General features: G+C 47.9%; 7 protein-coding genes across 12 annotated transcripts; 2 read left to right on the forward strand and 5 right to left on the reverse strand.

Annotated features, from left to right (window-relative positions):
• Positions 1-992: 992 nt before the first annotated feature.
• keap1a (kelch-like ECH-associated protein 1a) lies at positions 993-13,351 on the reverse strand. Of its 2 annotated transcripts, none has more exons than XM_068338905.1 (12): positions 13,334-13,351; positions 6,085-6,794; positions 5,642-5,841; positions 5,399-5,555; positions 4,630-4,722; positions 3,935-4,081; positions 3,716-3,822; positions 3,294-3,423; positions 3,024-3,220; positions 2,643-2,848; positions 2,392-2,568; positions 993-2,080 (listed from the first exon to the last, which is right to left on the reverse strand). In XM_068338905.1, the coding sequence occupies exons 2-12, from the start codon at positions 6,367-6,369 to the stop codon at positions 1,914-1,916; spliced, it is 1,866 nt and encodes a 621-aa protein (XP_068195006.1). In that variant the 5' UTR covers positions 6,370-6,794; positions 13,334-13,351; the 3' UTR covers positions 993-1,913. The 2 variants fall into 2 exon arrangements, with proteins under 2 accessions (XP_068195006.1, XP_068195005.1); XM_068338904.1 differs by lacking the exon at positions 13,334-13,351 and adding an exon at positions 10,649-11,037.
• Positions 13,352-17,955: 4,604 nt separating this feature from the next.
• crlf1a (cytokine receptor-like factor 1a) lies at positions 17,956-31,548 on the forward strand. 2 transcript variants are annotated; one of them, XM_068339517.1, is made up of 9 exons: positions 17,956-18,395; positions 21,134-21,412; positions 22,303-22,432; positions 24,118-24,287; positions 28,272-28,429; positions 29,397-29,471; positions 29,559-29,652; positions 30,492-30,680; positions 30,776-31,548. In XM_068339517.1, exons 1-9 carry the CDS (start codon positions 18,323-18,325, stop codon positions 30,790-30,792), a joined length of 1,185 nt encoding a protein of 394 aa, XP_068195618.1. In that variant the 5' UTR covers positions 17,956-18,322; the 3' UTR covers positions 30,793-31,548. The 2 variants fall into 2 exon arrangements, with proteins under 2 accessions (XP_068195618.1, XP_068195617.1); XM_068339516.1 differs by having other exon boundaries at positions 17,957-18,395; positions 30,492-30,676.
• A 1,251-nt stretch (positions 31,549-32,799) lies between these two features.
• On the forward strand, positions 32,800-35,954 carry odf3l2a (outer dense fiber of sperm tails 3-like 2a). The gene is made up of 5 exons (XM_068339004.1): positions 32,800-32,976; positions 33,286-33,396; positions 33,487-33,609; positions 33,896-34,037; positions 35,497-35,954. Exons 1-5 carry the CDS (start codon positions 32,928-32,930, stop codon positions 35,840-35,842), a joined length of 771 nt encoding a protein of 256 aa, XP_068195105.1. The 5' UTR covers positions 32,800-32,927; the 3' UTR covers positions 35,843-35,954.
• On the reverse strand, positions 35,897-38,554 carry ebi3 (Epstein-Barr virus induced 3). Of its 2 annotated transcripts, XM_068339002.1 has the most exons (6): positions 38,301-38,554; positions 37,669-37,783; positions 37,448-37,589; positions 37,146-37,263; positions 36,850-37,013; positions 35,902-36,147 (listed from the first exon to the last, which is right to left on the reverse strand). In XM_068339002.1, the coding sequence occupies exons 1-6, from the start codon at positions 38,386-38,388 to the stop codon at positions 35,992-35,994; spliced, it is 783 nt and encodes a 260-aa protein (XP_068195103.1). In that variant the 5' UTR covers positions 38,389-38,554; the 3' UTR covers positions 35,902-35,991. The 2 variants fall into 2 exon arrangements, with proteins under 2 accessions (XP_068195102.1, XP_068195103.1); XM_068339001.1 differs by having other exon boundaries at positions 35,897-36,147; positions 36,850-37,263.
• A 211-nt stretch (positions 38,555-38,765) lies between these two features.
• On the reverse strand, positions 38,766-42,287 carry LOC137611170 (rab GTPase-activating protein 1-like). 2 transcript variants are annotated; one of them, XM_068339225.1, is made up of 9 exons: positions 41,742-42,287; positions 41,343-41,471; positions 40,958-41,038; positions 40,751-40,861; positions 40,546-40,650; positions 40,384-40,467; positions 40,209-40,280; positions 39,932-40,135; positions 38,766-39,086 (listed from the first exon to the last, which is right to left on the reverse strand). In XM_068339225.1, exons 1-9 carry the CDS (start codon positions 41,748-41,750, stop codon positions 38,853-38,855), a joined length of 1,029 nt encoding a protein of 342 aa, XP_068195326.1. In that variant the 5' UTR covers positions 41,751-42,287; the 3' UTR covers positions 38,766-38,852. The 2 variants fall into 2 exon arrangements, with proteins under 2 accessions (XP_068195326.1, XP_068195325.1); XM_068339224.1 differs by having other exon boundaries at positions 40,384-40,650.
• A 1,541-nt stretch (positions 42,288-43,828) lies between these two features.
• Positions 43,829-50,316, reverse strand: LOC137611353 (protein FAM163A-like). 2 transcript variants are annotated; one of them, XM_068339503.1, is made up of 5 exons: positions 50,245-50,316; positions 49,508-49,557; positions 45,567-45,648; positions 44,918-45,033; positions 43,829-44,194 (listed from the first exon to the last, which is right to left on the reverse strand). In XM_068339503.1, exons 4-5 carry the CDS (start codon positions 45,008-45,010, stop codon positions 43,829-43,831), a joined length of 459 nt encoding a protein of 152 aa, XP_068195604.1. In that variant the 5' UTR covers positions 45,011-45,033; positions 45,567-45,648; positions 49,508-49,557; positions 50,245-50,316. The 2 variants fall into 2 exon arrangements, with proteins under 2 accessions (XP_068195604.1, XP_068195605.1); XM_068339504.1 differs by lacking the exons at positions 45,567-45,648; positions 49,508-49,557; positions 50,245-50,316 and having other exon boundaries at positions 44,918-45,316.
• A 3,274-nt stretch (positions 50,317-53,590) lies between these two features.
• LOC137610906 (nardilysin-like) lies at positions 53,591-63,768 on the reverse strand. The gene is made up of 31 exons (XM_068338812.1): positions 63,206-63,768; positions 62,555-62,810; positions 62,398-62,479; positions 62,002-62,155; positions 61,848-61,921; positions 61,656-61,751; positions 61,407-61,529; positions 60,354-60,411; positions 59,856-59,929; positions 59,642-59,711; positions 58,881-58,958; positions 58,211-58,331; positions 58,069-58,127; positions 57,930-57,984; positions 57,749-57,853; positions 57,347-57,470; positions 57,007-57,093; positions 56,796-56,915; positions 56,646-56,697; positions 56,411-56,561; positions 56,207-56,334; positions 55,939-56,101; positions 55,823-55,854; positions 55,597-55,735; positions 55,466-55,513; positions 55,328-55,380; positions 55,121-55,204; positions 54,853-54,943; positions 54,603-54,719; positions 54,308-54,397; positions 53,591-54,225 (listed from the first exon to the last, which is right to left on the reverse strand). The coding sequence occupies exons 1-31, from the start codon at positions 63,340-63,342 to the stop codon at positions 54,004-54,006; spliced, it is 3,243 nt and encodes a 1,080-aa protein (XP_068194913.1). The 5' UTR covers positions 63,343-63,768; the 3' UTR covers positions 53,591-54,003.
• Positions 63,769-67,977: the final 4,209 nt, after the last annotated feature.

The following is a 67,977-nucleotide window of genomic DNA, read 5'->3' on the forward strand; positions in this document are numbered from 1 at the left end:
CTATCTCTTCCCCCGTGTTTCTGTTTGCGAACGATAAACGGGCCGCGAACCCACTTCCCAACAACCACGTGCCAGAATATATCGCTTTCTGCGCTCGTAAAGTAGAAACCGCCTTCAGGGCCCAGATTCAGCCGCTGCCTGTCTGGTGGTGAACCAGAGCCACGGCTCGGTGACGTGATAATGGCTCCTCTCTCCGCGGGAGCGGAACCGGCTTCCGGCCCCGGAGCCAAGGAGCGCTCACGCTTCAGGCTGGGTTTGGTTAGCGACACGCTACGAGCTACAGGCTGGACCTGCTAGATGACTTCCCACAATGCACCAAGCACCTCCCTCTGCTCACATTTGTGCACCTTTGGTGCAGTAACCCCAGACATCCTCTAGTTGAAAAAGTGAAAACTTTATTTGACGCAACGAAATTAAAAAGTCGACTTTTCTTCGTGTCGGAAACACGAAGCATCGATTGGACGCCGTTTCCGGTTCCTGGTTCCGGTTTCTTCCGGGTTGCGAATTGCGACGGCTTGGAGACGCTGCAACGAACACGCAAAAGGCGCCGCAGCGACGTCTGTGCATGTGCTAATTTTCACGGGTGCAAAAATCTCCCAGCATCCCTTGTGACACCATGAAAGCATTGAGGCGCATCCGTTTCCAGAGACAGACATCTTTGTCTTGCACACACACACACACACACACGTGTGTGTGTATGTGTGTGTGTGTGTTTTGTGTGAAGGACAATGTGTCTGTTCGGTAGAATGTTTGTGTAACTGTGTGTGTGTGTGTGTGTGTGTGTGTGTGAGACGCCTGCGTCATGTGTTCGACATGTGAGTCACAGCCAATGAGTAAGAGCTCTGCTCCCTCGTCTTCATCGCTCTGAGGCCCCGACTGGAGCCACGCCGCTTCCTCTCGCACAACAAGTCTCTCAGTCAACACACACACACACTCGTCACTGGACCGGCGTTCTCCTGCGGCATGCTGGGATAGCTGCAGGTGAGCCACGGAGGCGACGCAGAACACGATCAGTAAACACACAGGTGACGTCTGTGGGTGATGACTAACTGCTGGTGACTCTGTTTCCCTTCAGGCCTGCTGGAGTAAAGGTCGCCGAGAGGCTTCGTCTAATTCAGCCGGAAAAACACGCAAAAATATTCTTAATCCAAACAGAACAGAGCAGAAAGGAGTCAATTTAGATTTTGTGTTGTTATTTTTGAGCTGTCAGTCCAAGTGTGGGGGAATGGGGGGGCTGTAGAAGCAAAATCCAGCTGTTTGAAGGCATCTTCCGCCCCCTAGTGGCAAGGTACGCGCATTACAGGAGGATGAATTTAATCTTTCACTCGTTATTAGTTTTATTATCAGAGACAAATTAAAGTTTACTCACAAAAAAGAACAACACCATGGCAGACTTGTTAAAAATTCTTTCATTTTTACCGCTTTTCTTTTGTTGGATCAGAAACCGGAGCCGATCCCAGCAGTAATGGATCGACAGAGAGATTGGGGGGGGCATCCCGCACAGGTCGCCAGGTCATCACGGGTCCGAAACACAAAGAACCAAACCACCATTCATGCTCACACACACACATTTTAGAGTCACCGCTTCACCGCAGACACAATCAGAGGTAGACGAACGACACCAGGTGAGGAATTAGGAATTAAACTGAAGGTCATTTAAATTCACGCGTAAAAATTAACACTGAAGGATTGAAAACAGCCGTAGAATAACGTCCTTTAATTAAATAGTTCCATCCCTGGAGGTGAAATCCAGAGCACCGTGTTGATGTAGATGCCGCCTCACGCTACCCGTCTGCAGACGTAGCAATACCTGCCCTCCTCTTTGTCGTTTCCATGTGAACGGGAAGCGCTGCTGATGCGGCAGCGTTGCAGACAGCCGTGTTCGTGACCACGAGTCGACCCGCGTCCCCGTCTTACGTGTCCTCGTCCTGTTCTGGCAGGCTGCCGGGACACGGCTCCATGGTGACGGCCACGCCCATCCCGCTGCGGCCAACCGGCATGTTGGTGACGAACGCCCACCCATCGATGTCTGGGCAGTAGCTCTCGATGCTGGACAGGAAGCCCTGCTGGTTAAAACCGCCTGCAAGGGAACAAGGTACAGGTGGAGGTGAAGACACAGGTGGAGGTGGAGGTACAGGTGAAGGTACAGGTACAGGTGAAGGTACACATAAACGTAAAGGTACAGGTGAAGGTACAGGTCAAGGTACACAGAGGTAAAGGTGCAGTTGAAGGTACAGATGAAGGCACAGGTACAGGTGAAGGTACATTTAGAGGTACAGGTAAAGGTACAGGTAAAATAGTTCCCGTATTTCCAGTTTCAGATACGGAGAGAAAACAAATATAAAGAAACAAACAAATCAAAACCGAAGCACTGCTGACGACGTCACTGACCCAGGACGAAGATGCGTCCCTGGTAGACGGTGACCCCGTGGGCGCTGCGACAGGTCTGCATCGGGGCCCTGGGCTCCCATTGGTTCTTGGCTATGTTGTAACGCTCCACGGAACACAGCTGGCTCCGCCCATCGTACCCGCCGATGGCGTACAGGTACGAGTTCAGGCACACCAGACCTGGAAAGACGATGATGTCATCAATCTACACCATCACAACACACACACACACACACACACACACACACACTCACCCAGACCGCTGCGGATGGTGCTCATGGGCGCTAGCTGGTGCCAGGAGTTGGTGTCGGGTTGGTATTTCTCTGCTGTGTTCCAGCGGGTCTGCCCGTCGTACCCCCCCACCACGTACAGGGCCCCCCCACACGCCGCCACCCCAGCGCCGAGGCGAGCCACCGCCATCGGGCAAACGAAGGACCAGCGGTCCGACTCCGGGTCCCACCTGCAGGGAGAAGTAAACCGAGTCAGCGCGGCGATGATCTGCCGTCTGATCCTAATGGAGTTACCGACCAATCAGATTAGAGCACCGACGCCGCCGCCTGCCTGAGCCGGCCCACTTTAAGTGGATTAAGTTAAGATGGCGACCTCGTTGGGCGGCGGCTGAGGCGTCCTCTCACCTTTCCACCGTGTTATGATGCAAGGGCCCCTGGGAGCCACCCACGGCGTAGATGCACCCGTCCACCACCCCCACCCCCACCCGGTTCCTGGGGACGTTGAGGGACGCCTGCTGGCTCCACTGGTTGGTCATGGGGTTGTAGCAGCACAGGGCGCTGGACTCCATGTTGGTTTGGAGCGACAGGTTCCTCCCGCCCACCTGGAACCAGGGAAGAACTGGGATCAGAACGGAGCCGGAACGACTGGTTGCCACGACGACTGGTTCAACCTACGGTGTAGAGGAGTCCGAACAGAGCGCAGGCCCCCAGACCGCTGTAGGGGGACGCCATGTCGGACAGCTTCAGCCAGACGTTCCGTTGGGGATCGTACGCCTCCATGGAGGACAGCGAATGCTGCTGGTACCTGAGCGGACAGGAAACGGCAAGCAGGGTTAGAAACTGTGGAAACAGAAATGGTACGCTCCCCTGTTTGAGGCGTGACCCCCTCCAAAGATATCTTTTACTCAAACATGAGCCCAACATGTGTGCGTTTATTTGCAAGCAATTTTTGTTGGTGATGACATCATCGCCATCTGTCTCGCTGGAGGAGGATTGACGGAGACAGGAAGCAGTACCTCCTCAGATCCTCTAGGGGGCAGACTCAGCCTTTCTGCTGTAGATCAGCCACTCTGAATGAATGTGTGATGTTTTATTACCCCCCAGCGACGTAGATGAGCTGCGTGCCGCGGTTGGGTCCGGGAGGAAGTTTCCTCAGAGTCATGTCCTGGAAGATTTTAGACAGGAAGTCCTTACAGGAGTTGGCCTGGAGTTAAGACGATGGGACAGTCGGATAAAAAGATTGGAAAAAAAATTATCTTTCTTTTAACTTGTCAATGATAGAGCTCATGTCTCAGCTCTAGAATGCTTTTGCCTACCTTGCTGAGGATGGGGCAGGACAGCAGCTGGTTCTGCAGGAACTTTGGAGGCAGGGCGTAGATGTGGACCGCATTCAGGAGGGCGTGAAGATACTGGGATCGACCCTCCGTATCCCAGCGGACCCAGTCTGTGCAGGCCTTGTACACCTGATGGTGTCACGCATATGAAAGTATAAATACAGTAGAACCTCGAGATACAAGCTGCTCAACATACAAGTTTTTTGAGATACGAGTCGTCGCTCTGTCCATATTTTAGTTTGACATAGTGAAAATCCGAGATAAGAGCAGTGCTTCAAGACATCACCGCTGGTTGGCGGATGGATACAACATCAGTGAGACCGGATCTCGTTCTCGGTGGAGTAAAGACATAGCTCCTATGTTCTCACGACTTCTTTTCATTCTTCATCATTGTTTACGTAACTACATAAGACTAAAATAATTTGTTATTGTAAATAGGGAATATTTGACTTATGAGGTCAGTCATGTAAACTTGCACCTCGAGGTTCAACTATATATAAAATACTAGCTATGAAGTCTAGACGTAGAGATCAGACCTTTAAAGGGTGGACTCTTCTTTCTCTAACCAAAGGCAGCATAGGACTATTTTCACTTCCCGCCGCTACAGGAAACAGACATCCGGAGGAGGTAGAACATGCAGGAACTAGAATACGATGCAGTTCTTCTACATCACCCACCTCAGACTCACACAGCACCTTCAGACTGTCCTGGCTGATGAGCTCCAGCAGCTGGCAGTGAGTCAGGCTGAAGAACTCGTCTTCTTTGGTCACCTGCAGGAGGAAGGATACGAGGTGAAGAGGCCCATCAAACGCAGAGTCACTTTACGATGGAGAACGCAGTCACTCCCCAATGGAGCAGCCAATGGGAGCACTTCGATGTGCCGATGCCTTGGATTGAACCGCCGACAAACTGACAATGCTTTGCCTCCTGAGTCGGCGTCAAAGCTTCGACCTCGTCACTCCCCATTAGTGGGTTTCGGTAACCGTTTTGGGGAGTGATGAGGTGGATGCGGGGGCGGTAGCACAGATGGAAACTGTTTTCATTGGGTAAATCAATGGCGATGGCGCGTTTGAAGATGATAAGAGAAGAATAGGCGGGTCATGTGTAAATATTAGCTTAGCTCAAACTGACAGCGTGGATTAGCTCGCAGGCTCCGTTTGTGACATTTACGAGCAGAGCTACTCGTTCACTGCTTCTCTTTTTTTCTTTTTTCTTGTTTATTCAGTGGAGAAATCCAAAAAATTGTGATAAATTGACATTTGATGAATGGGTATTTCATTCATCAGGGTTTATGAAGTTCCTGTTAATCCTCTTTTAAACAGTCGTGAGCCGTGTGGGCAAAACGTGACAGGAATGCTCAACGAAAAGAAGAAATGTTAGAATAATAAACCAGCTGCTGTTAAAAGCTAGACGTGTGCACTTGCTCTCCATGCGTTTGATCGTCACCTCGTTGAAATGCGTGTTGATGTATTCCCGACTCCGCTGGTGCAGCTCGGTGCAGCCGATCTCCTCGGCGAAGCGGGAAATCCCGATGACGTTCGCCGGCTCCAGGTGCTTCATGAGGAAATCGCAGCACGCCTTGGCCACGTCTTCGATTTGATACCTGGCAGGAAACGACGATGGAGGAGGAAAAAAAAACTCAAAACCCATCGCAGAGTGACGTTTAACACCTTTAGAGGGTTTGTTTACCTCATGGCGGCCAAAAGGAGGTGCAACACGAACTTCTCTCCCACCGTGATGTGGGAGGTGTAGGCGAAGTCGATGAGTTTTCCCACCATCTGGGGGCAGACGTCGCGGAGGGTCACCTCTGGGGCGCAGTGCTCCTTGAAGCTGCTAGTGAACATGGCTCTGAAGTAGGGGCTGCAGGAGGCCAGTACCACCTTGTGCACCTGGACAAAGACGCATTTTATTACACATAAAGTTAATCATCCAATGAGATCAATGAGCTGCTGCAGCATCGATGCGTAAACCAGGGTCGGCTCTAGCGCCATATATCAGCTATGGCGTGTATATTACCATTCGTGTAAAAAAAAAATGGTCAAAAGCGTGCTTTGACCAAAATCTACATTTCCGACAATGCAGTAATTAATAAAATGAGTTTGACACCCTTGATTTGCGATCCTGATCCTCACCTTGAAGTCCACGGTCCGGTCCTTGTACGTGACGTGAAGCACCAAGTCGCACAACATCTCCTGCCGTCGGAACTCCTGCATGACGGTCAGCGCTCTGGAGGCGTGGGTCTCCACCGTGTAGTCGAGGTACCCTGACCCGTTCATGGACGGAACGGCGATAGCCGAGAAGTCCGAGTCCCAGGTGAGGCGTTTCTTCCTCTGGGGGCAATGCATCCTCCCGATGTTTGTCGAGTTGTCGCCTTTTTTACTTTTAGAGTCTCGTGGGGCTGGAAGTTTTTCAGGCATTCACTAAAGGAAGTTCTTGTCCATCAAGGAGACAGCTGATGTCCTCTGACATTTTTGACCCAAGCATAGCACAAAAGTCTTAGACATATCCCAGGAAGTTTAAGCGTAAGGATGCTACCCATTAGCAGGTAGCGGTGCCAGGAATACTTGATGAAGTATGCTGAAGTCAAACGGGTATCTTTGCTCGTCATCCAATCGGCGCTCCGACACGACCGACACCCCGTCAGTCATTTTCAGACCGGCATCGCTAGACGGACGTGTGTCCACTTCCGGTTTTTACGGCCATCAGCCGCCACATTTCACACCGACTCAGCAAGTTTGTGTTCCTCAGGAAAAGGAGGATGTGTTTGGCGGGTGTGTGCGACCGACCAATCAGAAGCGAGGAAGTGGGAATAGCTCTATGGTCCTGTGATGAGGTGTTGGTCCTGTAAAAATACACAAACAAACAAACAAACAGGAAGCAGATTCAGATAAATGACTTTTAGATGGTAGAAAGAAAGCCCTGTGTGTGTGTGTGTCTGTGTGTGTGTGTGTGTGTGTGTGTGTGTGTGTGTGTGTGTGTGTGTCAGTTTCACTTCCCTACAGAAACAGAAGCGCCGCCGGTGACACGGCTTCAGGCTTCTGCCCCAGGAAACGATCTTTACCCAAGAAAAGATCCGACTCAACGCTTTGGTTTTTCAAACATGAATTATTCCTCCAGTAAATCTGCTGTTGACTTTCCAAAGACGCGCCGCAATTAATTCCCTCCAGGAGACTTTAAATTAAACATGGATAAATGTACTCTTATTGGTGTAAAGTTTATAAAAAACTACATCACTTTGGACGATTTTAAGCAGAATATTAAGAACTTTTCACCAAAGCAATGATGGTCCAATGAAAACGGGCGCAAAGATGAAACGATAACCAATGATCGTTCATTACAAAGACAAGACAGGAAGTGGAAAACTGTTTTAGAGACCACAGGATTCTCTAAATTCACTCCGATTTATTGTCTCGGCTGGTCGTTAGCCACGCCCAGGAGGCGGAGCCATCATCCAGCTCATCGCTGGTGCCGCTGGAACCAGTTTGACTCTCGAGTCATCTGGTAGAACAGATGATTCACGGGTCAAAAAAAAAAAAAAAGTGATAAATAGAGGACAAAAAGAACAAAAAAACCCCCACAGCAAGTTGTTTCCTTAAAATCTCAGGTGGAGGTGTTGAAGCCCCGCCCACAGGTGAAAAAATCAAACTAGGTTTAAGAAAACTTAGTCAAGTTGAGTTTAACAGGTAACATTTACGACATAATCTGACGCCTTTAAATATGTAGCATGCTAACAGGCTAATGTGACACGCCCAGTGCGATCCGAAACACATGTAATACGTCAGCAGTTTAATGCAAACAAAAAATAAACTTTAAACATAATTTGTGCTTTTCTGTTCCTCCATGTTTACGCTGTTTAACCACTTCCTGGATGAAGCTCCGCCTTCGAAAGAGGCCGTTTAAAAAGCGCTAACGAATAACCCGAGCTGTTCCTTTTAACTAAGGCGGGAGATTTTCGACTGTGAACTTTATTGGAAAACCGTGAGCGACATGTGTTAGCCACGTTACCGCTAACATCAGGCTAATGGAGTGCCTGCGTCTTTAAGCCCGCCGCCTCACATGACCCGAGGCATCTGGAAATAAGCAGCACGCCGCTGCGGCTTGAAGAAGAACAAACCAATCGGAACTGACTTGTGCTATGCCGTCTGTCAGCTCCAGTAAATCTGTCTGGGGTAAAAAACCCGTAATAAAAAGCAAACGGATCCAGTTTATACCCAGACCCCGCTGGTGCCAAACCAGCTTCATCCCCTTTATTTATAGCACTTTGAAACCACATCGAACGGTCGGGTCGCATCCGGTAGGTTCCGAACGCGACTTTTACTGGAGTTTCTTGGTTCTGGATAAAGAGCCATTGTGCTCGGATCCGTCGGCCCGCCCTCCTACCCCCACGATCCGGCTTTAAGGGGGTTAACTGTGAATTACTGTGTAAACATGTGGCGCTCGGATCAAGTGTTGCTCAACCCCTGCAGGAACACGGCGAGAACAGCATGAGAACAGTCCGACACGCTGCGTCCAAATTCATCGATGACAAACCCGACCCGGGTTTGAGCAACGTTGGAAAAAAGTTTTATAATTCAAAATGTTTTTAATTTGGTTGAAGCAGAAATAAAAATGGAGGAAAACTTAAATATAAATAGTGGTTGCGTTTTCTTCTCTTCATAATCAGGTTAGCTTAGCGCCGGATTCCTGAGAGGCAACAACAACGCTGCGGGGTTAACCATTTACAGCCTGTTCCCAAACCTGTGCAGTCAAGCTCAGGGGTCAGTCGGCACATCCCGGCTTGTCGTTTTTAAAAACAAACACTCAAACTTCCGAGTTGTCATTTTTATTTCATAACAACGCCGATGGAAGCTCTCCCCGCCATGTCGCCTCGCGGAGGTCAAAGGTCGTCGTTCTCCAAAACGGCGCCCGGGGACGAAACTCCCCCAGGTTTCCAAAAACAACGCCAGATGAGTTCAAACGCCTCATCTGACATCTCCATCAAACTAGTTTGTCGGCGCTGCCTCCTTGGCAACAACCTCGCCCAATCAGAAACACGCAACAGTCGTCTGCGAACAAAGAACATTCCTGTTATCTGTGACAAGAGTCTCCCACATAAACTTCACAGAACACGAATCCGGCGGCGTGCCAGAGTTTTAGACGCACGTTAAAAGATTTATGGAAGAAGAACGTTCTGAAGGTCGAGCTGAACGGACAGTTTTTTAAGCCCTGAGCGCGTCCTTGAAGGCTTGCATCTTAGCGAGATTTTTTAGTCATGAAATAATTATTTTTTTAAATCAGTGTTTGACCTAAGATGGTAAAAATAGTGAAGCTATTTTGACAAACAATAATTATTGACTCATTTGATGAATAATTTAATGAACCGACCCCTTCTTTCCTCCTGTGTTTGTTCGTGCATGACGAAGACCTTTTTCCTGTACAGAAAACTTAAAAAGTTCCAACAAAAAGCTGCCATGCAGACTAAAAATTTTTTTTTTTAAATCCCAGAATGCATTTTGATTCCAGATCAATGTTACTTAAGGTAAAACACACAACCAGGTGGGAATGTTGATTCAGCTTGAAACAAGAACGTCAGCTTTACATCAGACGAGCGTTACGATCACGTTGAACTCGTTTAACGCTCGCTTTGCTCGGGGCTAAATGCTAACGCCGACAACATTAGCAACTCTACATATAGATATTGTATACATTAATCTAACACTGATTCAAGTTAAAAGGTTGTTCAAATCAACAAATGATTGGTTGCTTTAAAATGTTCTTCAAACTGAATTTTTAAAATTCTCATTATGATTATTACTGAATGCACGATAAAACTTACATGTGTCTTAATCTTGTTCTTCTTATTACTTATTATTTTTACATTTGAACAAACATGTTCAGATAAATATTTTAAACAGCAGAACCTCGAGATACGAGCTGTTATTCTGTCCATATTTTTGCTCGACATACGAGCAAAAATCTGAAATAGGAGTCCAATTCAGGCATCAGCTGAGACCGGATCTAGTTTTTTTACCAAGTGTTGGTGGATGGATACAACATCAGTGAGACCGGACCTCGTTGGTGGAGTAAAGTCGTAACTTTAGTTGTGACTTTCTTTTCATTCTTTATCATTGTTTATGTAACTTATATATAATTAATTATACACAGGTAAAGTCTGCATGTCTATGGTTGAGTTAAAAAAAAAAGATGTTTCGGGTCATAATTTAGGATGTTTGGGGCTTTTAAAGCCTGTAACGGATTAAAATTATTTTAGTTATTTTAAATGCATAAAATTAGTTTGAGTTTCGAGCTCAGTCACGGAACAGATTAAACTTAACTCGAGGTTGGAGTATTGGTGAAGCTCTGGTTTAGTTACGCCCCTGCTCCGGAACAACGTCAATAGAGTGTTTGACCCCGTGCGCGCTCTGGAGCGGGGTAAACTGAAGTTTTATTGCCCTTTTAGGAGTCCGGAGAGGAAGAGCAGAAGTAAACAGAGTGGTCAACAACAACAACACAATAAAAAACATTAAGCAAACAAAAAAAACACGTCATCTGTTGGGTGTTGGGGGAAGAGGGGAGATAGTCGGAGATAGTCCAGCAGCTGTTTGGACCCAACGCGACGATACAACCGAATATCGGCGATTCCTCAAAAAGGGCGCGTCCGCCCCGCGCCTCGAACTGTCGTGGAAGTGACTTTCAAACAGCTGGAGATTCACTCACCTCCATTAACACGCAGCACCGACAGCTGCTGGGCTTCATAACCGCTCCGGACTGCAGAGAATCCCACCGACTTTTATGCGCGACTCGCGTCCGACCGCAGATGCTCTTCCCCCGGCTGGCAGGCGGAGCCTCGTCCGTCGTTGAGGAAGCGTCTCCGGGCTGCGAGGCGTCGCTCCCGCGGACAGGCGTCCGAAAGCTGCGCTTACTTGGGAGGAATTTGTGCGCCAACATGACTCTGCAACTTTTTTCTTGCGCTCTGACAGCCCGCCGGCAGTACGCATGCACAGACACCTACATGTCAACAAGTCAGGCGCGGCGTTCCACGAACTGAAACTGAACCTCGGCCCGGAGCCAGAACCCCCAACGCGTCACAGATTTGCGTAAAAGGCAAATTATTGTTAGGAAGAAAAAAAAAAAGCAGGAATACAGATTCAAGTGGACTTCCGCTGTTAAATCCGTCCTGAGATCTTTCAGTTTCACCTGAGAGCTCGAGCTGGACTCTGATTGGTTGGGTTTGTTTGGACACAGGTGTAGAAAAGTTTATCACTGGTCAAAATGAAATAAATGTGAATGAAAGCTCGTGTTTTTATTCACTTTAAGTGATTATTTATATCCTTAAAAATGTATTTTTATTAAATAACATCTAATAAATAAACCCAAACCTGGTAAACAACAGGTGAGACTGAGCGGAAGAGGATACGAAAGAAAGGTGAACATTCCTCACCTTCACAACGTGAAGGGACAGACAGGATGTGGGATGATGTTTCAAAATAAAACCGGAAATGACTACTTCAACCCAGGACCAGCTCTGAAATCCAGTTCCTTAAACTGCAAGGAAGCAAAATCCCAAACATTTACGTCTCCGGACTGAGGAAGAGGAGCAGATGACGTCACACTGCTTCCTCTTCAGACCCATTTGAAGAGTTCTAACAATAGAACTGGACAAACACAGCCGTGAGAGTTTAACTTCAGTTAATCCCAGCTGAATTTTTATTTACAGGGTTGCCAGTGGTCACATGACCTTTATGATTTACACAAATCCTCCAGTGAGCGTTATGTAATGATGGCGGCCTGCCAGAGGCAGGCGGGTGTGTTTCTGCAGCGCAGCATTTCTTCTGATAACATTGTGAACCCAAACTTCTCACGACACGCCCGTCGACGCTGAAGAAAGACGAACGACCGCAGATGTGATGCGAGGAGCCAAGTTGGGTGACGATGAAGCCTGGGTAGTTTAGATTTATACCTGCTGACTGAGTGACTCAGCTATTCTTTATTTATCTTTTTTTTTTTTGTTTTCTGTGTATGTGTGTTAAACAAATAACCTGGAGCCACAAAAAGAAAAGATAATTTCCAGCTTTTATTTTATCCTCAGTTGCGATGACGTATCAAAGCTTCATTTTTTTTTTTCCTTGCGTTCCCACGGGAACAAAAAGGTCAAAAAGCCGCAACGAAATATAGTAGTTCCTTGTTAATCACAGGAATTACATTCTAACAAATAACTGGTGAAGTATTCAGCTTTATTTTTAACAATTATTACAAAAAAAAATCTGCAAAATTGCAAGGCCGCGTTACAGCGAGGGACCGTTGTAACGTTTTTGGATTAAACCTTCTTGGTGCGAATGTTCCCTTCATTTTAAAATAGTCTACTCGTTCTCGGATGGAGGTGTCTGAGTGAGGATACAGAACCAGAGCTCTGATTCCTGCTTGTGTTATTTAGGAACACTGTTTACCCGTCAAAATAAAACGCAGAGCATCTGGACGTTTCTGCACCAGCGAATGGTTACAGGTCACTTCTGATCCTTGATGCATCAGTTGCGTGAACCCATAATCAAGGCTAACAAAGGAACAGCTGTTAGCTGTAGCGTTGTTGTTAGCGTTCCAACATTCGTAACCAAAAACTGCTTCGGCAGAGGAGGAAACATCAGGACCAGGGTCCAGAAAGAAATCCGAGCGCGGATCCAGACGGTGCCCCGCAGGACGACCTGCTCAGTAATCACGGCTGTACCAGAACCTGACCTGAAGCACGAGGACCATGGGGGCCAGGGCCGACCACAGTAGATCAGCTGCTGGGGAAACAACTGGACAGACAGCAGGAGAAGGTGGCGGTGATGGATGAGGCGGTAAAACCTGACAGCGACATCAGGAAGAAGAAAAACGCAAAGAGTCGAGGGTCGAAGGAGCAGCTGGAACAGATGTGGAGGGTCAAAACCCACGCGGTCCCCGTGGTAGCAGGTGTGTGTGTGTGTGTGTGTGTGTGTGTATACTGTATATATATACAATGAATAAAATGCCATTACTAGTCAGACACTTCCATTTCCAGTAAACCTATGACTCACTTTCTATTAGAATTAAAGAATTTAAGGCGTGGTAATTACCTGCTGCCCCATTCTTGTGTGTGTGTGTGTGTGTGTGTGTGTGTGTGTGTGTGTGTGTGTGTGTGTGTGTGTGTGTGTGTGTGTGTGTGTGTGTGTTTCACTGTCTCCTATACTCTGTAATTAAAGTAATAAACAACCACTAAAAGCTTTCATTATGTGCCGGCTGCAATGTTTAACATTTAATGAGTTGAAATATTTAAACAGACACCGATCGGAATCAGAGCAGCAAAATATTGTCTATCCAAGAGGGTTTTTTTTTTCTTAAGTTGTTAAAATTTTATATCTTAAAAAATAAAAAAAAGTTTCTTACCCGATCAGGAGTTGCGGGATGGCCGCGTACCCCTCCGCTTCCTCCTGTCATTGACCGTCTGCGTGATTTTCTCACTGAAAATACCAGTAAATTGACGCTAACCACACCCCTCTCTTAAAGTGGGCGTGGTTTATTTAGTGCTTTGACCCGGTGGGCGTGGTCAATGTAAACACTGCTCTCCTGTCGTGTCTCCTTACTGGAAAAGGTGTGAAACCTATTGTGACATCAGAATTGGACTCAAATGCGGACGACACTTCACCGGAAACATTTTAGGACGGATGAGGAACGTTTTTCCTCGTGTCTGGAACGTTTGCGGATCAGGACATGTGATCGTGACACCATGTGACACCTGTAGGTCAAAGGAAAAGTAACCCTGTCCCTCTAAAACCAATATATGTTCTAGATTCTTAGCCTAAGGTCTCCGGTCTAGGACATTCATGGATCTCTGGTTGCATTCAGGACGAGCAAACGGTGAAGCAGGAGATCCAGATCCAGGGTCCTCCACCAGAAACCAGTAGATGAGTCCTTCTGAATTGGGGGGGGGGTTAGCTGTGGCGCCAATCAAAAGAGTTTAAACACCTCAGAGGGAGGAGTTAGGAAGCCTGGACCCTCCCCGATTACCGTCGTGTCAGCATGACCCCAACCTGGATGAATGGAAGAACATTAATGGGTGGATAATTTTATAGGATCTACTCAAGTTACCTGTAAAGTACTGAGTAAATGTACTCGAGTACATCTACTCAGTTACATCCCATCATCTGAAACAGACTGCATTAATTTCTCTTCTGAAACCTGGAATATAGTGTTTGGGATTAGAAGAAGATCAATACTGTAATATCTGGCTGGAAGAAGTAATAGATTACTTTCATACTTTTACTCAGCTGGATTTCCTTCCTGTCGTGTTTTTAACCGCCGTGAACTCCGTTCACTGTGAGGAGGAAGTGATCAATGAACCACAACATCACGGTGACACAGCAAAACGCCGTCAGGTCACTTCAGTCAAACGTCCTGAGTGTGTGTGTGTGTGTGTGTGTGTGTGTGTGTGTGTTTGAGTGTGTTTGAGAGAGAGAGAGAAGTTGGGATGTAAGTGTGTCGCCCTCTGCTGGCTGGAGATGAACACGCACACGCAGGTGTTAAAGGGGGATTACAACTATTGAGGTACAGCCGCTCGGTCATGTTTGCCTGTCGCCATGGTAACAGTAGCGACAGCACACGTAAACATATATGTTGAGATGTGCAAGACCTGTTTCCAAAAGTGTTGGGACGCTTCCCAAAAGGTGACAGGCACTCTGGTCGAGCCGCTGGGATACGCGCAGAACGCCGTTTTTGGCAAAACAGGCGTCGTCTCCTTGGCAACAAAACCTGACCGCGTGACTCAGCGTTAGCGGAGCGTTAGCTAATGCTAACGGACGCACTCACAGGAACGCCGCTCGGTTATCGGCGTGAACTGGCTGAACCACCTGTCGCAGGTGAATGATTCCAACTGAATAAACCAATTATGGGATGCACACCTTCGTTGACGTCACGCTGTTTTCACTCGCATTCGTGCGTCACATTCTTAAACATTTAAAAACAAACAAACCAACCCGGATTAAACTTTTGCAGAACGCGACAAAACGGTTCTGTGATCTCCGTGGAAACGACCATCTTCGTGGTCCCCCCCCCCCTCGTGATTGAAAATGATGGCGGCGGATTCCTCAGACGAGTCGCAATCCTCTCCTCGCTTCGTGCCTTTGACGCACGATGCCCATCATCAATAACACATTGAGTCCAGATGGGGGGAGGCATGAGGACGAGGGGTGGGGGGTGGGGGGGGGGGGGGGCGGATGGAAAGATAGAGCTCAGTTGATGTACATCTGTCATGCATTATTGCAGCGAATGCCAGCGCTGCTATCCTGGCTTTAGAAACTATGTGAGGTGGGGGGGTGGTGGTGGTGGTGGTGGTGGGTGGATGGGTCCACCTCCTCCTCCTCCTCCTCTTCACCGACTCGAGTAGCGTCTCCTTCTGGAACGGGGACGCTCCCTATCTCTCCGTCTGGTGTCTCCTGCCCCCACAGAGAATTCCTCGGGGGTGGGGGGGCTAGAGGGAGTGGTGGTGGTGGTGGTGGTGGTGGGGGGGTCGGTGCTCCTCATTCCTCTGGACACGACTTTTCCTTAACAAGGTACTGATGGTCGTGACCTCCTCTTCAAACAAACCCTTCCTCCCAATCAGGGAGGATTGTGGAGCCGAGGCCTGTGGGTAATAGGGAGGAAATGTTCTCCTTGATTACTCCCTCTCGCGTTCCCCCCACTCTTTCTGCCCCCCCCCACCCCCTTGCCGCCACCACCCCCATCCAAATATCTGCGTCTCGGTGACTCCTGGCTCTCCTCCCGTCTCCAAACCGATCCTTCGTCATCTTCGTTTTCTCCTGACGAGGAGAAGTTTAACGAACGAAACCCAACGGATCACAACCTCCAGGAGGACGTTTGTTTGTTTGTTTGTTTGTTTGTCATCCAAAACAACAAACAACAGACGACAACAGACGACTTTTACTTTGTTGAAGTCATGACTTGTAAAACATTTAGAACAACAACGTTTCTGTTTTTGTTTCGTTCCACCGTCAGCGATCAGGAGGTCGTGCGAGCAAACGTTTGTTTGTTTGTTTGTTTGTTTGTTTGTTTTCCCATAATATTAATTTAGGAGTGGATCCCAAATTCCTCTTTTCTCTCAGTATTGCATGAAAGAATAAGAAAAAACTAATAATGATCTTTTCAAATTAAAAGCATCAGAGCACATCACGGAACCAGGCCTGGATCTACGGGACACCCGAGTTGGACCACCAGGGGCGCCAAACGAGTATAGAAGATACTGTGTGTGTGTGTGTGTGCGTGTGTGTGTGTGTGTGTGTGTGTGTGTGTGTGTGTGTGTGTGTGTGGGCACAAAGGACGTACAAAAACAGCAGTAGATGAACCGGAAACGCTGACGCAACGTTTCCCCAACAGGATGAAGACGATGATGAAGACTCTCTCTTCACGCTGAGGACTCGTCAATGACCGTCTGTGAACTCTGAACTCTCGTCACGCTTCCTGGACGACGGCCCCCGAAGCCTCGAGCGGGAAGGGCCCCCTCAACAAGAGGCCCCTCTGAGGCAAGAGAAAGGGGGACATTGTAGGCCGGGACCCAGAGGTCACCATGGCGACTTCTGGTTCTCTGCTGAGTCACCGCTGGAGCGTCCGGCACTAGTTTCTAGACTCCGTTAGTCAAACATGACTCGTGACGAGGATGAAGGTTTCTTTTCATCCACCAATCAGTGGGAGCTCAGAGCTGATTGGCCGATGCTTTACCTGAACTTCCTCATTCAGATTTCCTTTCATCCATTAAAGGCCCCGCCCCCTCCTGCAGGTTTCATGACAGATCAGGAGGTCGTAGCGAATCGTCGTGGGAGTTCTGGGGTCAGGGGCTTTGACTCATGCCGAGTCACCATCTGTTCAGCGACTCAGCAGGTTCCAGAAGAATAGGACTGAAAAGCTTGTATTCAAACGACCACGTGAAGACGGAGACATCCGCCGCCTCTTTTCTGGTCGAGGTCTGGAAAGATGGTCCAGACTTCCCTCCTCCGGACTGATCCCACAGCTTCCCGAAAAATCACAGAAATAATAAAAAACAAAAAACCTTTTATTTCATGCTTTGTTAATGGAAAGGTGGGAAATATTTCCTGCTGGACCAGAAGGTGAGGAGAAGATTCTAACTTTGACGTCTGAAATGGTCCTGATTGGAGGATTGTCTTAGAGCAGGAAGACCCTGTCAGAGTACGAGTCCATTTGGGATGAGATGAGATGAGACTTTACTGTCCGGCAAGATTTATGCTCCTCAAATAAATTTTAAAAAAATTAAATTAAATAAATTTAAAAAATTTAAAAATCCTGAAAAATAGTGTTTCTTTAATTTTGGGGAAACAGGCTTGTTTCATTAAATAAACAAACAAACAAACAATTGTTAAATAAATACATACATAAATAAATAGACATCTACTGATAAATAAATTCGGGACTCTTTTCATTAAAATTTTGAAATTGTCTGCGTTTTGAGCAAGAAACAGTAAAAACTTTTCTATCTTGAGCCCTGAGGTCCGTTCAGACTCTTTTCGTGCACCCCCCCCACCCCCCACCCCCCACGGGAACGTGGATCAGGGTCTGATCTTTTAAACGGACTGTGGATGAGATGCCACCTCCACTGGGGCCCGTTTCAAAACGGGATGTCCATCCTTGGAGGACAAACGGGACCAGATCTTGTGGAACCCCATCCACCGGATTTGATCCACGGAGTTTGGCGCGCGTGGAAAGGAGGACGCGTCACACCGACAGGGGGAAAGAAAACGCCACTCCAGTCCCTTTAAAAAAAGCTGCTCAGCTCCTCTCAAGCCTTTTTGCGCACAGACGCTGGAAAGACCTGAGGCATGGAAACTAACAGACAAGAGTGATTCAGGGAAAGTGAATGGCCGTGACTCCCCTACCCATCACTGAGGGGGGAGAGGGAGAACAAGAGAGAGGACGGACGGAAAGAGGGGGGGGGGGGGGACGACTGGGCGACGGAGAGAGAGAGAGAGAGAGAGAGAGAGAGAGAGAGGAGGGGCTTAGAAGTATGAACTTGTGTATGATTGAGCTGCAGGAAGCATTAAGAAGGGAAAATCCTGCGCCCAGGACGCGTTCTGCTCAGCCTTCATTCCGCCCGCTGAGGAGGAGCTGCCTTATGGCTCCTCGGAGCCACACTTTTCCCCACCAAGTCTCACTTTTTCTAACGCGCTCCTTCCACTCCTAAACAAAAAGTTGTCTTTGCTGATCAAATCCCGGAGCTGGAAGCCGGAGCTGCCTTTTTTTTTTCCCCTCCTCCTTCCCACCTACCCGTGCGTAATTTCCCCGAGAAAAAAAAAAAAAAAAAAGGCGACATCACAACAACACGAGGACGAGGGATCGGGACAGAACAACCAAATCCGAGTTGGGGGAGAAAAAATGAAAGCTGTGACGGATATCTGCTGGGTCTTCCTCCTGCTGCACACCCCCGGCGTGATGTCCCTGTCCACACGTAAGTCCGCACGCAAGATCCACCGATGCGTAAAAGTCGCGGTGTGTTCGCTGGGATGGGGGGTTCGGTTTCAGGCAAGAGGTTTGATTCGAATGCCCCCCCCACACACCTCCCTAAAGAGGGTCGGTGGGACCCCGTTGAACATGAAACAGCTGCAGGAATGGGTTTTAAAACGCGTAAATCGAGTTTGAACGATTGGGTAGAAACTTTAAATCTGAATATTAAAGCAACACGTGAATAAAAACACAACCAGGAGGAAACTGATGGGGGTATTTTATAGAGTTAAATGCCTCTAGCATCTGTTACAGAGGGGGATTAATCCATGCAAACCATGCAGAAGCATGACAAGCAGTCATATTGTGTAAAATATTGTTTTAGGTGCACAAAAACTGCAAGAAATTATAGAAATAAATGGATATAAAAAGAAACAAAACACAGATTCCTTTCAAATAAAACAGGTTTTTTAGAGGAGGAACCCCACCTCTCTCTTTAAGGGGCCAGGATGTATTTTAAATGTTCTTAAAACTAAATATCTCCACAGATTAGGATCAGCTGATTGGATCTCCTCCAGATGCCTTCAGGGCTCCTTAAAAAACGCAGGACAAACGGCCACTCTGTCCACCTGACGCCTCCTGTTATGGAACGTCCTCCTGCTGAGGGGATGGAGCCGAGAGCTCGTCTTCTCCCCCCCACCCCCCCAGGAGAGGCCCAATTTCAACAAGTCGGCCTATAATTCGTTTAACACATGGAGGGACAAGGCGAGAAAGGGGTGGTAGGGGGGGGGGCGGGGCTTCAGGAGCCGCAACAAAACAGTGACATCATTTGCTGGGGTTTTGGAGAATGTTAACCGGCAGCGTAATGCACACTAACATAAATAAATCAGAGTTATGTCTGCTTCCCCGTTAAGTGGCCGGATTAGTTTTTACGGCGAGCGGCGGATTCCCAGAGAGGATCTCCTGGTGTTCATCCAGTTTGAAAGGTGCTAATAAAAGAACGTTTTACTCCCAGGAGCCCGTGGAGGACGCCGGGGGCCCCCTGATCGTCAGCCGCCCCTGCTGTTTATGACGGGGGCCTAATAGGTCATTACAGTTTTACTCGCTGTAATGATGGCGGGCGCTTTCCCCTCCCTTTTTTTTTTTTTTGCTCGCCGCGTGGCGTTTCGTCACGGATGCCCCTCGATTGAAAGTATTCCGACGTGGAATTTCCTCGCTGACGTATAATAATAACTCGTAATCCCGTCGGGTTCGCCTCGGCGTCGCAAGCAGACGTCGGATGCGAGCGTTTAAAACACTGATGATGTCACACAGAATGCCTCCTGATTGGATGGAGCGAAATGTATGCGAGGACCAAATCCGCCGCCGTCGCCTCCGCCGTCGCCGCCGCCTCTGATTGGCCTTCACGGATGGTTGTCCCTAAATGTTGCGTGACTCCTCGGGCCCCCAATGCGTTCCACATGTCCCTGGGGTGTCTGAAGCATTCTGGATGGGGCATTTAGGAGCTCCGGGGGCAAAACTTCCAGAATGTCTAAACACTGATTGTTATTCGTCCGGATCGGCCTGCCGTCGGCCAATCAGGGCCCTCCGTATCCAGTGACAGACGACCTCCGTGTGTGTGTGTTTGCGTTCACGCGTGTGCGCCCCTGTGCCTGCGATGGCGTGACCATCGGCGTCTGTCAGCATCAAGGGGGGAGGGGCCGGGGTGGGGGCGGCAGCTGGAGAGACGTGGCCCCCGGGCGAAGATTTGTAAAGGCGGACAAAGCGCCGACGCTCCCACTCGCCCCGTCCCGCTGACGTGTTTTTGTGCTGCTCTTTTTCTTCTTCTGGGGTTAAAAGCTCAACGTCTCCTTTTTTTTTAGTCGCTGCTCGTTGTTTTTAATTATTCCCGAGGATTCCGGCGACGGCGTTCCGAGAACAAGTTAAAAACCGCAACCCGACGGTTGAGCCACACGACAACAACTCCCGACTCTTGACATCTGCAAGAGCTTGAAGTGATTGATCGTCATGTAAGACCTCCACCAATGAGAGCCGGAGGAGGTTACATCATCGACTTGTTTGTTTGTTTGTCAACAAGATATGTCGTGTTGCTGTCCATCAATTCAGTGACCTTGTGGATTATGAACAAAGTTAAAGTCAAATAATTCTAAAAGCTGATTCTGGATTACTTAAAGTTGTTTCATTTGTCGATTGTAATCAAAATAACAACATGTTACAAAAACAAACAAACAAACAAATAGTAAATAGGAACGTTTACGTAAAGTTTGGTTCAAAATACCCAACAGTTTTTTGATTGATGCCCCCAGAAGCCCCATCTCAAACCAATCAAACTCACACAAGGAGCCTGAACGCAACTTGTAACCATAGCAACTGAAATAATAAAGATTCTCCGCTTTTTGTAGAAAGTTCTGGTAAAATTATTTCTCTTTTTTGGAGTTGTATCGAAAAATTAAACCGATAATTCATCTGGATTATAATTTTGATTATATTCTGGATTATAATGCAGATTATGTGGTTTTTCAGAAAATGTTTATTTAATGCATCCAATCAGGAGATAAGACGAAGGGTGATCCTACAAAATAAGAGCATGCCAGTGGTTCAGTATCTCTAGGTGAGATTGAGAGGAAGAACTTAAATCTGATTTAAATCAGCTGTACCAGGAAGAACCAATCAGAATCCTAGAAGACCTTCACATGTCAGTCATTAGACTCCGCCCTCTCACCTCCACCTGTCCTCCTCCTCCAGATATAGCCGTCATCTACCCCCAAGACCCCGTCCTTCGCATGGGGTCCAACCTGACCGCCAGCTGCTGGGTCCACTCGGACCTGGGGGTCCACGCCAGCTCCCTGTTCTGGTCTCTGAACGGGCAGCAGCTGCCCGGCGCCCTCTACCGGGTCCTGAGCCCCACCAACCTCAGCGTGACGCTGGCCGGACTCAACGCCTCCAGGCAGACGTCCGGCGACAACCTGGTCTGCCACAACCACAAGGGCCACATCCTGGCCGGCTCCTGCCTCTACGTGGGCAGTAAGTTCCACTTCCTGTCGGGGTTTCAGGTTTAGTTTCACGCCAAAGCAAGGGGTTAAAGGTCAAATCTACCTGCGCAGACCTGCCATATTTCATTTTTAGTAGTCTTGAGGCCCCCCGGGGGCCGCCGTGACCCGACGACCTCCCGAAGACACGGGTCGTTTCACACGGACACATGTTTGGACTTCCAGACGAGAAGCTCCGCCCAGCTGTTTAGCGTAAGCATCAAAGCAGAACGTGTTAGCGTCGCTAGCCGAGACAGACGTGGGAGTTCAGGTTTCGGCGTCGTCGTCATGGATGCGTCATGGAAACGCATCGCTGTTGTCAGCCCAGAAGCTGTTTCCTATAGTTTGAGCTTCAGTAACGACGGCGTTGGCGGACGATAGCGCCATGGCAACGACATCACAACAAACTCAAATAGTCACGTGATGGGAGTAAACAGGGCAGGTCCTTAAACGGTCTTTACCTGGATGCACGCACACGCACACGCACACGCACACACACACACACTCAAAGATGCCATCAGGATTTTAATCTCTGCTGTTTGAGCACCGTGTTCTGACAGACGAGGAATGTTGGCAGGGTTCCGTGCACTCTGTTTCTGACGCACACACACACACACACACACACACACACACACACACACACACACACACACACACACACACACACACACACACACACACATTAAGAAAAAGCACACCAATTTCTGAGGACCATTCCTAGCGTGTGAAGTACACTCTGGATGTAATGGCTGGAACAAACTTTGTGCCCTCCGTGACCCTTCGTCTCCCCTCTGCCTCCTCTTCCTCTCTCCCTCCTCTTCACACCAATGTCTCTCTCGCCCCCTCCTCCCCCCCATCTCGCTCTCTCCCCCCTTTCTGTCCCAGTGCCGCCGGAGAAGCCGGTCAATCTGACCTGCTGGTCCAGGAACACCAAAGACCTGACATGCAGCTGGGCTCCAGGAGGGAGAGGAGAAACCAGCATCAGCACACAGTACACGCTAAAGTACAAGCTCAGGTACATCAGTACACGCTAAAGTACAAGCTCAGGTACATCAGTACACGCTAAAGTACAAGCTCAGGTACATCAGTACACGCTAAAGTACAAGCTCAGGTACATCAGTACACACTCAAGTGCACGCTCAAGTACAAACTCAGGTATGTTAGTAGACGCTAAAGTACGCGCCAAAGTACATGCCAAAATACACGCTAAAGTACAAGCTCAAGTACGTTAGTACACGCTAAAGTACTTGCTATAGTACACTCTAAGGTACAAGCTCAGGTACTTCAGAACATGCTAAAGTAGACGCTAAAGAACAACCTCAGATACGTCAGAACACGCTAAAGTACACACTAAAGTACAAGCTCAGGTACTTCAGTACAGTAATCCATCGCTTATTCGTGCTTCAAAATGCAAGACTTCACTAGGATTTTTCGTAGGTAGTCATGTGATACCGTACTCACATGCTATTGGCTGACAGCATCCAGAAGTGTGCTGCGCTCAGAGACTCCCGTAACGCTTTAATACACTTCTGTGTATTAAAGAAACACTTAAAAGTGTTTTAAACAGTCTATCAGAGTGTGGGAAAAGGTAAAGAAACATTTAAATTACCGTAAATAATAAAATAAATAGTTTGTCGCTATATCGAGGAATTCTGTTTACGTGGGTGGTCCTGGAACGCATTAACCGGGATTAACAAGATATTACTGTACACGCTAAAGTACAAGGTTCTTTCCTCTTCCATCAATTTTCCTGAATTTTTATCCCAAACAATTGTTTGTTTTTTTTAACAGCAGCTTAAAAAATGTCAATTTGTGAAAAGTCTAAAAAAAATTTTTTAAAAATCTCATGTTCTCATCAATCAACCCAAGATTTGTAACTTGGGGTTTGGGATTTTTACTTTTCACATGTGAAATAAAAACACATGTGAATCAGGATATTTCACAAGAATGTCTCCGCGTGGATTTAGCATTAGCATGATTTGTTCTTTTTAATAGTGTTGTGATGATATCGTTTTGTAACGAGAATATCTTCCGTTTCTTTTGTGCACAAATTCTTAAAAATTCTCAAGACTTTTTATGGGTTTTCTGAACGCTAACGTCAAACATCTCATGTAAATGTGAAAAATAATGCATTTAATGATCTCCAATGTGGTTTGAGAAGCACACCAGGCGATACCACACGCCTGTAAATAAGGGTGAGTGAAGACCAAGTAATCTCTGCCTTGGGAAAGGGATTAAATAACCGACATGGAGAGAAAGTGTTCGCAGTCAAAAACATATTTCATGGAATTTTTATGAGCCTGAAATGCCTCTACAAAGCCCCGCAACCAAGTAAAGCTGCGCTGGAGAGAAGACAAAATAAAAAAAACCCTCCTCTCGTTGGCAGGGACATAAAATCGGAGGTTGCCGGCGGGTGAAGCCCTTCAGAAAAATGTAATTTGATGAGAACGAGGAGAAACACGTTTTCATCCGGTAACGAGCTTCGGATGAGTCGTTGGCTCATTTTACATGTTTATGACTTTTTAAATAGAGGACCCAACACGCAGATCCCACACGCATGTTCTTTACATTAAGACCTCCTACAGAAGAGTGTAAATTAGGACTTCATAAAACGGCGGGTGTCGCGTAAACCACCGCCAACACCTGACTTAAAGCGCCGGGGTTATAATATGGATGTTTTTTTTTGTGCGTTCCTCCCAGATGGTACGGCAAGGAGAAGGAATGCGAGGATTACGCTCACGCCCAGCCGTTCTCCTGCAGCATCACCCGCGACCTGCACCTCTTCACGCCCTACGAGATCTGGGTGGAGGCCTCCAACCAGCTGGGCCACGCCACCTCTGATGTCATCACGCTGGACATCCTAGACGTGGGTGAGTAACACGAGGCTTGACCTTTGACCCGCCGCCCCCGGTGTTTGCGTTGGAACGACAGAGTTCCAGAAAGTCCCAACCGTCTTGTTAATTTATTTTACGAGAAAATGTAGTGTGGGATCTTCTTTATCATTCTATCCTTTTCTCATGTCTGATCTGATGTCATTTTGTCTCATTTCATCTCTCATGTGATCTTATCTCATCTCACTGTTTTTCATCTGACCTTATCTTTATCCTTTCTCATCAGTTCTCATCTTTCATCTTATCTTGGTGTATTTTGTCTCATCACAGCTCATCTTCTCATCCCATTTTATCCCATTGTCTCATCTCATGTCTGTTTTAATCATGCAATCTCATCTCATGGCTTTTTTATCAAGCCATCTCATCTTACGTCATTTTTAATTGTATCATATCTCATACTGCCATATCGTGTTTTATCACATCTTTTCATTTCTCATCTCGGAAGTCTTTTTTTTTTATCATGCTATCTCATTTCATGTCTTTTTCAATCATGATATCTCATCCTGTGTCATGTCGTCTTTTATCATCTTATCTCATCTCATGTAAGGTTTTATCACATCGTATCTTATATCATATCACATAATAACAGCATAATTTCTCATCTTTTATAACACCTTATCATGTCTAATTTCTCATCTTAACGTATCCTATCTTATTTTTGGTGCAAAATTGCATTTTGTTTAGGTTTCAGAGCGTCACATGTGTTCGACAGCGAGCTTGAACCAGTTAAGAGATTGATTTATAACCTGACGACCCGTTGGCGTCACCTAGCGACCGACAGGTTGCGAACCTTAAACGGCCTCGGCTTTAGCGTCACACGCTGAAGACGAGCATCTCTTCATCTCTTTTATTCCTCCAGACGGGGCGTTGGCTCGCGTTGCGTGGCATCTGACTTTTGGAGAGAGCTGTTCTGGTCCAGCTCTGCGCTGATAGCAACGCCGCCGCGTTCCCTTTTAAAGCTTTGTTATGCGACTCCTCTCTCGGCTTACGCTCCAAGCAGCTCAACACCAAATTCCTCCCTCTTCTTGGTGCCCCCACCCCCCCACGAAAAACTCCCACGCTCATGCACACACGCATTCACGCACCTGGACGGGCGTAGGTGAGCGATGAACGGGAACGCCCTCTTCTTTTGACGAGCTAGTTTTCTCATTTCTCATGCTTTCTCTGGACACACACACACAGGAAGCACTCGCTAACCCCCTCTTTGGAATGTTTCACTTCAAACTTAATCCCGGCTCTGAGCCGGCTGCAGACCCCCGAGGCTCCGGGCCTTTTTGGAGGCTTTGGGACTTGAACCTCATTAACTGGGATCTCCTCACCTGCTTCGCTCCTAACAAGGACCGGGCAGCATCTGGGAAGCGCACAGCGAGAACGCCATATAGAGTTACAGACGCCAACACGTCACCGGCGAGGAAGCATGCTTCCATCAAAGCGTAATCCCTTTCTGCTCATGCACACACACACACACACACCTGTTTACACACCCCGAGGCCAGGGCAGGGCCCGGTAACAGTATAGAAGCAGCGAGCAGCAGGCAGAGCGTAGGCGGTTTCTGGACTTGCGTGTTCATTCTGTTACCTCGGCCATTCTTTCCACGGCGGGAGTAGGTCACAAACCCACAACAGCCACGCCTGCGGACCGCCGCCGTGACTCACCTCATCCACGGTCGCGTCGAAGCGCTCCGCCAAGGCGAGGCGGAAACACCTACGATTTACTCCACATTCCTCAGTCACGCGGAACCGAGGGACTAGAGGCAACTTGTAGCGGGAGGTGAAGACGGGTTGAACAATGACATAACACATGTAAACCATGATTCATCGGTAATCCGTCATGGTTCGGTGACTTTTATTGCCAATGCACCGGAGCGACACGTTTCATTTCATTTCAGGAGGCAAATATTCCAAATTAGTATCTTATTACCAGCATTAACCATTAATCTCTCTTTCAAATGTGAATCTAAATAGATGGCGACAAATAAAGTACCCAGTACTCTGCATAAGTTAAAACCTCGTCCAACATGGCTACCGGTCGGGAAACTAGAAACCTGGAGTAGAAAACAAACTATTGTGTTCCCAGATTAAAGGCAGATGGACCTGACAGCGGTTCTGACGACCTGGCAATCCCTGAGAATCTGGTTTTTGACATTTTTAGAGATTTTATTTTCATGTTGGAAACAGATAAAACAAAAGCCCAGACTCCAGATGCAAAGGTGGGGATGTCTTGGTAAATAAATGCGATATTTCGTCATTGGGGAAACCCAAAAACAAAAGACTTCGGCAGAGGTCGGTAGTTTCCCCCTTGTCTCCCAGAATGCAATGCTGAGCAGACAGAGGTACCAAGGAGCCGAGGATTTGTACAAATACTTCCACACAGCTTGGAGACAAATGTTCGGATGCGGGGGCGTCTGTGTTTCAATCGTCGTTGCCACATTCTACACCTACTCAGATCCTCGTCCGCCTGGATTAAATCCGTTCCTTTGAATTACAGCGATATGGTCGCGCCTCGCCGGCTGTTTCCTGTTTTAGATGTGTTCATGTACTCCACAAGACGATGGGACATTGACCTTTGCGGCCTGAGAAGCATGATACGGGGCAAAGAATGCCCATAAAAGCTCACACCACTTCTTGCAGGGGCTAAACTGACGATTGCACAAACTTTCTTGGTCAACCTCAGTTATTTCAGGGATTAAAAATCGACCACTAATTTATTTGAACAGGCAGACATGAGAGACTCTGGACCTAGCGGGCTTCAAGACTCTCATTTTCTTAGTTTTTCTCTCCGTTTTCATGTTGGAAGATGGATGAGTGTGCGTGCCACCGCTGGATTTACTCTTTTCCAATCACCCGTGAGTTCAGAGAGTCTTCCTTGGGAGAACAACGCCCACCTCTATCCCTTCTCTGGATCTCCTCCCGTCTTCTCCTTCCTCCTTCTTCCACCAACGATCGCCTGGTTTGTTTATTTGCGAGGGTGGACGTGAAAAATGAAGTGAGGTTAATACCCAAACCATCTCAGAAGCCCAAAACAAAATGCGGGGAAAGTTAAAATAATGGTGTGTCACCGGCTGTTTGTTTGCTGAAAAGATAATTGTTGTCAGATGAAGAAGCCGATTACTCTTGAGAAAGGAGACGGCCCTCGGCGACCACAGACCTCTGCCAGCACTCAACAATCCTCCAACGGCCTGTTACAAATAAAGACATTCCTACTGCTTCAAGTTTGAGTAGAATGGATTTCTGGACCCGCAAAACATAAAACCTCTGGAGTTTCAGTCATATATGCTAATCCGAGCCATCTGTCAGCCAGATTTTTATCATTAGGTTCTTATTATAGAAATATATGTGTTAATAGCTGCAATAAATTTAAATATTACCCTCTTGTGAATGACTTTTTCCCTTAATCCTGGCATTATAATCGCCAATTCCTGGGCTCTACAGCGTTGTAGCGTCTCGCAGCTTATTGTTTAGGTTTTCTGGATTGTGGTGGTGTCATCGCCAGCAGTGTTGTAATGTGTCAGCAAAATCTGTAGCAAATCAGCCGACAGAGCGACATTTAGCAGCTAGAGAGACAGATTTGACCCAACTGAGCCAAAGGGTAGTTAATAGAGTGGCAGTTAGCTGTTTGCTAACGTGTTTGTATCTACGGTTTAATGAGTTTAGTTACCCCAAGTGGCTCAAAAGCAGCTAATACTAGTCTGCAGACCCTAATTTACCATTATTACCTTGTTTCGAGAGGTTTGTCCCCCATAAAAGAACTACAAAAATGGCTAGAAAATGGCTAAAAGAACTACAAGACTGTAGACAAGCCGGAGGAGCTGGTCTATAGTCTTGTCCTGTATACTTCGATTTCCTAACTCTTCGTTCAAATATGGAGGATTTCACACTTCTCTTCTGACATCATCTTTCGGTTCTATCCTGTCAAAAGTCGTGAGTTGAAACGGTGACAGATTCTTCTTTCATCTTCCTCCAGTGACCACCGACCCTCCGTCGGGCGTGACGGTCAGTCGCGTCGGCCAGTTGGAGGACCAGCTGAGCGTTCGCTGGGAGGCCCCGCCCGCTCTCAAAGACTTCCTGTTTCAGGCCAAATACCAGATCCGCTACAGACTGGAGGACAGCCAAGACTGGAAGGTAAAGGACAAGGTCACGCATTTATGAGCGCATAAATCTGCTCCCTTTGTCTCCTCACAGACCCGTCAGTCCGGTCCTGTCCAGCTGTTTCTCATCCTGATGCTGTAATCACCTCTAATCTGGTCTGATTGAGGCCTCCGCTGCCAAGACGAGCCGTCGGGTTTTGATCACGGGGCAGAACCACTGTGTATACCTCGCTTTAAACTCCTAATGAATGAAAAATACCCTGTGAAACCTTCTTCCGCGTTTCCCAGAATTCATCCCAGTCCTCTGGGTACGCGGGAAGATTCTCCGCTAATTAAGGGGGAATTACACAGATGTGATTCTAAGCAAGTCTTTGCTCGCAAAGTGGAAAAAGAAAAGAGACATGGGGGAGGCGGCGGAGAAGGGATGGGAGTCTTTGAAGGAGGAGAGACGAGGCTTAAGTCCGAGTGGCTTTAAGGGTTCGGTGGTGAAAACGACGCGACCCTTTGCCCCGATCGTGAGGTCACGCTGAGGAACGGAGGGATACATCTCAGCTGTTAATGCCTTCAATATGGCCGAGGACACATTTTAGCGCTCTGGCTTCCCCAACGTCACGTCATTAGCCCTCTGATGCCTGTAATTGCCGTGTTCGGTTTTCTCCCGCAGTCGCTCCTAACAAGTGTTTACAGACCGAATGCCAGAGAGAAAGTGGGAACTATTAGACGATATTATTAACTGCTGTGTCGGGGCGTTTCTTCCTATCCGCCTCCCTTGTCTGTCTGTGCGTTGGTTCTTATGCGCTGCCTTTAATACGTAATAGAGAGCAGATTCCGCTCAGCGGGCGCCGCTACGCCGACATGTCGAGCAGACGTCCGCGAACGCCGTGGCGCACACGCATGTTTGGGTTTTGCGGTTGTGTTTCCGAACATCTTGACGTAGTCATGCCCATTAGCGGTCAGACCGCCGGCGCTCAAGCCCTCCGGCTAACGTCTGTTTCACGCAGGTGATGGATGACGTCGGGAATCAGACGTCCTGCAGACTGGCTGGGCTCCGACCTGGGACGGTCTACTTCGTCCAGGTAGGGTTTGGCGTTTTTTGGCGAGGTCGCACAACCGCGGGTGCGTCAAGACTTGCTAACGTGTCGCTAACATGGCATCTTCTCCAGGTTCGATGTAATCCGGTGGGAATATACGGGTCGCGCAAAGCCGGGATCTGGAGCGAGTGGAGCCACCCGACCGCCGCTTCCACACCCCACAGTGGTGAGCATACACCCACACACACACACACACACACACACACACACACACACACACACACACACACACACACACACACGGACGCACAAACTCAAAGGTCTAAATTGACTTTTTTCCTCTTCGAGCCCTTTTTCTCCACTTTAAGAGGCAATTTCTCCCAATAAAATTTGTTTTACATCACGACGGGCCTCGCACCCCGCTGCTGGAAACTGGCGGCCTCACAGAAGAGGAAGATGATGATGATGTTTCACCCTTCTTCCAGTCTGTTTCGCGTTGGCACGTTTATTTACGGCAGATGCATCAGTCAAATAAAATCAAAGTGGGGAAGTGCAGCCAAACCAAACCTGTGAAGTCGGAGTTGTAAGACAAAAGGGCTTCAGAGCGCCTGAACTCAACGTGACTCAGCTCTACGCCCAACCAGAGGCTGTAAAGTTGCGGCTACTTATGACTGTCGTCTCCTCAAGATTCAAACAATTAAAGTCATGGAGGAAAATATGAAGAATGACGGACAAACTTTAAATAAAACACCAGTTATAAAACTCTAATTTTCCTTTAAAGATTTCCCAGAAGAAACCAAGAATATTGGCAAAAGTAGCCGACTTGGGCAATCGCTCGTTTTTGAGGTTTGTTTGATGTGCAGTAGCGCCGTATTCAGCCATTAGGGGGCAGTAGAGAGAAGATATAAAAATGTGATAGCTTAAGCATTAGCATGTTGTAGTCTTGACCATCTGTTAGCTCCTCTTTGGTCTCAACTACCAAAAAACAAAGTTACCCAACTGACTCCATGCTACGTTGGTATTTCCGGTCTAATGATGTCATAACTCCTCCCCCCTCCCTCGTAGAGCGCTTGATGTCGGGTTCCTGCGACTCCAAGTCCAGCGCCGACTCGAACTCCACCCTACGGCGGGAGCTGAAGCAGTTCTTCGGCTGGGTGCGGAAAAACGCCTACGGCTGCAGCAGCATGTCCATGAAGATGTACGACCAGTGGAGGGTGCTGATGCAGAAATCTCACAAAGCTCGCAACCAGGTAGGTAAGCATCACGAACGCAGGGACGCACCGATGCACCGGAATCTCATGCGGCGCTGACGGATGCGGATTATAAACAGATTGTGTGTTTTAATCCAGGTTCTCCAAGGGGATAAATCCTAGCAGACGCTGCAGAAAGACAGTCGATGAAAGTTGGGAGTGAGAGAAGAGACAGATTGTAATTCTTATATGGGACACTTTGCTCTGGACATCCGCTGAGGAATTGTGGGATTTTCGTCTTTCATTCCTCTTTTCCAATCAGCATTTCTTTATTTTTGGAACACTGCAAACCGGAAGGGAATAAAATGGATCCAACATCCCGGAAGCAACGACGTGGACTCTTCTGCCTTCACAAAAGACGATGTAGCATGGGTAACTCGGGTCGAGCCAAATGACGCAGATTGAAGCTAAGAAAGCGTCGCCCGAGCATCAAAAGTATTCCTTCTTTTTTTCGTTTTTGAGCGCCTCCTGTGGATTCAAAGCGCCATCTAGTGGCCGCTCAGCATCCATGGAGGCTCCCACTGTGGTCCGGATGTAAAAAGTAACACGATATTACTCAGTATTTGTAATTGACGCGTTGTTGTGTGTGGATGATGTGCCAAACAGGCTCCCCCGGCGTCCAGTGACACGACTGATGGTGTTTGTCTGCGGAGACCTTTCACTGCCTTTATTTTTGTAAGGAATTGTACCAGCATATTTAAAACTGTATAAAGTTATGTTTTATTTCTTAAGTTATGTTTAGTTAGTAAAGAAGTACCGATGACTGAAGCTGTTTATCTCTGATGTTTGTTCTATAAAAGTGTTGTCAGAAACGCTGCTGAAATGTTTCGTTGAATTTTCCCATATTCACTCTTAAAAATAAATACGACAGGTGGGCGCAGTCATTTTAATTCTCACGTTACCATGGCGACAAAGATGAAGTGTGTGTGTGTCCATTTGTGGCGTTCAGGGCGCTGATTACAAGCCCCTGTAATGCCAATTTATTGGACCTCTACTGTCTATTTACACTGCCACCTACAGGCCTGGCATGGACACCGCAACGTTTTCGGTCGATGTGAACGAAGAACATTTTTTTAAATCTCAAAAGGAAAAACTGTTACCATGGTAACAGGACACAACTCCAATCCAGCTACACAATCCTCTAAACCTGTTTAAAAAGAAGAAGAGGCATTTTCGTGACACCTTATGGGACGGTCGGGTTTTACGGTTGGTGGAGGTTTTTTGCGTTTTATATTTTGGTTCCTGCCCGTGACTACAGACGCTGCTGACACAGAGGCGTAATCTGCACCTCAATCTGGACCCCCCCCCCCCTGAGTTCCGTCTCACCACACAGCGGAGGGAACTTTAGACGCTGGTTGTGTTTCCTGACTCAGACTCTTATTACTAGTCTCCGTCTAACGGTGCTCAATATTTAAGCAGCCTGGTCACTTAGTCACTGCTTGTTCTCCAGGCGTTAGTTACCTCAGCAGGGCGTCCTCATAACGAACACAAATACCTTCGTATTCATCTCTTTAACGCCAGTTTAGCCTGGATGTTAACCTAGGAGACAGGGGAACATCGATCGATATGATGGACAAGACAAGGAGGAAGTCATCTGACCTCCCACGTTTGTTTGCTCATCATGAAATAAAGTAAATACAAGACAAACGATATAAAAAATACAGTTCAATGCGTATCTGGGGTAATAGAGGGGAGTTGAGACACGATGCTGCCCCCTACAGGTGGTGAAGATAATCCAACAAGGAAGATGATCGTAATTTCCTTATCTTGGATTCCTTTTCCCAGATGTGGGAATTATATGGAGCTCTAGATTTTAGGATGGGGTAGATCGGAGTAAAGCGGCGTCACCACAGGGGGCGCCGTGGGGCAGCTGATTCACCACAACGGCTCACTGAAGAGTTTCCTGGTGGTTTAAAAGAGACCTTTGAGTCTTCAGTGCACAATGAGAGCAGAAGAAAAAAAGTGCTGATTCAGCTCTTTGATAAAATAATAAAGTGGTTTCCATGGAGATTTGTGTCCTGAGGGGGACGTCCAGAAAAAGTAGGTTGGGGCGGATCCAGAGCTCTGGTCAAGATAGGATTTCTTCACCTCACAGTCATTTATAATTCAGCCCAGGAGGCTGATCACCTGCACACACACACACACACACACACACACACACACACACACACACACACACACACACACACACACGCTCGTGTAAAGGAAGTGCCTGAAGTGAAGGAGAGTAGGAAGACAAGGTTGGAGGAGGATGCAGGAGGTGGAGAAGAAACGGCCGATAATCTCTGCTAGAGAAAGAGGTATGCCTGCGTGTGTGTGTGTGTGTGTGTGTGTGTGTGTGTGTGTGTGTGTGTGTGTGTGTCCATATGGATTACATTAGATCTGAGCTGCCTTTGCTATCAGATTCTGCCGCCATCTCTCCGCACGTCTCTGAGACTTGTACTTTGTTTAGAATCGGCTCGGTCTAAACGCTGAAGCGTAGAGAGTATGTTGAAGCGCTCCATATGGAAGTCATCAGGAAGCGTAGAACCGGAGCCAGCCGGCGTCGGGAGCCCAATCTGTTGCATCATTCTCATCACCGTCCCCCTCCTCCTCCTCCTCTTCGTCAGGCCCGGGCCCCGGACGCTACGCGCTGCCCCCTACAGTCGGATACATCAACCATGACTTCACCAAGCCCAGCAGCCCGGCCTACTCCTTCCACAGCCGCCTGAGCAGCGCCAGTGAGTCCGACACCCCCTCGACGCCCCCCCACACACACACACACACCGCCGTCTGGAAGACGACGTTCTGATTGTGTTGTTTTTTTGCAGTGGTCTCTGTGGACTCCAGCCCGGGACCGCGGTACCGCGTCGACGCCAAACTCACCCGCTTCGGCCGGATGGAGACGCCGTCCTACTCCATTCTGGGCCGGGGGAGGCGAACGGCGGATAAAGGTGGGGTTAGGGATAGTCTGCCCCACCTGCTTCAGGAGGAGGAGACACAGACGCATGAACACGTTTTATAAAAGATTTTATTTCTTTTTTGTGTTTGTTTTCAAGCTCCAGATTTCACTTCTTTTCCTGTTCATTATTTTAATCGTTGTATTTCCAACACCTTTGGACCATTAGCCAAACGAAAGAAGTCTCATGGAGGTGATGCTCGGAGTTCTGAGACGTATTTAACAGCAGAAGAAGAAGTTTACATTAAAACTGAGCGACTGATTTCTCTTCCTGTCCACAGTGGAGCTCTTCCAGACCCCGGGGCCCGGGGCCTACAGCCCAGAGAAAGCCCCGCCCCTCAACGCCCACCAAAGACCCCCCTGCTACACGATTGGTGCTCGAACCAGATATCGATCAGTGGATCCGGTCCCGGCGCCAAATAGGTGAGACGACAGGTTAACACCGACCGCTTCAGATTCACAACGCATTGATGACATGAGATTAGATGACATGAGAAGAGATGACATGACATTAGATGACATGAAATTAGATGTTATGAGATTAGATGATGTGAAATTAGATATGAGATTAGATGATATGAAAAGAGATGACATGATATTAGATTGTATGAGATTAGATGACATGAGATGAAATTAGAAAAGATGAGATGCCATGAGATAAAATGACATGAGATGAGATGATATAAGAAGAGATGACATTAGATGATATGAAATTAGATGATATGAGATTAGATGATATGAAAAGACATGATATGAGAAGAGATGACATGCGATTAGATCACATGAGATTAGATCACATGAGATTAGCTGTTATGAGATTAGATGATGTGAAATTAGATGATATGAGAAGAGATGACATGAAGAAGAGATGATATGAGATTAGATGATATGAGATTAGATGACAAGAGATGACATGAGATAACATTATGAAATCCGATGCCATGATATTAAATGACATGAGATGAAAGTAGAAAAGATGAGGTGTCGTGAGATAAAATGGCATGAGATGAGATGCCATGAGATTATGTGACATGAAATTGGATGACATGACATGACATGACATGCCACGAGAAGAGATGACATGTTGTGAACTCTAAAGCGGTTCATTCAGAGTTCACAGGATCGATGATGCTGATCTATAGTACAGTACCTGCTCTTCGTCCTCATCATCATCAGCTCCTCGGCCTCCTCCTCTCAGGGTGAAGGGAGTGAGCACTGGTCCAGTTTACATCAGAGAACTGGGAACCAGTTTAACCTGCAGTGAAAATAAACTCCTGTTTAAGTTTCCCAGTCAGAAGCTTGACGACATTAAGGTGTTTGACGTGGTGTGACGTCACAGGAACTATTAATCAGCTGATGTCTGGAAAACAAAGTCATTAAACTGCCAACAGACAGCTAGTCACCGTCACTAGTTACCTGTATCGCCGGTGGTTTCCGGTTCCGGTCCGGTTTGTGGAGGCAGTAAACGACCTGGTGCCGACCAAAGAGTTGCTGTCAGGACAAGATGGTTCCCTCCACCCCTCCACACACGCACAACAGGTGCGTAAAACGTCTTTAGGCAAACATTTTATGGTTTTTATTCTACATAACTGTAAATAAACACCCGATAATCCAACCTGCTACAGGTGCCGTAAATCTGAGATTGATTAAATGCCGTAAAACGCTGTTTGCTGTCGTGAGCGATAGTTTCAAGTTGCCAAGTTGCGGAAATTGACGCATCCGGGCCACCGTCCACCAAAAACGATTGTTTCAACCTCCTGGGAAATTAATTACATCAAATATTCTTTCCCTTTTTTTTCATTAATTTTCTCTAATTATATCCAACGTTTGTGTTAATTTTGCTGGACAAGCTGTGATTCGTGTTTCTTCTTCTCCGGTCCAGCTACAGCCTTCCGAACCTCCTGGGTTGCCAGGTTCCTCACAAACCCTCCAGCGCCAGCTTCAGCCTCTCCAGCCGGAGGAGCGTCGGCGCGCCGTCCGAGGACCTCTCCATGAGCCCCGGCCCGGCCAGATACAGCACCATCAACCCGGACGTGTACCGCCAGCGCCAGCCCTCCTTCACCATGCAGAGCCGGACCAAGAGGCCCAATTACGCCTCTGTTAATCCCGGTCCGGGTGCTTACAACCCGGAGAAGTTCCACATGCACCTCCGGAGGCCCCCATCCTTCTCCATGGGGGTCAGACACTCTGAGTTTGTCATGCCCCTGGTGGTGGATGTAGCTGACTGATGGGGTCAAAAGGTTTCAACTAACACTCCAAAGACAAACACAACCAGGCCTTGTACAGAAAACACACTTTTATTCATTTATAAATAAAATAAAATAGCAATAATTATCTGTGGCATCGTTTGTGCAAATAAAAACCCCCCAGCAGGGAGTCACAGTTTGGTTTTGGGGATGATAATTTCCACAGCTGAGCTCCAGTCGCTGCATTCGCCCAGATCCAGCAGCTCCTTGGCGCACACCTGGAACAGGTAGGGTCGGCCCCGGGTCAGACCCTTCAGCTCCACCGAGGTCATCTCCAGGGGGCCAATCTGAAGGAGGGGGCCACATGATGGGAGCCGTTTAGGACATTACATGTGAGGAAACAACCAAAAAAAACCAACCTAGCTCAGCTGGAGAGAAACTGCCAGCTCTGTAATTATTCATAATAACAAGAATAATAATAAAGTAATTAAAATTTCAGTACATTATAGGTGATTAATATTAATACTGCAAATAAAGATGCAAATTTAATGATGCAAATAAAAAATATTACTGTTAAAAATAGTAATAAAATAATGTAATACTAAAACAATAATTAAAATGTTAATTATTAATTGTAATAATATTATTAATAATAATTAATGTAACAATATATTATAAGTATATAATAATGCACATACAAGGCAATATAATAATAACAATAATGCAAAATAATATATGAATATAACAAAAGCATGTAATATAAAACTATTGTTGTTAAAAATTGTAATAAAAAACACAATACTAGAAAAACAACAATAATAAAAGTATGAATTACTATTAATAATAAATAATCTATGAATACATTATAAGTATATAATATTGCAAATAAATCCAATAATAATAATAATAATAATAATAATAATAATAATAATAATAATAGTAAAGTTCCAGTTTTGGATGCTGTGTTTTTTGCGGTTGCCTAAAAACATTTTTTTAATTCCATGTTTTAAATTCCCCTCGCTTCCTGTGCTGATGGAACCGATCCTTACATGGACGGAGTTCGGGGTTCCCCTGCTGCTCCACCGGTACTGAACCTGGTATTTTAGGGGGAGGATGTCCAGGTTTGCCCACGTGGGAGGAGGCGACCACTCCACCAACAAGTTCCTGACACCCACAGGGGAAACCCGGACGTCTACGGGAGGATCCGGTTTCACTACAGCCAGAAAGACCCAAGAAAAAAAAAAAGGGAAATGGTCAAACGCCTCATCATCATCATCATCATCATCATCGTCATCAAATGACACGTGACTTGACGAATTCCTGGAATTTACAGTTCCAGCTTCACCTATTTCCTCCAGCGTGAAGCTGGACAGGTGGGAGCTGCTCCCCCCCGCGTGGACCGCCGTGACGTTGATGATGTAATCGGTCAGAATCTTCAGGTAAGGCAGGTGACAGTGCCAGACCTGCACACACACACACACACACACACACACACACACACACACACACACACACACACACACACACACACACACACACACACACACACACACACACACACACACACGGGACAAGAGGATGGTCATATCATTGTTCCACATCCACGTCACTGCACATCACCTGAAAGGGCAAATATAGAACCGGTACCCGCTCAGATGATGATGATGATGATGATAATGATGATGATGATGATGATGATGATGATGATGATAATGACGTCAGGATCGAAGATGAGGATCCCGGTGGGATAAGCCGACACTGCCTGGCCGCCGGATGTGCGCGTCTCTCGCTGATAAAGGACGGAATAAAAGAAGGTGGGTCAGCTGTGAGGAGGAAGAGGAGCCCAGGTGTGAAGTTCGTTAGGTCACCTGTAGGTGGCGATGTAACGGGTCGGGGGCCCGTGGGGAGGTTCTGCCCAGGAGCAGAGCGTCACGTTGGGGTAGCTGGCGCACCAGCAGCGCACCTCCGGAGTCCACGGAGGAGCTGCGGGGAGGAGGAGACGCGTTTTAGTGTTTTAATACGCTTAATTTCGTTCATTTTTTAAATAATTCCATAAATCTTGTTTGTGTCTCGTGAGTGAATAAAGACCACGTGACGTCTGCATTAAAAAAAAAAGAGAAAAAGTTGGTGCGTAAAATAAAACCTGAAAACATGGATCGAACCATTCAAAGGAAAACCCAACAGCAGATTTCTTTCTTGGCGTCTCTCCGCCGGTGCCATGGCAACCAGAATTGACACATTATTGATGGATGTGATGGATGAAGCCCACGTGCTCAATCGTAAAAAAAAAAAAAAATCCGAATCTATTTTATCTTAACCAACAGATGCCGGCGATGGAGATCAATAACTGAGCTGAAAAGAGGAGGAGGAGGAAGGGAACTGATGAAGAGATGGAAACAGAAGGAGGTGTGACGTCATCAGGTGTAGAAACAAGATGCTCAAAGCCCACAAGAGAGGCTTTAACAGGTAAGTTTAAACACTTGTGTTTGTTGGGACTCACTTCCTGACGTCCGGCCTCCAGCGACGCACAGGAGCAGCACCGCAACGACGCACACACCGCACACACCGCACACACCGCACACCATCATAGCAGCAAAGTATCACCAATACGCTGCGGGTTCGTCTGAGTAGCTGTGCAAAAATCCTGCAGACGGTTTGGTTACGTAAGACTCCTCTCCTCTGTCTGCATGTCAAAGTTCACAGATGATTAACAGAGATGTCTGAGGAGCGGCAGCAGCAGATCGCAGCTTTTAAAGCCGCCCTTCACGAAGTGAAAGAGGAACAGAGAACGCGGTGGTAACAGGAAAGCCCGCCTCTTACGTCACTTCTCACGGTTTCCTTACGTCATAGGGGGAAAGAACGGCGCTGCTGCCACGCGCAAGGTGAATATTTATATTTAAATTATCACCAGATGAAGGGGTTATGTATAAAAATGTTTATTTACAACACTTATTTAACACACAAGTGAGCCGGCAGCACCTGTTGGCGCCCCCTCTTCTGAGCTCTAGCGGCCTCTAGCGGACAACCTGAGAACAGCAGCTGACGAGTGAAATCACGCGTCTTCATCGTCTCTGTGAGGCCACGACATCTTCTTGATGCTCCACCCGGAGAAGGAGCCGCCGTGGGGGTTCCAGCTCAAGGCGGTGGGGGCTCCTTCTCTGTGCATGCTGATGCCGTGGAGCCCCCCACCCCCGGAGGGCCGCAGAGAGGTGAAGGCTTTGCTGATCCAGCTGTTCTTTGCTTCCTGCAGATCGTTGGCCAGGATTCCTTTCTGGTGCTCCAGCTCCTGTAGGAGGAGGATGGAGCAGCGAAACTTAATGAATGATGTACTTTAAATATTACTACTCTAGAATTGTACTTATATATATATATATATATATATATATATATATATATATATATATATATATATTGAATTGAATTAACATAAACCATGTATTTAAAAAAATAAATTTTATATATATATATATATATATATATATATAATTTATATAAAAAAAATAAATTTTATATATATATATATATATATATATATATATATATAATTTATTTTTTTTAAATACATGGTTTATGTTAATTCAATTCAATTCAAAAAACTTTATTTGTCCCCAGGGGACAATTGAAAGCACATAAAGCAGGATTAGTGTGAAAGTACAAACATACTGTGTAAACGTAAACGTTGTAAGCATAAAAAATTAACAGAAATAATAGATAAATATAAATAAATATAAATACAATGTTTATGTTAGATAATAATTCAAAACAAAGTTAGTTCCAAACCTAGTGAGTTAGTTAAAAACTTATTATAAAAACATAGTTTAAAACCTAATTTGTTCAAAACGTATTGATTTAGTTAGTTAGTTCAGAAACTATTTAGTTTTTAGATAGTTGCAAGAAAATACTTCTTTGGGGTGTATTTCCAGTGAGAGTCTCATTGGGATGTGACTCATAGACATTTTAACGCTGGTTTTGGTCATCAGGTGTCTTCTGATTGGCTGGAGTCCCACACGGGATGATCCTCGGGCCCCTGCAATTTCCCTTTCATTTTTCTTTGACATATCCCCGTTACGCTGACGACATTCAGATCTTCACCTCTGCTAAAACCAGCAAATCAATCAGCTTCCGTCTCACCTGGATCTTGCAGTTGGCCTCCACCATCTGCAGTTTGGTCTGAGCTAATCCCTTCTCCAGCTTCCTGATCTGGATCTTCAGGGCCTCCTTCTCCTGCTGGTCCCTCCTCTGCTCCCGGCTCGGTTTGGCCGTCCCTTCCGGAGCCGTAGCAGATTCCACTGAATCCACGGCGCATCGACAGCGAGAACAAACGCTGATGGTGCTCTGAAGAGGGAGGGGTGAGGAGAGACGATGAAGAGGAGGAGTCAGGAGGAGACGGATGAGAGTCTTGCCTCACCTTCAACGAGTCCACTTCCTCTTTGTGGGCGGTCTGCTGCTTTTCCAGGCGGTTCGTCAGCTGGGAGCAGATCTGAGGAGGAGAAGGCATCATCTTCACCATCATCATCATCGAGCACAAACACGCTCTTCATCAGGGTGTCCTTTATGAGGGAGGGATGAAGACCAAACGTCACCTGTTTGTACTCGGCGACGATGACCGACGACTTGCTGGCCTCCGCCTCCGCCTTTTCCAGCTCCCTCCGAAACACTTCTTTCAGCTGCGAGACGAGGACGGATCGTTCACCCGTTTGCATCCATCCCGTAATAATCTGGGGGCGTGATGAAAAAGCTCTTACCATCGCAGACTCCTCCTCTGTGCTCTTCTTCATCTCCTCCGTGGCCATCAGCCGGTATCTGGCCTGCAGGAGGTCGGAGGAGAGTTCGTCCACTCTGTCCTCCGCCTGGAAGGAAACCAAAGACTTCCTGGGGTTTTCTCTTCCATCGCTGGAAACATCTTTACTTTTTCAAGCTGAACGTTTGACTCCTGAGTTCCAACCTCACCTTGTCCAGAGCTTTCCTCAGCGCCACCTTGCTGGTGATCAGCCGGTGAGCCAGGTTGTCGTTCTCCTGCTCCAGACGGAGGCTGGCCTGCTGCAGACGCCGGTTCTCCTTCTGCAAAAAAACCCCCCCAAAAAATCAGAAAAATCCATCAGGAATCAAAGCAGGAATTTAATTTATGGCTAATTTGGAAATGTAAAAAGTTATAACCTGGTATTTGTCCAAAGGGTCTTCATCATCAACCATTATCTGGAGGCGGATCTCCGTCTGATGGGCTTTCCTTGGTGGGATCTGAAGGCAGATTGGGGAATCAGACGCTTGAAGACATTGCATTTATTGATCTCACATTTGAAATGATCAATCTGCATTTTAAAAAACAAACACACCCCTCAGGTAGAGGGGTGTGTTTGTGTTCCAGCGTAAAGGAAGGGAGTAAGAAAAAGTCTTTTCAAGCAAATTCACAATTTATTTAAGGAAAAAATGTCAACCTGAGTGCAAATGATAACCTTATGAAGTCTAATTACTGGTTGTAGTTGCTGGTTTTATATACAATGACTGTTTAATCTGTGTTAATCCGGTGTAATCTGAGCCTTACTGTCAATCCAGGTCCTGTTTCAGACACCAGACAAGCCAAAATCTCCTCTTCGCTCATCTTCTCCATGGCGCTGCTGTCGTACGCCATCATGTCCGACACTTCCTCCATCATGTTGTCCAAGACACTCGCCTTTCAGGGACGCAAAAAAAACCAAGAAAAAAAAAAAACCCAAACCGTCGTAATCTGAGTTAATCCAGCAGCAGGGAGTCAGAAGCTCATTGGAGTGTTTTTGACTCGGGACGATGCAGCTGAGTGAGAGCGATCAAAGTCCGGAGAGAAAGTCTCACAGATAAGAGAGAGGATCGACATCGAACACCCGCCTAAACAGGTTTATACACCTGCGTGTGTGTGTGTGTGTGTGTGTGTGTGTGTGTGAGACACGCCCACTGCAGTCCTCACCTTTCCCATCGTCTCACCTTTTCTTTCTCTTCCACACACACTTTTACATCCTGACAAAGGGGAGCCCTACCAAACGTATGTTCGAATATTTATATGGTGCATATTTAACACTTTCCTGCGCTCTGATTGGTGCAGAGGCGGCGTGAACCTGTCGGACAGCTCTGGAATCACTGCTCAGGTATTTGTGACATTTACCCCCAGGCGGAGTGGTGGTGGGGCAGATTGGCCACATCCGTCTATTATTGTCCCCGGTTGGAGCAGCCCGACGAGTCGAGCAGGTGAAACCAACAAAAAGAGATCCGGATGCCCCGCCCACAACAGCCACACCCACTTTAAACCCCGCCCCCCCCAGTCAGTTAATCATTGTCTTCTTTCATTTACTGTTCTGGTTGAATTCCATCCAACTTCCACTTCCCGTTTTTGAGTTTTAGTTTCTTTTTCTATTTATGTTCTTCAGTTTTTCCGAATCGGATTTCGACACCGAAAAGCGAACAAGAAAAAAAAAAAAAAAAAGTCCAGGAAGAACCAATCATTTATTCCTCCTCAAACACACACAAATAAATAAATAAATAAATAAATAAATAAGGGGAACATCTTGTGAAACTATGTGAATTTTTCTAACGGTGTCAGAATTTACCAAAACTTTCGTTTCCTACACAAATATTTTGGAAAAAAATAGTTTTCTGACAGACGCAACAAATTCATCACGAAACCGACGTGCGTAAAAACAAACAAACTGATGAGTCAGCACGCTGGCTGCGTGGACGTGAACAACAATAAAAGATGTCTCATTCAACAATCCTTGGATTTAAAAAACGCACATAAACACTAAAAGTGCATTTATTAAACCCACGGAGTGACCGACAGGAAACGACGAATCTCAGTGTTAAAAGTGACGATATGCAGATTAAACATCTTCTATACGAAGTTTAAATAATAACGTCCCCCATTTTTCACATCGTATCTAACTTCTCAAAGGAACGTTTTCTATTTCAGTCTCATTCCGTTCCTCTGTCGCTTTCTGTTTGTCAGAAATACTTGAAAACACTGAAGCCCTGATATCCCTCACAAAAACAACAATAATATACAGTCGCAGGCATAAACATCGAGTCACTGCAGAGCTGATAAAACGGCGTACCGGATACAAAATCTAAAATGTCGACGCGACATTACAATTAACCAGAAAAGAACTGATAAATGAATACCGACTTATAACAAAACCTCTAAATCCTCTCCTTCACACGCAGGACGACCGACGTCCAATCATCTGCAGGCCGGCAAACGACAGCCAATAAAAAAACAACAACAGTTAGCCCTCATGTACAGGAAGCAAGGAACAGAAAGGTCAGCTGCTTCCTGTTGGATCATGTGACCAGATACATTCACACCAAACACCAATAACACATGTGATCAATAACAGACTCGCCTCTGATTGGAGGATCGTCTGAGATGTCAGAAACGTCTATTCTAGATTTTTACTAAAGGTTCTAAAATACTTAATGCTGTAAGTATAAATAAAGTTTTGTTGGCTTATTAGAATGAATCCATTAGAATTTGAATGAACTGTACATGCATAAAAATATAAGCCGCTAAGCACACACCATATATGGAGAATGGAGTTATTACACATTAAATGAATATTTCATAAATATAGAAGTTAAAATTCGACATTCCTATTTTTTAAAATTACACATTTCTTTCTGATTTGGTTTTTTTTTTTTTTTTGTGAGAATAAAACACTTAAAAATCAGTTTAAACACTGAAAAACAAGGTTTGTGTCATCCATCGGCCGTCCCCTTCAGACGCGGCTCCTCCTGGGAAGTTCTTCCCCGTGTGAAGCGTTGGAGTTCTCGCAGAACGCCGCCGGCAGTTAAAACGATTTTGGGGCAACTTGTGGGCGTCGTCTGGGGGGATCTGTTACCAACGCGAAGCCACCCCCCCCCAGGATTGATCCAGTCTGGAATATGTTGCGGGAAGTGAGCGTGTGCAGAAACGTGGGTGTGATGTAATCGCCCGTCCCCAAACAGAAGCGAGGTGTGCTGGATGTGGTCACGCCAGGCGTCTTTGTGCTGCGATGGGGGGGGGGGTCACACCTGGGTGCTGTAAGGGCGTGGCGGGGGCGGGAACACATCCGGTGCACTGTAGTAACCCTGGGGGGTGGCGGACAGCGGGAGGGGCACCGACGGGTTCTCGTAGTAGGTGTGGAAGCCCAGCCTCTCCCCGCCGTTGAGGACGCCGTCTGAGAGTCCCGATCGGACGGAGAACGGGGAACAGGTGGGGCAGCGGTCGGGGCGCGAACCCGTGTCCAGCTGGTCCAGGGAAACGGGGCTGATGGCCGTCCCGCCCATGGCCAGGGCGTTGCAGGCGTTGCAGGGGAAGTGAGAGAGCGGGTCGGGTCCCGCCGCCGCCGAGCCCACGTCCACCTCGGATTCGCTCTTCTTACAGCAGTAATACTGCAGGGACACATCAGGAGGTGAAGGGGTTAATACCGCTCTGAAAACACGGAACCCATTACAGAACGCCGCGTGGAAATGAAGCTCGTTTAAATCCGCCGCTTACGTCACAAGATCGATGCTACTGTTTTAGCGCAGCGGGAGCGGGGAGGCCGTTAGCGAGTCGATGCTACGTCCAAAAACAAATAAATTAAAACATTTCCCCCCTCGTTTCTGTTTTTGTGCTGCGTTTTAACTGAACGGAATAAAAACACGCTCGTCGATGAGCTTGGAGGAGCGTCGGAGGTCTGCTTCCAGTGGGAGGGGCCTATTGTTCCTAGCGCTCCATTATCCTCACGCCTCCACAGACCCCGAAGCGTCCCTCCGGACGCGAAGCGCATTACATCAGACGGCGCTTTGTCCCGAGAACAAAAGCTCTCCGCTGCGAAGGCCCGGCTTGAAAACACACAATACCCCTGGAGTTTTATGACCTCTGTCACCCGACGCTTCACGCTAAGCTAACACGCTAACCATGGTAATGAGCTGCGGAACACTAACACACACATTTCAGCATGATAACAACACATACTGATTAATTCATAGATAAAATATTCATTCTTTTCTTCTCCTTTTATTCTTAAAAAGAAGAAAAAAGGATAAAGATGAACAGATTTTTTTTTGTTGTTGTTGTTTTTTGTTTTCCTAGCTGTAAAAACGGCTGAAAGGCGTTGTCGGCTGACGCACCTGGAGTCTGCAGTAACACAACACCGCTACGATGCACAGCAGAATCACTCCGGCGAGAATTCCTCCGGATATAACGATCGTTCCCGCTGACATTCGACCAGCTCTCCCATTAAACCCTTCGCAGGGAAGGCGGACGGCGATGAAGACCAGGGCAGAAGAGGAAGAGGAAGGAAAACAAAAGAATATTCAGCATGGTGATGTCATAAGATGGTCATTTAATGACCTGTGTAGCATTAACACAACTCTGTTGGTACACAGGATCGGATTTAAACTAAAATATTGCAACTGTGGTTCAAACATGGGAACTTATAATACAGGAAACTACAAAAAACCACGTAAATTAAAGCAGTAGTTTTAAAATTTGAGGTTCTGGATATTAATTTGCATTAATGTGAAGAACATCTACTTAATTTTAGAGCCGAAAAATTCACAAAACAAATCCTGAAGGCTAACAGAAGCTAATTGTGACCCGAGGAACATCTGGCCGAATTAACCCCTGAAAACCAGGAATTATCCTGCCTCTCCACTACAAACTAACACAAATCCACCACGATCCTGAACGCTGGAGTGTTTCTTCAGTCGATCAACATCATCGTCTCTGTTCTCGAGGCGAACGACAAGTCGCTACCAGGGAAAATGGGAGGCTCACATTAAAAGACGGCGGGAGATGCAGAGATGGAGGAAGCAGGAAACCATGACAGGCCCGGGGAGTCGTCGTCTCAACGGCGCTCCTGCAGGAAAACAAAGAGGTGCAGAGAAAATCAAAGATATTTAAGTAATTAATCAACTCCTCGAGTTGTTTCAAGTATGAGATGTTGGGTGAACAGTAGATTTAAAACTTCACACCCTCACCAGATGAATCTCAAATGCCGGATCTGAAGGTGTGAAGGTGGCAAACAGCTTAATGAATGCAGCCCCCCCCCACCACCACCTCCTGCACGCAATCACCGTGTGGACAATATGTCACATGCATGTGTGCAGGACGGTTCCAGCATACTAAAACTGATTCTGTCATCGTGTAGCATCCAGAAACACGATGCACAGGCGTGACAATAGACGTGATGGAGGATAAATAAATCTAAACGCATCCTGTAAAAAAAACAACCCTTTTCTGATTGATCGACATAAAGGAAATGAACATAAAGCTGCACGTGTCATGTCATTACTTTCTCGTGCTGAATAGCCTCAAACACAGCCTTAAACACGGAACCTTAAACACGTAGTTTCAAACATGTAGCCTCAAAAACATAGCCTCAATCACTCAATCACATAGCCTCAAACATGTAGTCTAATTCACATAGCCTCAATCACATAGCCTCAAACATGTAGTCTAATTCACATAGCCTCAATCACGTAGCCTCAAACATGTGGCCCCCAACACATAGCCTCAAACATGTAGTCTAATTTACATAGCCTCAATCACGTAGCCTCAAACATGTTGCCTCAAACTCGTAGCCTCAAACATGTGGCCTCCAACACATAGCCTCAAACACATAGCCTATATCACATAGCCCCAAACATGTAGCCTCAAACACGTAGCGTATATCACATAGCCTCAAACATGTGGCCTCCAACACTCAAACATGTAGCCTCAAACACATAGCCTTAAACACGTAGCCTCAAACACATAGCCTTAAACACGTAGCCTCAAACACATAGCCTTAAAGACGTAGCCTCAAACACATAGCCTTAAACACGTAGCCTCAAACACATAGCCTTAAACACGTAGCCTCGAACACCTGTGTGCGGTAACCTTTCACGTCGTCGTGTTTCGTCGGTTCATTGACTCATTTTCAGCAGATCTGTCGTCATGACGACGCCGGCGGCTGTTTGTCTGCTGTTGGGAGTCGATTCACCAAAACATGCAGATATTTCTCAGCGGAGCGACGACATTTAATTATCTCGTTTAAAGTGACGAAGAAAAATGTCAAACACACGTTTCTCATTACTGCTGATGAAAATTCCCATGAGCCTCTGGGGGCCGGAGACCATTCCTCATGTAAACGGTCTCAACGCGTTTTCACTGGACCTGAAGGGGTTCTGTGGTTTCTGTCCTAGAAGAGCTGGACCTGTTTGTCCAGAACATCCCAGAATTCAACTCATGTGTTCTTCTAATGCTTCCCTCCCATTGCATTGTGGTCCGGTTCCGATGTGGGATCACAACCACCGGCCTTGAGGTCTCCAAAGAAGGATGGAGGAGCGTGTGACGTAACTGGAGGTCCATCCTGGGTTCAGGGACCATCTAACTGCTGGTTCCTCAGGATAGAGGGAGCATCCCGGCGTCGGCCTCCCGTGTCCCGCTGCATCATCGATGACATCATCATACTGAATTATAAACGCCATGAAAGCAACACGAAGCTCCTCTTGTCACTTCATTTCCTTTCCCTCTACGCGACACTTCCTTTCTCCGTTTCCTTAGACTTTTCCAGGCCGAAACAGACCGGCGCCGGCCGGGACGCTCATGCAGGAATTATATGGTCCCCTGATGTAGATCAGCAGCGACGCGCCGATGGGATTCTCCTGGTAGCAAAAATAAGTGATTTTGACTAACATGCGACTGAATTACGCTAGAAAGGGGGGCGGCGAGGTGAAACCTCAGACCGGAGACTTTCCAACAGACTGGAGAGACGAAGACGCCGAGTGACAGAGGTTGGGGGGCTGGAATCCGAGCCTGTCGGGTTCCCTTAAGCGATGGTTCAACACAACAACGTGCTGAACCGGAGGGGGGTGGGGGGGATGGGGGGGTGACGGTTTGAGAGGAACACAAATCCTCCTGTAGGTAATTAACCGAGAGACTCCCAGGTGAACGCCGCCTCCGGTTTTGACGGAGTGTATCTGAGAGCCGGAGTGACAGGAAGTGACGGATCCGCGTCTTCACGGGAGAACAGAGGATCATCTGTAAAGAGAGACGTTACCGCGGAGACGCCGGCGGTCCTCCAGAGAAACACGAGCCCCGGAGAACGCAAGACGAACGACAAGGCGTTGCGTTGTTTGTTGGGGATTCTGTCACAGTAAACACACACACACACACACACACACTATAAATATGACACATGTAAATATATTCCACAGGATAGATTTAAATCTGGTTCCGACTGAAGGAAAAGAGAAATGGCCCCCACTTGAGTGAACGTCACACCTGTAGGGAGGGGGGTCAAGGTGGTGCCATCTAGTTCCTGGTTCCACCCGAATGGAACCGTCCAGTGATCAGAGCCTGGAGCTGAAGGATGTTGTAATATTTTAAACACTCATTCATGTTCAGAACGTCCTTCTCTCCGCTTTAACCTGCGTCACCTGAACACACCATCTCCCTCTGGCCCCTCCCCTCAGTGACAGGACAGCGGATTGGTTAGACGTCCGTCTCTTTGTTCAGCCTTCATCATCATCCTGGGGTTCAGGACCTGATGATGGAGCTGCTGAGGGAGGTGGAGAGCTCTCACCCCCCCACCCCCGCCCTCCCACCTCTCACAGGACTATATTTAGCCGTTTTTCCAACTCTTCACGAGCTGAAAAGAGGAGATCAGAGAGGTGTTGTACTTTAATTTGTCTCCTCCGTGGGAAATGAACGTCGCTGTCAGAGATGTACCAACGCAAGAGACACACAAGTGTGGAAAAAAACCCAAAAAAAACCCCGTCAGCCTTAATTGAAAGCAGCTAAAAAAAAAAAGAAATAAAAAAAGAAATAAAAAAAAAAGCTCGGAGGAAGTTCCACGTGGGAAGATGCTGCGATGATTTGTGTTTGAAATTAAGAGCTCCGTCTCCCGGGTGGGGCCCGGCAGGAGAACAAACCAACTTCATCTGCAAGTTTCAGGAAGAATCCGACACCTGGAGAAATGAGATGCTGTTCTATCGCTATGGAAACAAAGGAAATGTCATAAATCTGCTCCCTAAAAGTCACCGATAAATCTTCTAAATACGTTTTTATTGTGGTTTCCTGAGTGGGTCGGGACCACACGACCTCCTGGAGTCTGACCTCACCTCAGACAGGGACGGTTCTCCGCTCCATCGTCTCCATTCTTAAATAATGATATGAATATTTCGTCGAGGTGGCCTTCAGCTCGGCTCTGGAAATCACGGCGAGTCGTTGCAATTTTAAAGCCCCGGGGTTTCAATTATTCAAGTTTCTTTCCTTTAACAATATTTTTCCATCACGGAGAGATTTCAACCAGGTAGGAAAATCAGGACTTTTCTGCTCCGGAACGCCTCTGAAAGCACTCATTTGATCGTGTGAGGAGAGGAACGTCCACGACAGACCTCCACCGGTGGAGGAGACGGCCGATGGGTGGGAGAGACTGGGGTGGTGGGTGGGGGGGTGGGGGACGGATGAATACACTCCCAAAACGCCGTGGACACAAACACACACCTCCTCTTTTGTGTTTGGAGGGCTTCACGAAGTGAGTTTGTGTTTGGAGCAGGGTTTGAACTGATGATGAGGATGAAAGGATGAAGGTGTGAGCGCACACACACACACACACACAGACATACACATACACACACACACACACACACACACACACACACACACACACACACACACACACACACACACACACACACACACACACACACACACACACACACCGATCCTACCTGCACAAGAAGTCTTTGGGGTAGCATCCTAGTTTGTGCTGCAAAGCCCCCTGGGAAAAACAAAACCACACACACACACACACACAAAATAAAACGTGTGACATCAGCTGTGGTTTGTTTGTCTTTCATTCAGATCATCAGTTAATCAATCAATCAATCAATTAATCAATCACTTCACAGCCCCTCAGGTCCACGTTACCTGTCAGTCAAAGCTGAGGGGGGAAAAAAATCAGCCAAAAAAAAATCATTTAAAAACAGAAAAACAACAACAAATGATAGATTTTAGGTTGATTAATACCAATAATCAATTTCATCTATAATCAATACTGAACGCATTCATTCCTCTTATCGATCACATTCTATCGTTTCAACAACTAATATCTACCCCACGCACCCCCCCTTTCTCTCCCCCCCGTGGGGTAAAATCGTTAATTTCCGCAGATCCCGATTTCCCCCGAATCGACGTCTGGAGATCAATTGATCAGCTGTTACGTCACTGATTGGTCTCGTGGTCTTTCAATCAGGCGGATGGATTGCCGGCGGAGCCGCGGAGTCTTACCTCTGACGGGGGGAGATCCACGCAACCTGTTCACCCCCCCGAACTGCGGTCGGTCTGCTTTCGCTCCGCGCGCGGTTCCCCGTGAGCTCGCGCTACAACCGGAACGATCACGTCATCACCCCCCCACCCACCCCTCCCACTGCCAAACACCCCCCCTCCACCCCCCAGGTCCACTCACAGCGAGGTCCCACGGAGGGCCTGCGGGGAATCAGGTGGCATCCTCTCGGTCCGCGTCCGCCCGCTGAGTGGCTCCGTCCGCCGCTCGGATCCCGGTGGGGCGGGGTGGGAAGGAGCAAGGGGTGGGGGGGGTGGGGGCAACGGTGGCTCTCAGACCCCCCCACCGTGATATCACTTCACACCGAGATGGGTAAAACACGCAGGGATGGAGCGGTGCCGCAGCCCCCGTCTCTCTGAAGTGGAAGTCCAACCCTGAGGGACACCCCGGTGAGGCGGAACGAGCGCACCTCCCTGTCAGAGGGAGAGGATAGATAAAGGGAAATAAACTGTTTAAAATACTTCTAAAGGTTTGGTAATAAGTTGCTTTTGTATCTGTGAAATATGCAATGACAATAAAGTTTGAAATAATCTAGTTTAATCTAATCTAATCTAATCTAATGTAATGTAATGTAATGTAATCTAATCTAATCTAATCTAATCTAATCTAATCTAATCTAATAATTACAAAAAAAGAGAGAAACTGATGTCTGCTGATCCCACGTGACCTTGCCATTGCGTAGCAACACCCACAACCTCCTGCAGGAAGGAGGCGTGAACTTCCGCCACGCCGACGTCATCCGGAGGTTGTGTCAGTCCATGAGGAGGAGGATTACGCCCATAGGCTGAGGTGTTCTGTGCTCCCGTTGGGCCGATCCTGAGGGATCTGGGCTTCACGAAACATCACTTTGGTATTTTTTATCGGTAATAATTATTGTTTTAAAATCACTTTTCAACTTCAAGACACTGAAATCTACAAATCCAAGAAGAAATCAAATTAAAACTATGAAGCAGCACTGACCTACTGAAGGAGTTTGGTCCCCACCAGCGACTTTTTTGGTGCATTTATTTCACGCAGGATGCTTTAATTTAACGATGTTTTACTCAGATCTTATTAAAAAAAATCCATCAACGGCCGCAGCTCCTCCTGGACTTTCCCAAACATCAAGAAAGTAGATCCTCAGATCACTGCGCGGGCTTCTTGTAGGTCAATGGAGGGGTTTTAAAAGGGTTTTGTGCGTCAGGAGGGACCCGGACCCCCCCCCCCAACGAATCAGAACCGGTGCGGGTCCATCAGACCAGAACCTCTAATCATCAGAGCGCTTTTGTTTACCGCAGCAAATAAACCCGGAACGCTTTTGTTTATTTATTCTTCATCTGTTCTTTATTCTTTCTGCCCGCTAACGCCTCGTTTTTAGCGGCTCCCGATGTTTTATTTCTTTTTAATGTTCTTAACGTCTTGATTTTAATAGACTCTAAACTGAAATGTCTCTTATAGCTCAGCGGTGTTTAAAATTAACTTCTGGGTTGCCAGGTTGGGAAAAAGAAACCCCCGCTGATGTCGAAGCACTTCATCTTTTCTGTTTTCGCTACATCAGCCATTTACAACTTGTTTTTGTGATAAATTACTTTATTTTACATGAAGAACTGAGGAATACATGTTTATTTCACTTTATAAAGAACAATTTAAATTTTTAGTAGCAGAGAAACTTTAATAAATAATGTGTTAATCCTAATTTATGGTCACTATTGATAATATTGATCCATAAAGGCAAAATATGTGATCTAAAACTTTTCCTAAAGCCATAAAATAACTTTATTGATACCATTTAATAGAAAGTTCACACTAATGACGCAATCCTAGCTCGTCGTGCAGGTGAGTGTGACGTCATCAGCGATCAGCATCCGCTGTCCGCGGCGCTGAAAGTCGGTATCAGCTGTTTAGTTGTGGATGACGTCATAACTCCTTTGGGGTAAGTGGCGCCGGGGTGTTTAATTACCCCTCTAAGTGCTCCTCCTCGGCCATAACGCGTCGTAACGAGCGGATCGAGCCCGGGCGCGTTTGTTTAAGTATCATCGTGACGCGGTGACGCGGCTCGTCTCTTCAGCCTTCCGATGGGGGGTGGGGGGCATTTAGGGGGGGGGGGGGGTGATGGAGGCAGGCCGTCGGGGCTCCGAGATTACCGCTCAAATTGAATAAAGGAGTCGAAACATTACAGCGGCTTAGATCCGCCCCGGTGCGTCCGCTAATTTAAAAGCAGCGCGACGCGCGGAGACGCGCGCAAACAAGAATAAACCCGAGCCTCCATCACACACACACACACACACACACACACACACACACACACACACACACACACACACACACACTGGCAGGGTTCCTGAGATGGAATTAGAATGACAACAGGAGTGACACCGAGTAAAGTTTACGCACAGTGAAACCGGGAGTGTGTGTGTGTGTGTGTGTGTGTGTGTGTGTCTGTGTGTGTGTGTGTGTATGCGCGCCCAACACAATGTAATCTCTGATTCGTGGACGCGCTCGTCTGTGTGCGTTTGTGATCCACTCCTTCTCCCCGCCCGGATCAGACTGAGAGCTGGAGGCAGAGGGGAGGAAAACGAACGCCTCTAACGATTGAACGTCACAGAACCTCCCGGTGGGGCCTCCGGTTCGTTCAGACAGCCGGGAACTCACCGGGAACTCACCGGGAACTCACCGGGAACAACTGGTGACGCATTCAGGTCCCGAAGTCCCGATCCGGAGAGGAGACGCTCAGATCTGATGCGAATATTCGGTCTTTTTAAATCACTTGAATCGATCAAGGGATGATCGATCTCATCCATCAACTCAAATTAATCTCAACTCCTCAGATTTGACCAAACCGGAGTCATTCTTTAATTTCTAAATAGCTACGATTTTTCTTAAATTGGGGTTAATAAGTATTTAAATTTCACCAACTGTCCACAAAAACTTATTCCGAGGGTGTGACGTCAGACCTGACCTTTCTTCTAGCGCCACCTGGAGGACAACCTGTCGTCCTTTAAGGTTATCTATTTTTGATCATATATATATATATATATATATATATATATATATATATATATGGAAAATTACTAATAAAATCTCCTGCATTACGGTGAAAAAACAGGATATTTAAAGTCTTTTTTGTTTTACCTTTAAATTTGACTCACGTTACCAGATCTGAACCAAAATTTCAGGAGGTCTGATGTCACTAGAGATCCGTCCTTCCATGAATTTTCGTGATCCGTTCAGCGGTTTTTGTTTATTTGTGTTGAAAATCCCAACAAGCAAACGGTGACAGTGTTTCCTCCGGGGTGGAGGAAATTCAGATTATTTTCTAGAGTCCTCAAACGCCCCCTTAAAATCAATTCTGCTGGGTAGGATTGGTTTTTAATTACATTCACCTCAACACGACGTCTGGACCGAACGCCACCTTGGATTGGGGTGGGGTGGGGGGGGTGACGGCCGCTGTAGACATAAAGGAAACGTGTAAATTAAAGAGGCGGTAAATTAAAACACGTCCGAATCGATGGAGAAATTTCTAAATGAAAAGCAAAATTATTCCAGAAGGGAAAATTCACTAAAGACGAAAACAAACGCTTCCTGCTTCGGTCGTTCACTCGTTAATTTATTTTCTGTTCACAGTTTCACACCAGAGCGTCACCCGGGCCGGAGGGTGAGCTGATAAATCCACCTCAAACACACACCTGCAGCTTCAACCAATCACAATCCAGCTTTCACAGTTGTGTTTTGACTCCACCGCCGTCGCCGTAACAACGAGGAAATGTTCCATCAGGGAGCGACGAAGAATCGGATTCAGACGTGAAGAAATCTTTATGGTCGCTTCCTGTCTGATGCGGCGTGGCGACGTCCGACAGTCCCTGAACGTGGCTCGGCAGAGGCGGAGCCTCCGTGTGAGAGTTTCTATTGGAGGATCTTGTGGTAGGGGAACAGGGGCAGTCCTTTGGTGAATGCGGGGATGTCCATGACGGCGACGGCGTCCGCCATCTTGGACGAGACGGGCAGGAAGGTGAGGCGGGATACCTCGCCGTAGGCGGAGCCACCGACCTGCTCCTCCTCCTCCTTCTTCCCTTCATCTCCATCTGGTTTCTGACCGCCGTCCTCCTCGGCGCCGAATCCCACCACCTTCAGAAGACAGGAAGCCCGTTAGCATGATGATACAACACTAATGCTAGCACGCCGGAAGCAGCGGCGGCGCTCTGCTTACGTGGACGCTGAGCTGGCGGCGGTTTTGTCCTCGATGCCCCTCGAACCAGGAGATGAGCTCCGCCCTCGTCATGAGCTTCAGCGCCGCGATCTGAGCAAGAGGCACACCGAGGGTTAAACGCCTCGTCGCTGTTACCACGGTAACCGCCACACATTTAAGTCGCAACGTAATTTTATTATTTTTTTAGCGTCAGCATCTTTTTACGTGTCCAGTCGTCATGACGATGACTCGACTCTGCAGAGGGTGTGGCTTAGTGAAAGTATGTGTCTGTGATTGTGTGTGTGTGTGTGTCCACCTCCTTGTTGAGCCTGTCGAACACATACTGCTGCGTCAGCACCTCGGCCCAGTTCCTGTCCACCTCCTCGCCGAGGTGTGTGTCCTCACACTCCTTCAGCTTCACCAGTGCGGTCACCTGTGGGGGGGGTGGGGACACACACACACACACACACACATCCCATCAGAGTAAAAAACTTCCTGCGACCTTTTCCTGAACAGGAAGTGGATGCGAGCGTCTCTCTCACACACACACACACACACACACACACCTGGGTGCTGAAGGCCTCCTCCGTCAGCGCCGACAGCTTCTCGCCAAACGACACCAGGAACTCCTCGACCTTTGACTCCACCAGCTCGGTGCTGAAACACATCTTTTCGTTTATCTCTCGCCGAGCCGATAAACCACATCTCCTGCTTTTCCTTTTTTTTTTTTTTTCTCCGCACGCGAACGTGAGATAAAATTCAGCTGCGGGAAACGGCGAGGAGACGACGTATCTCGCCCTCCTGCAGATAAGAGCTCCTGTTTTTTGCACTCACTTGAACTTGGTGGCTTGCGTTTCCACGGTGACGGAGAAACCCAGGATGCCCGAGGTGACTCTGCAGGTGGGGTAGACGTGGTACCTGTGGGGGGGATGGGGAGGGGGAATAACCACTGAGGGTTAACTATCTGCAAATACACACCTAAAACCAGCCGCCCCCTGATTGGCTGACCCTTGTCATGTGACTTCCTGGATTAAAACTCACCCCAGAGTCTCTTTGGTGCGCAGGAAGTCGAAGCAGGGCTCCTCCATGTGCATCTGGTAAAGAGCAAGCACCTTAGTGAGACATGGAGGACGGACGGACAGGAAGTAGGACAGGAAGTAGGACAGGAAGTGGACTCACCACCAGCAGCTCCATCAGCGTGTGCTCCCGCAGCGATTTGGGGCCGGACTAGAGAGCAAACAGGAAGTGAACCTGGGGTTAGCGACGCAAACAGTGACGCCTGACGTGCCGACGCCCCGATCGGCTCCCACCTGGTAGTAGACGGTGACCTCGGAGTTGGCGTCTCCTTTGTTGAGCGACTTGACCTTACAGACGTGTCGCTGCAGAGGAAGCTCCACCACTCTGAACAGGACCGGCACCTCCGCTGGAAGCTTGGAGAACTGCAGCTTCCTGTCGGACGGAGGAAAAAAGGGAAAGAGGAGCGAATAGGAAAGGAGGATTTGATCGATTGATCCGTTTGGCGTTTGATCAACTCACTCTGTGACGTACTGCAGGAACTGTTTGGACTCCTGAGGAGGAAAAACAACGAGAAATAAGGAATTGTGGACCGATTAACGAATCGGGTGATGCTAGCGTGGGATCGATCGGCTCACAGAGCTGCTGAAGTTTCCTTGGACGAGCCCCTCGGCGTACAGCTGAGCCCTGAAGCTGCAGCTGAACTCCATCAGCTCCTCACAGGTCAGCCCGGCTGCGATCACCTGGTACTTCTCCACCGTGGACCAACGGGAACTCTCCAGGATCAGCAGGCGCACATCTCTGGGGAGGAAGAGGAGCGTTTTCCCACCGTTCAGGGCTTGTACACGCGTTCACCACTAGGGGGCGGTACAGCCTTGCAGCTGATAAGGGTGTTTTGATACCCACTTGCCCAGCTTCTCCGGCTTGATGAGGATGTTGAAGTAAACCTTCTTGAGCTGCTCGGCGAACATGGCGAAGACGTCGGGGGAGGCGGAGAAATCGGCCAGGTGGTCGACGATCAGGCGGAACAGCAGCTGAGAAACAAACGCACCCCGAGTCACCAATTGACTCGCCGTGGCGACACGTGACCGTATCCCCAGAGTCACTCACAGACAGCTTGTGGTTGAAGCCCTTCGCCTTGACGACCAGGCCGTGTTCGCCCGCCACCAGCTTGTAATCCAGCTGGGCCACTTCGGCCTCGTAGGCCGGCTCCGCCAGGTTGTGTCCCAGAATGTTGACCAGGAGGTCCATCAGAACCAAGCTGGGGGTGCGGGGGGGGGATAAACCAGAAAGGGTGAGACAGGAAAGAGACACAGGAAGCCAAAACAATCTATTCTGGACTCACTTTTTGGCAGACTGCTGGATTACAGGAGAGATTAGGTGGAATCTGACGTAGGCTGAAACAGAAACGGGGACAAAACGGCGAGTCAACACCTCTCTTGTCCAATCAGATCGCTCACTGCCAGGCGTGATGCAAACACGTGGTTTTTTTTACCTTTAGGGATGTTGAACTTGTTGTCCTTCTTGTACCAGAGGCAGCCGGATTCGCTGTCGGCGATCCGGACAGGAAGCTCCGAGTCGGGGCAGTCGGACGGCTTCAGGGCGAAGTCGGTGGCTGAACAACGAAACACGCTTCGTGAACACGTGTGTTCCATCATTCTCCTGATGAGTGTGTGTGTGTGTGTGTGTGTGTCCCTATCACCCACCAATGAATTGGTTCTCAGCAGGAAGGTGGAGCTCCTCGCTCAGCTCCAGGTCCCGCCCCCAGCGCTCCGCCCACTCCTGCTGGACGTCTGAGAGCAAAACGTTTGCGTTACGATTCAAACGTGACAAAAAAAAAACTTTATCCAACGTTGTTTTGATTCAAACAGACGAACTGATTTCACTGCTGCCCAGATAAATTCTGACATTTCTATCAGCCGGAGAATTGTCGTGCAAGGGTAAAAAGACAATGTATTCACTGAATGGACACACACACACACACACACACACACACACACACACACACACACACACACACACACACACACACACACACACACACACCTTCCACGCTGTACTGAGTGCCGAACCACTTCTCCCTGAGGGGACACTGGCCCTCGTGTTCGGGCGACAGCAGCATCAAGTTGGCTTTCTCTGGCGTGAGGAGGGACAAGGCGGCGCTGATCACCTGCACACACACACACACACACACACACACATTGTGTTAACTTACACACACACACACACACAGAAGTGTTTTCCTCCTCTTTGCGATTAGCAGTATGTTTATGTGGCGCCACGATTTGCTGTCAGTCACAAACAAGAGGCGGCAGAACCCGACATAAATTACTGTCATCGGAGGAAGAGCCTCCGACGTTTGACGCACGATAATATCAACCAATCAGAGCTCCCCCCCACCCCCACCCCTCACAGCGGCGGCGGCGACTCATCGTTTTCCCCGCTTACGTCCGGGTCGAACTGGAACATCAGCTGATCTCCCGTCAGGACGTCTTCTTTGGGGAAGAGCTGCAGATTCTCACAGACGTCCTCCACGAACTCGATGGGGTCGATCTGACAGAGGGGGGGGGGGGTCAGAATGCGCCTCAAAACGCAGCCGACGCCCGGAAAACAGAAAACATCCAGATACCTGCTCCTGATATTCGAACTCGTTGGCTTCGATCTTCTGGATCTCCTCGTAGATCCTGGAAAAAAATATTTTTATTTCCTGTTTCAGGAAGTTTTGGTGTCGAAAGGAGAAAATAATAAAGTTCTAAACGTGGAATTACCTTCGCTGTGGTCCGAGCGTCTGCAGCATCTTCAGGTACTGGAACACCAGGTGAGTCACCTGTGACAGAACACACACACACACACATTAGACGGCGAACCTTAAAGCTCCTTCAGCTTCAGGTAAAGCTTCGATTTCTCCACCTGGTAGAAGTTGTGGAAGCCTTCAGAGGTGAGGGTGATGGAGATGGAGAAGATGGAGTAGGTGCTGTTCTGGTCGAATCCCGATTCGCTGTTTCCTCCGAACAAGGCCAGAGCCCAACACCTGCACACACACACACACACACACACACACACACACACACGGCGATAATCAAAATATGTGCAATTTGTTGACGACGATTTCATCTGCATGAGTAACTCCTCCAGCTGATGATGATGATGATGATGATGAAGCTGCACTGAACTGCGTTGCCGACCAGAAACGATGTCGACTGACATGATGAAAACTTTTTTTTCTTTTTATCCTCTCAGAAAATTAACAGCAACGTGATTTTTAAAAAAATTTTTTTTTAAATTTTTGTAAGAAATTAAAAGTCACGTCTTCTTTTTTTTTTCTCCCCTCCAGCTTCCCCTGATGGACACACACATATCCACAGGGGGGTAGAGTGGGGGGGTGGGGTGAAAACCACCACATTTCAAAACTGGCCTCTCACATTTCTGAAGAAACCGGTGTGTGTGTGTGTGTGTGTGTGTGTGTGTGTGTGTGTGTGTGTGTGTGTGTGTGTGTGTCCGGACGACTGAAGAACTTTTAATTGGGTTTCCGAGTGGCCTTTAATCAGGAAAACAAACAGACAGACTCAATAACACTCACTTCCTCCTGAGCAGCGAGAGGACGCTTCCTGTGCCTTCATGGCCAATCAGCCAGGAGATGTAGTGGAGAGGCTTCACTCTAAGAGAGGAAGAGGAGGAGGAGGAAGAGGAGGAGGAGGAGGAGGAGGGCCGACATGAAGAGGGGAAACAAACATGATGCAGCCGCCCTGCAATCAGGGCGAGGCTCGGCATCGCCTGCCGGTTTCATCTTTGGAGGAGGAGGAAGAGGAGGAGGTTAGCGGAGTTAGCGAGCCTGAAGACGGGGCCTTAGCTCCGCCTTAAGGTGACGCCGCCACCTTTAGTGGCTCCGCCCATCAGGTCGACGCCCATCTGAGTGAAGATATCGCTTAATAATGTCGCCGAGCACAGCAGTAACGATAGCCAATCAGATGCCGGTGCCGGTTGTCACCGGGGGGGGGGGGGGCTGAATCCAGCTGACGATGCAGATTTTTTTGCTTTTATATTTTACACGGCGCGTCATCCATACAGCTAACCGCACACCACTTTGGTTTCATTGTGTGTGTTTAGTAAGTGTTTGCTGTTCACGTCTTATTTTAAGGTATATTTTCTTTGCTTTATTGGGGGAGGAACAGCTGAAGGAAGGAGGTGGGGGGGGTAGCAGTTGAGCAAATGCAAATAAATTGGTCAAATAAAAAAACATGAAGTCAAATCCTGTTGTGAGACACACAACTTTAGGCAGAGCATGATTGCAATTCTTTCTTTTTTAGGGAATGTGACTCAACTCTCCGACAGGTAGCTCACCTGTAGTGTTTCTCCTGGGGGGGGAGGGCCCAGGTGATGTTTAAAGCGTGGACTTTTCCAACAGGGACGACTGCAAACACAGACAAACAGCACAGAGTCCAAAAACAAAGAAGAGGGATCGTTTCTACGCAGACGATCATGTGATTTACGTTCCAGTTGGTGGAGGTAAAATATTATTTATTCACGAGCTGGGGGGGGGGGGGTGGATCAGTACCTCTGTAGAGTTTGTTGAAGGCGGGGGTGTCAAAGGGATCCAGCATGTTGGAGAAATCTGGTTTGGGGAGACCGCTGTGGGACCAAAAGAGGAATCAATTATCAGGAATAAACAGGCGGAATAAATAAATCTGAAAACTCTGCTGAGCTTTTTTCAAAACTGTTAAAAATAAAAAAAGAAAAAGGAAGATAATTGAAACGGTTTGTAGGTGATGCTTAAAAATAGCATCTGTTGGCCGCCCCCTTCCCTCCAGGAAGGGAAAAAACAAGCTGTTCAATTTGGCTGTTTTTAATCTTAATTACACGCTCATAGAAGAAACTCCATCAGAACTGTAATAAAATAAAAACACAGCAGCCACCCCCCAAAAAAGTAAAGCCCTCTCACAAAATATGCTAATTTATCTCGACTTTAAAAAAAACACACGTGAGGCTTGACATTTTCCATCTGAGTGGAGTCTTAAAGGAGATTCCGATTGGATCTCCTCACGGCGGTACTCACTTGTTGGGCACCTTGCTGAAGATCTCTCTCACCCACTCCTCCAGAGTGTCCAGCGTCTCTAAAGGACAGACGAAGAGGAGGAGGAGGAGGAGGAATCAAGACTCAAGGGTGTCTCATAAATTGTGGATTAAGCGTAAGCTTAGAAATAAAAGTGCAAACACTCGGATGTCAGTTATGGTTCGTTTACTGCGACATCAATTTAGCAGCTTCCTGGGTTGTTGGTTTTTTTAAAGAAAAAATTTCATCTGTGATGAAAGCTTCCTGCTATCAGCACACACACCACCCAACACCTGCCTTAGCCTCAATATGAACTATTAATATCAATATGAAAGCCTCTCCTTGTGCAAACATTTTGCATCTTTGAGCAGCGCTGATGCGGCACAAGATCAGATGCTAATCAAACGCTCACAGCGTGACGCTAAAAAACGCCGGCTAATAAATTCACTCTTTAACTGCAGCGAATCTTTTTCCGACGCAGCTCAACAAAAGAAATCGACGTTTAAACTGCGCGGAGCGGTTTGTGTGTTAATGGGGCTAAAACGGGACAACGCCAACGTTTCTACGTCGGCTTGACTCTGTTGTAGTCTTTCAGCTGCTTGTTTCGGTTTATTTTTGTCACTCGCCTTTAATTAAAACATTGGAGTTAACACCAAGTTTTTAGCGGCTAAAGAGGAAAAAGATATAAAGTGGAGTTTATGAATGATAGCAAAAAGCACAACTTCATTTTACGGTCGTTAAAATGTGTCGCTGTCAAAAAAGGACGATTCTTCTCAGTACAAATGTCACAATTTATTCCACTTTTATCGTCAATTAGCCGAGTCATGTTTTCTGCGATAAACGCTGCCAGATAAATGATATCTGACGTCGTTTTGACAAATGTTACAACGCGATTCGATTGAGGACGACCCGACTCCAACGAGGACAAAACAGGATCCTCGTCGGAGCCGCGAGACTAACGATCGTTTCCTGAACCCTCCATTAATCTACAAGATTCCGAATTAGACGCTTCATTTGTCGGGGGAAGTTAAACGAGGCGTCCCGTCGATTCCTGACCTTTCGACTGCACAGCCAGCGTCATGTAGTGGGCAGAGTAGTGCTTCTTCCAGAAGGCTCGAAGACGCTTGTAGACGTTGATCTTCTTCTCCTTGGGCTCCTGCTTCAGTGTCTGGGCGTTTCCTGGCGTCGCAAGGAGGCGGTTAATTCAGGAAGTACAAGAACGTTGCAGGAAGCGTCGTGCAAAACACAAAGACATCGATGAGGGGAGGCGACCCGAGGAAGCCCGGCGTGTGTTTACAGGCTCACCCCAGCAGAACTTCCCCATCGGGTGTCCGTGTTTGGCCAAACTTCCAAACAGCATCTCCTTCCTGTGGGAGTCGGACGGTTTCGCCAGCTGGTACTCTGGGAGAGACACGGCGAGACGGACGAACGTGAAGAGGAGGGCGATCAACGGCGCAGCAGCAGAAATTTGACTTCATTTTTCCGGGGAGGGCTCACCGCTGTCAACGGCCTCCACCTCCCGATCGATGGCGTCTCGGATCATTAGGGGGCAGATGAAGAACTGAGCCCACCTGAGACAGACGGACATGGATAAGGACAGGATTGTGGTGACATTTCGTGACGAACCCGTGACCCCCCCCCTCCACCTCACCTGTCCAGAGCGTCCTTGAAGCGTTTCCTCTGCACGTCGAACTGGAAGACGGTCCTCTCGCAGTCGGTGGAGGCGTTGTCGCTTCCTCCGTGCTTCTTCAGGAACGCGTCAAAGCCGTTTTCTGACGGGTACTTCTCGCTGCCCATGAACACCACTGGGGGGGGGATGCGACAGGAAACAGCCAATCGTCAAAAGGGGGGGGGCAGTTTGCTGTCCAGTTTTGATGGCAGTCAAGGGTTTCTTTTGTAACGAACCATTTATAATAATTGTACGGTGGTGGAGACACATCAGCGCCGATGAAGGTGTTTCCAAAAGGAAACCTCGACGTGACGTTTCCTGATCCTTCTTTTTTGCCGCCTGGTGACGGATATTTTTTTAAAAAGGATGAAAACTCACTGTGTTCCAGGAAGTGTGCGAGGCCGGGGAGGTCGGCGGGGTCGCTGAAGCTGCCGACGCCGACGCACAACGCCGCTGCAGACTGACACACACCGACAGACGACAATCGTCACAAATGGAGCAACAGAAACAAACAATTTAAATGTTAACCGGTTACCTGTTTCTCAGCTTTTCCTCTCTTCTTCCTCCTCTCGTCATCTTCATCATCTCCTCCATCGTCCTGCTCATCGTCGTCATCGTCTTCGGACTCACCCTCTGTTTCATCCCCAGATTCCTCCTCCTCCTCTTCCTCTTCACCCGAGTCGCCATCATCATCATCATCATCATCATCATCATCGTCGTCATCAGTCGCCGCCGGTCTGCTGTAATCAGAGATGAGCAGCGCTCGCAGCCCGTTGTCCAGGACGACGTATCTGGAGGAGACAAAGAACTCAAGCTGTAGCTCCTTTTTTTTTCTTCTTTTCTTTCCTATCTCAAGCGATTAAATCAAGCTTCTCCTCACAGAACACATCACAACCCATCGACGGTCTCCTCTGTGCGTCCCGCAGACGCCCTCGGGCGCCGATACGAACGATCACACCGTGAAATCATTCCATCAAACCGCAACAATGCTGCCCTGATCCAGCTGGAAGACAGGCCCCCCCCCCTATCGGGATCGGAATCTGGGTTAGTGGATCTGGGTCATTTACATGGTTCTCATGCAGATAAAATCATATTAATAACAATGGCTGGGGAGGCCTGGTTGGAAATAGAGGAAGTGACGTCACATGAGGAAGTGGAGCAGGAAAGTCACACAGGTGAGGCTCACCTGTACTCTTTGGGGTCACTGGGGGACTTGATGATCTCGCTGTCTCCTCCTCCTCCTCCCCCAGCGGGTCCTCCTGCTGGGGCAGAACCGGAGGAGTCGCACCCCGGGGCTTTTCTGGACTGGTTCGTCTGGGGCATCCTGGGACTTCCGGTTCGACCGGAAATGAGGGAATAGCTCGGTGTCACCGGTAAATTCCTCCTCAATAGGGAAACACACCGGGTCAGCCTGAACGCAGCTATGACGCAAACCCTGCCGGAACCCGGAGGCCGGAGATAACGCACACTGACCCGGGTCGTTCCGACAAAAGAGGCCCCGACCCTGGAGGGTCACTACCGACACAATGCGGCTATTCACAAAGGATAAAAGAAGCTACTACGTCATCCTTTACGAACAGATAAACACACAAAAAAAGGATTAAAGCGAACTTTTTTTGTTTTAAAAGAATCGTTTAACGATTTCTGTCTGATTTAAGTCGAAGAGACACTTTTAAAAACACTAACCGAGGCCGGTTCGGTCACAATCCGTCCATTCCTCCTCCCCGCTGACAGCAAAGGGCCTCAAAACACACGAATACACGGTTCCTCCAACAAGCAGCGCGCTGATTGGTCGACAGGATTCGACTCTAATTCATCCCGCCTTTTGATTGGTCGAAGGCGCGGCTTCTGTGTCAGCACGTGCGCTCGAGGAACTAGGGAGCGCTGGATTGCAAATACCGGGACAGCGAGGCGGAGACAACCGGCCGGCGGCCATCCGTTTACGGTTATTGATCGATTAAGAGTTAGAAGATGACATGAATCGATCGGTCGTTTTTATTTAATCTCCTCACCGAGGTGACAGGTCGGAACCGAGCAACGATGTGAGCAGCACTGAGGAAGGGTTTAAGATTTAGACGCGTTAAAATAAATCAAATATGGATTTAAATGAAAGACAGATGCAAAAAAAAAAAAGAAAAGAAGAAAGAACATGCAGTGATTTTATTCTAAGCAAATTATCAATAAACTTAAAGGGATTGATTTAAAGTATTGATTTAGACTAATATCAATATGATACTGTATTTAGCCTCTGTCTGATCCAATCATGACTGAACCACATTGCCATTTGTCCTCCTCCTCCTCCTCATCCTCCTCCTCCACTCTCCATCCAGTTGCCATTTCAGCTCCTCGCCGTGCCAATACGTCTTCCCCCTCACTCACCAACTCTCTCTGTGCGTCTGAAGCCAATCTGATTTGCCCCTGGGCTTCTGTCGGTAGGAAGAGGTGATAAACACCGCAACCATGACAACCGTCCAGCCAGATCCACGCCCGGGCTCCTGTATCCTTAATGGCTTTACTTGGCATCCTCTCCTCCCTTTAATTCATCAAGTCCAGCCTTTTTACTCGCGCTGATATGAAGCCTCTGCGGCTCTGCAGCACCTTTAGCTATTTCCTGCTCGTCGCTGGAGATGAACCGATAGTAGGACCTATATTGAAATGTGAGATGAAACAGTGCGAAGGCTAAATCTGGTGTCTGGCTTAAAAACAGAGCCCGTGTTAGTCACCGAATGAGTATTTCTTTAGCCTGATTAACATAAATGCAAGCGAAGACGGAGCCGGGGATGAAATGGGAGCTCTAAACCGGCCGAGCCTCCCATTAGGAGTGTGTGAAAGTGCCTTTACATGCCCCCCCCCCACCACCACCACCACCACATCAGGGGTCTCAGAGCAGAATGGCGGGCCGGGGTTGGCGATCGATTAGTCAGGCCTGCTCCAGCCACACACTGGCCTTTAGACGCAGCACATACGGCCTTTTCATGTTCAGCTCCACGGTTTTAAACCTCAGCTTTTCACAAATCCACGTCTATTTCTCTCCCCCCCCCCCCCAGGGATCGAGCCAAACAAAGTTCAAACCAGACACCTCAGGCCTCCCCGGGAAAAATATGTCTGACTGGAAGCGCTATGTAGAAAGAAAGCAGGCGGCGGCGGCGCCGCTGCGGGGGGGACGTGTTCGCCGCCGCCGTTCTTTCCTTTAAGATTCCGTGGGGGTCAAAGGTTACCGGAGCAACCGATTCCAACCCTCATTAAAAAAATAAAATAAAATAAAATAAAATAAAATAAAAAGGGAAGTCTGATTAATTATCACATGACAGGACGAGTGTGTGGGTGTGTGCATGTGTGTGTGTGAGGTTCTCTGTACGTGTGTGTGTGTGTGTGTGTGTGTGTGTGTGTGTGTGTGTGTGTGTGTGTGTGTGTGTGTGTGTGTGTGTGTGTGTGTGTGTGTGGGAGTGTGCGTGTTCTTGTGAGTCACGGTGGATCGTGTGTGTGTGTGTGTGTGTGTGTCGCTAATGCTAAATGAGGAGGGGGTGTTATATGGCTATATACGTGTGTGTGTGTGTGTGGCTGTGGATAATCCTGTGAATCACTATCATGTGTGTGTGTGTGTGTGTGTGTGTGTGTGTGTGTGTGTGTGTGTGTGTGTGTGTGTGTTCTCTCCCAGGAGGCTTGTACTTGCCTGCAGTACCGCCGTGTGAATCAGAGGTGAGTCCTCTGCAGTTGCCCTCTGCTTTAATCTCCAGCTAATGACAAAACCACCTGCCCCCCCCCCCACCACCACCACCACCACCACCCTTACCCCTACCCCCCCCCTTTCCTCCCCCATCTGCCCACGTCTTCCCTGTTTCCTCCTTCGCTTCCCGTTTCCATGCCCTTGCCTGCCTCTCCTGATTGCCTCTGTAGCCTAAGAATGGGGTGGGTGGGGGTGCCCCCCCCCCAAAAAAACCCCAAACAAACACATGCTAAAGGACGGCGCAACATTATGTGAACAATACGTGCAGCTTTAAGGAGATTTTCTGACCCGTGGATTGGCTGGGGAGGCGGTGTGTGTGTGTCTGCTCGTCCTCTTGAGTGTGCATGTAAGGATATCTCAAAGTGGGGGGGGTGGGTAGGTGATGGGAGGGAGGAGGCAGGGGGGGGGGTAATTTGAGAGAGCTACTTAAAATGAGATGACCGTTTTCCACAGCGGAGGAGAAGATGGAGTGGAGCCGGGAGAGGGAAACAAAAGAGGAAGAAGAATCAAAGAATGGCACGGATTGCAGTCTGAATTGACAAGAGCCCCCACAGGAGAATCAAGGGGGGGTGGTGGAGGGTGGGTGGGTGGGGGGGCAAAGAGGAGGGAGATCTTAGCGTGATCTGACAAACATAATTCAGATGGGATGATGGATGGGGGGGCAAAAAAAAAAAAAAAAAAGGAGGACGAGTGAAACCGTGTGAATCCCCATCTGTTTCAGCACCGGACAGCGACGGCGCCGGGGGCCGGTATAAATAGATCCCCTACTTTAGAGGCCCCATCAGTGCTCCAAAAAAAAAAAAAAAGTGCTTTATGTGCTGGGGGAGCAGCGCCCAACACCCCCCCCCCCTCCTCTGGAGACACACAGGTATCTCTGATAACCATCTCAGTTCCTCTCCGTTTGTTTTCTTAATTTAGGGAGCCTCCACGCTCCGGCGGCGGAACCGCGCTGAGGAAAGCGGGCGTTTTTCTCCCAGAATTCTCTGTCACAGGGTGAAGAAGGTTGTGGTGGTGGTGGTGGTGGTGGGGTTGTTACGCTCCCAGGTTAGAAGATATAGCCTCAGGTCTGGGATCACATTACCACCACCCCCCCCTCCCCATGCTATACAGATCCGGCATCACCAATCACTGAGCTGGAAATAATATCCAGCACCTTATTTATATACATCAGCTGCGTGTTAGAGATGGTTTAAATGTGTGTGTGTGTGTGTGTGTGTGTAAGCAATATCCACAAATGCATATATGTGGCTGCGCATACAGGCCTCGCGTCCCCGTCCCCCCCCCCCTGCTCTGTTTCCATTGTAAGTGAGCAGTAAGTAGCCTTGTGGGGAGGCTGTAATACGGCCCTAATGCACCTGAGAGCCCTGAAATCTATAACCATCATCTCCATCCTCCTGATATTACTGGAAGCGTCTCTGTTACTGTTCCTGATCGCACTCCCCAGGGAGAGCTCCCCACCACCACCACCACCACCACCACCACCACCACCGCCGCCGCCGCCGCTGCTATAGGGAGAGGCATGGAGGAGGAAGAGGAGGAGGAGGAGGAGACGCTCCTCTCCATTTCCTCAAGGTGATTCACCTTTAATGCACCGCTGAAATCAATGTGAAATTGAACTGAAAATTGAACTTCCAGCTCAGTAACATGTTGTTATTAAATCTTTTTCTTATGGCCATAAAAAAGAAGAAAAAAAAAAACCCAGAAAAAAGCAGCTGACTGATATTTAAACGCTTTTGCAACGCTTGGTTTTCAACGGTGGCGCCTCGATGGAGCCCCCCTTCCAATGGGATGACGGGGGGGTGGGGGTGGGGGTGGATGGATGGATGGACCGGGAGTGGAGGGGGGGGGGCTGAGAGGCTGATTTGCTGGAGCGTTGGTCGCCTATAGGCTGATCAGCCGCTGTTGAAGTTCTCCAGGCGCGCATCTGTTGCGCTCGCCGCCTCCATTTGGCGCGGCAGGTGTTTTCCCGCGGAGGCCGCGCGGCGGATACCACGTGACCCCCGAGGTTCGGTAGCCACGGCCCCCCCCCCTCCCCCCCGATTGATGCTGAGTGCGTATCCTCCCACCCCCCTCCAGACACACACACACACACACACTCCCACACACACACACACACACACACACACACATCCCTTTACCGTGTGCGCGCGTAAACCAGCTGGCACGAGTCGCCATGGTAACACACACACCGGTTTCACGAAATCCGTCTGAGCTTAAGGGCAAGAGGAGAG

This window comes from Antennarius striatus, chromosome 17 (assembly GCF_040054535.1).
Source record: "Antennarius striatus isolate MH-2024 chromosome 17, ASM4005453v1, whole genome shotgun sequence".
Lineage (NCBI taxonomy): Eukaryota > Metazoa > Chordata > Actinopteri > Lophiiformes > Antennariidae > Antennarius > Antennarius striatus.

Coding starts and splice junctions, on each gene's coding strand:
- ebi3 (XM_068339001.1), bottom strand. CDS start 38,388: ATGATGGTGTGCGGTGTGTGCGGTGTGTGCGGTGTGTGCGTCGTTGCG. Junction 37,784..38,300: donor TGGAGGCCGGACGTCAGGAA/GTGAGTCCCAAC, acceptor TCCTCCCCGCAG/CTCCTCCGTGGACTCCGGAG. Junction 36,148..36,849: donor GAACCCCGAACTCCGTCCAT/GTAAGGATCGGT, acceptor CCCCTCCTTCAG/ATTGGCCCCCTGGAGATGAC.
- LOC137611353 (XM_068339503.1), bottom strand. CDS start 45,010: ATGTCAGCGGGAACGATCGTTATATCCGGAGGAATTCTCGCCGGAGTG. Junction 44,195..44,917: donor TGTGTTACTGCAGACTCCAG/GTGCGTCAGCCG, acceptor GTGTCCCTGCAG/TATTACTGCTGTAAGAAGAG.
- LOC137611170 (XM_068339224.1), bottom strand. Junction 41,039..41,342: donor AAACAGGACCTGGATTGACA/GTAAGGCTCAGA, acceptor ATCTGCCTTCAG/ATCCCACCAAGGAAAGCCCA. Junction 40,862..40,957: donor ACCCTTTGGACAAATACCAG/GTTATAACTTTT, acceptor GTTTTTTTGCAG/AAGGAGAACCGGCGTCTGCA.
- odf3l2a (XM_068339004.1), top strand. CDS start 32,928: ATGCAGGAGGTGGAGAAGAAACGGCCGATAATCTCTGCTAGAGAAAGA. Junction 32,977..33,285: donor AATCTCTGCTAGAGAAAGAG/GTATGCCTGCGT, acceptor CCTCTTCGTCAG/GCCCGGGCCCCGGACGCTAC. Junction 33,397..33,486: donor CAGCCGCCTGAGCAGCGCCA/GTGAGTCCGACA, acceptor GTTTTTTTGCAG/TGGTCTCTGTGGACTCCAGC.
- keap1a (XM_068338905.1), bottom strand. CDS start 6,369: ATGCCTGAAAAACTTCCAGCCCCACGAGACTCTAAAAGTAAAAAAGGC. Junction 5,556..5,641: donor CTCCTTTTGGCCGCCATGAG/GTAAACAAACCC, acceptor GTTTCCTGCCAG/GTATCAAATCGAAGACGTGG. Junction 4,723..5,398: donor TCAACACGCATTTCAACGAG/GTGACGATCAAA, acceptor TTCCTCCTGCAG/GTGACCAAAGAAGACGAGTT.
- crlf1a (XM_068339516.1), top strand. CDS start 18,323: ATGAAAGCTGTGACGGATATCTGCTGGGTCTTCCTCCTGCTGCACACC. Junction 18,396..21,133: donor CGTGATGTCCCTGTCCACAC/GTAAGTCCGCAC, acceptor CTCCTCCTCCAG/ATATAGCCGTCATCTACCCC. Junction 29,472..29,558: donor GGACGGTCTACTTCGTCCAG/GTAGGGTTTGGC, acceptor CATCTTCTCCAG/GTTCGATGTAATCCGGTGGG.
- LOC137610906 (XM_068338812.1), bottom strand. CDS start 63,342: ATGCCCCAGACGAACCAGTCCAGAAAAGCCCCGGGGTGCGACTCCTCC. Junction 61,752..61,847: donor GGTGGAGGCCGTTGACAGCG/GTGAGCCCTCCC, acceptor TGTCTCTCCCAG/AGTACCAGCTGGCGAAACCG. Junction 60,412..61,406: donor GCTGGCTGTGCAGTCGAAAG/GTCAGGAATCGA, acceptor TCTGTCCTTTAG/AGACGCTGGACACTCTGGAG.